Source organism: Micromesistius poutassou (genome assembly GCF_964030765.1).
Source record: "Micromesistius poutassou genome assembly, chromosome: 5".
Lineage (NCBI taxonomy): Eukaryota > Metazoa > Chordata > Actinopteri > Gadiformes > Gadidae > Micromesistius > Micromesistius poutassou.
Genome location: NC_140275.1, coordinates 3653078 through 3721548, shown reverse-complemented (window position 1 = coordinate 3721548; position 68471 = coordinate 3653078). Strand labels below are relative to the sequence as shown.

Below are 68471 nucleotides of genomic sequence, written 5' to 3'. Positions count from 1 at the left end.
ACACAAGGAGAGGGAACTACAGAACAGCAGACTGTGGCTGGGTATCATGGCTCTAATGTTGAGTGTCTGCTGTACTTCAACATTAGGTTAGTGGAGAACTCTGTGGTAGTAGCAGGAACTACTGAGTACTACTTGACTTCTACTTGATTACAGCCATCTTGTTTCCATCAACATGTCTCACTCGGTGAGAGAATTTGAAGGTCAAACTTCCAAATGAGTCACTGGAAGCCATTTTCATCCTTAGTATAGAGCAGCTGTTCGGTTTAGCAGTAATTTGAATGTCAACATCATCCGTCCTCCCACAGCCCACTCCTAGACCACGGCTATGCAGTTTTGCGCCCAGGGATTCATTTTTGAGAAAGTGCGCCATCTAGTGGCTATAGCTAGTATCACGTTCAGAAAGCATCAATTGTTTAGCTAAAAACTTTCCAAGAGGAAGGATTTATACTGCTAGCACAAAGAAGCGAGGTCAAAACAGACTCATGCATGACGAAAAACATGATATCAAGTCAGAATTTATCCTGAAATGGGCCACTATTTGTTTGTTTACTGGAATAAATGACAAATATAAAACATTGCATGACTTGAGTCCCTACCTCTTCCCTTTGACAGGTGAAGGGTGCAGCTGTGACAAAACCTTTATTCTCATTTAAAATGTAACGATTTGGCACTTACTGTACGCACTTATTGTATATTGTACATCCTGGAACTTAAAAATAGTACTAGCATTGTGTAGCATCTTTGTTGTATACAGGGAATGGGTTAACTTAGTGCTTGTTTGTGCTTTGCGCTTTGTTGTTTCTCTTTCTTCTGACAAATGTACTTATTCTATGTCACTTTGGATAAACGCATCTGCTAAATGCCCTGAATGTAAATGTAAATACAAATGTTTGGATACGACAAACACACCTGTTTAAATACATCTGTCAATATATAATGCAACTACTACTACTAACTGTCTACATTCAATAGTCTCTCGATGTATAAAACACAAACAAAATGGTGTCGGTGCTGGAGGGAGTGCTGGGCAGGGAGTAGGCGAACAACAACCGGTTCGCGTGGGAATAGAGCCAGGCAGGGTGTCTGGTTACAGGATGAACAACATCCACCCTGGGAGTGGGTTAACAGTAGGCCTACGGTAGGACCACAGCTCCACTCAGCCTGCAGTGCACTGACAGAGCCACCATTACATCACCAAGGCAGCCAGCCATGCACACATCCAAGATACAGATATATACTAAATATATATATGTAATAATATATACTGTATATGTAGGCCACCATGCCATAGAGAGACACACAAAGAGACAGGAAGGGAGATGGGACGAGAGAGAGAGAGAGAGAGAGAGAGAGAGAGAGAGAGATACAGAGAGAGAGAGAGAGACACACACAGACAGAGTCACAGAGAGACACACAGAAAGAAAGACAGACAGAGAGAGAGAGAGGAAAATCAGGAAACAGATGCACATCCTAAAGGGCTTTGATGTCAGGTTTCAGAGCCTTTTACTTCCCGGCATCGCGACCGGCTGAATGCATATTAAACTCGGCGGTCCGATGAGCCTCGCTAAGCGTCAAGACGAGAGCTGGACCTCATCTCTAGTCCGTTAAACCTCCTCTGCAGCACACACACACACTGAAGAGCTCAGCCTCAGTGGGCTGTGAGTGACAGGAGGGGGGCGGGCCGGGCTAGGCAGAGAACTGCAGGACAGACACAAACCCAACTATTGTCTGTGACACAAAAGGGCCAAAGTCCCCAGAAAACGGTGGATTTACAGCTGTGTATTGAAAGGAGGGTGGAATAACCCTCTCTCTCCCTCCCTCCCCCTCCCTCCCTCCCTCCCTACCTCCCTCCCTCATGTTCTTCTGCTCGACAGTGTTTTAATTCATGGCCTTCTGAGCTCACATATGAGCTCATCATGGGTCATCTCAACCCTCTCTCTGTTTCACTGTGATGGTCTGGAACTCAACATAGTCAGGCTTATTCATGAAAACCATCAGTGGATGCTTCCAGGAATGCTTTTAACTCAAGGGGGACTCCACTGGAGAACAGACCTACACACACAACCCCACCAGCTCACTTGAAACACTGGAGAGTAAAGTTAGATGGTGTGTCCTTCAATCTAAGACAGGCTGATCCTCAAACCCAGGTTCCCCCCCCCCCCCCCCCCCCCGAGGGGAATGGGGTGTCTAACGATCATTGTCTGCTCCACTTTTAAAAATAGAGACCATGATTGGAAGTAAACGGTCACCTATAAATAGATCACAGAACACAAAGGCATTGGCCCCATCCACCAATCAGGTTATTCACGTTTGAAATCAAACTTCAACACACTCCCATATATAATATATTCACACGCGTTGATGACCAAGGCAAAACGCTTGTGCTTTGGACTAAACAAACAGAACACTATTTTTATGTTACTATATTGCATTACATTTTCTATCTATCCATTGTCTATCTTTTGATCTGTCTGTCTATCTATCTATCTTTATATCGGTCTATCTATCTATCTATCTCTCTATCTATCTATCCATCTACATCTATCTATCTATCTATCTATCTATCTATCTATCTATCCATCTATCCATCTATCTATCCCAAGCCTCCCTCCCTGGATGTCTGAATGGTATCTAGGGGGTAAAGCTTCTCTTTGAAACCCCCAGGGTGTGTGGCAGCACATCAGAGAGCTCTCTGCAGGGAAGTGGTCTCTGAGTGCGTCTGATCATGTGATCAATCAACACAGCGCCATCGCCTTCCGATCCTCTCATGATCAACTCTCTGATCAACATCAACAGCACTCCATGACACAAGACAATGCTAGAGATTAGCAGCAAATTCTATATAACTTAATAGAGAGAGGGAGAGAGAGAGAGAGAGAGAGAGAGAGAGAGAGAGAGAGAGAGAGAGAGAGAGGATAGAACACGTGTGTATCTGAGAGAAGCGGAGCAAAACTCGCTTAAAAATAATTCATACAAAACCAACTACAACCTCAAAGATAAATGAACAACATGTAAACAACAACATAAATAAATGAACACATGAATAGAATAGCGTCTCCTACGCTGAGTCTGGGAGGGTCGGAGCTACACAACGATCCATGGACACGGAGACACAGGGTCCCAGAGCGAGTATCAGTTCCATTCCATACGGAAGAGACCATCCCACTGCTGTCAGTCCCACAGATCAAAGAGCTCAGAGTAATGTTCACCAGCACACTGACGCTTTCATTCACTTAGCAACCTCCGTGCTAAGGACATGAACGTCCATCCTGGGGATTTGAATAGCTGAACCTTTATTCAAATAACACACACACACACACACACACACACACACACACACACACACACACACACACACACACACACACACACACACACACACACACACACACACACACACACACACACACACACACACAACATATAGCGGTGACTGGGCACTGGATGGCCGAAGCAAAGTCCTGTGTAAGTCAGGTGGAGAGCACAGACGAATACATCACCCCACCCCCTCTTACTCCTCCTCCTCCTCCTCCTCCTCCATCATCTACAATTACATTTAGGGCATTTAGTGGACGCTTTTATCCATAGCGACTTACAACGTCAACCATGCAAGGTGACTGCCAGCTCGTCGGGAGCAGTTAAGGTGAGGTGTCTCACACAGGTACACCTTGACACACCGGTTACAAGTCAACCTGCTCAACCACCTGAGCTAAGCCGACCCAACTCCATCTCATATACCACGGAGCAGGGGACAGGATGACATCAAAGTGCAGCTGATCTGATCTCTCCAGCTTCAGCCAAACCTCAGACTGCTCCAGTCCTACCTTGCTAACTGGATTGTGTTTGTTGTCATAGCACAATTCAAAGACACTTTTTCTCTCGCTCTCTCACACACAAACACACACACACACACACACACACACGCACACACACAGACACCCACAAACACATGCACACACACCCACAAACACATACATGCACACACACACACACACACACACAAACACACACAGACATGTGTGCATACACCCACATACACACACCCACACACACCTAGAAGACAACAGTCAACAGTCAACAGTAGGCAAGCTGCAGGGCTTACATGCTGCCTCTCTTGCGTGGAGATCTCTTGGAGTTCTTCCTGTGTTGGCTGATGGAGCCCCCCATGGTGGTCAGTCTCCGCCTCTCTCCCTCTCTCTCTCTCCAGTGCTGTGTCCTCTCCCAGGCCCTGGGCAGGATGGAAGTCCCCACTCACTCACAAGTCAACACTGCTGCACGACCCATCTGACCTTATATCCTCCGATCCAGTAGGGCTCAGTGTGTCCACACACTCACACACATACACATACGCACACACACTGGGAAGACTTTCACTCTGTAGTTGGCCTTTCGCTCTCTCTCTCTCTGATGCTGGGCTACTATCTGAAGAGGGTTGAGTGCCACTGATCAACCACTCTGCTAAGTCCCGCCTCTCTCTCTCTCTCTCTCTCTCTCTCTCTCTCTCTCTCTCTCTCTCTCTCTCTCTCTCTCTCTCTCTCTCTCTCTCTCTCTCTCTCTCTCTCTCTCTCTCTCTCTCTCTCTCTCTCTCAAAACACCAGCCCCACCCCACACACACACACCCACACTCCAGGCAGTCCCTGGTTACACAAAGCATATTTCATTCACTTGTATGGCATTAAGACATTGAGACCGCCTCAAAGGAGAGAGAGAGAAAGAGAGAGCTTTAGAGAGGGCAGTAAGTGCTGGGATGTTCCAGCGGTGGGCGGGGGAGGGTCGGGTGGGGGTGCAGAGGTAGGGAGATGGACAGGGAGTGCCAGAGAAGATGGGTGTAGCATTCCACAGTGACACACTAGTCTCTACTGTTAATAATCTGCACCACGGCGGGCTGTGGGTGGAGGAGGGCTAACAGGAGGAGGACCGCCGCCTCTACTCGGGAGGGGTGGTGTCTGCAGGCTCCACCCCTCCACCTCTACTTGGAGGGGTGGTGTCTGCAGGCTCCACCCCTCCACCTCTACTTGGAGGGGTGGTGTCTGCAGGCTCCACCCCTCCACCTCTACTTGGAGGGGTGGTGTCTGCAGGCTCCACCCGGCTGGGTGAGCGTGACTGAACGGATGTCTGCAAACCATTGGTCCCAATAGCGTTGTCTTACCACAACACGCTTAATGGTTTGATTTAATAGTATAAATCGAAATAAACAAAACATTGGTATATGTCATGATCAAGCGTCAATTTTTGCATGTAGTCTAATCAATAATTTAATCAGTTAACAATATATTTTGTATTATGTTTAATAATTTGTTTACACGTAAAGTTTAGATTGATTGATTTAAATATCTCTAGGCAAACCAATGTAACAACTATCAGCGAGAAAGGATAAAGTAATCCTCTCATGCCGATCTGAGCATCAACACACAACTACCTGTTTGTTTTGATAGAGTATCCTGCAGACTACAGATCTTAGTTTCTCTAATGCAATGTTTCACTTGAAATGAAGCACACGGATGTCACAAGATCCACTCAAACACTCACACCCACATGACATGTGGCTGGACGGTCGGCCCAGCTGCGAGGTGGTCTGCATGAAGGCATTTGATATTCAGTGTTGTGTTTTATCCCATAACTTAACATCAAGCACACATTGTTACTTCGCCTAATGTGACACGAATGGCTTTGAAATAGAAAAAGAAAGTGGGCTTCCTGGAAAACACACTTTAGATGAATGTTTGCTGAAAAAATATGAATTAAAGACCTACCGCATGGTTTAGTCTACAGCCCGGTATGATGAGCGATCAAACATAACTTATGAGTTATACTGGTTTTTATACTGGTATATCAGACTTCAGCAGCGGCTCCTATAGCAACACAGACCTGCACCACTGCTGACAGCTTCACTAGTTACTGCTGTAGTTAAAACATCAGAGGAGGGTGAGGGAATCCAATATCATTCCAATATCAATGCAGTCTAATACAATATAGGCTATATTGTATATTGAAGGCTAAAAATAGACATAAAATAAGTCAAACAAGAACATGTTTTATAAAGTGTAGGCGGACACCAGAAGACTGAGGTATGTTTTAATTTGCCTCAAAAAGGTAACTCCGGGGGGGCGCGATACATACTTTGACTGACTGAGTCACTGAAGAGGACAACCTGCAAGACGTTGGGTGTGCACCACGAGGTGAAGATGGGGGTGCACATACAAATGTACAGTAGGTCCAAAAGCAGGGAGGATGTACACGGCGGGGGCGGCGGCGGCGGCAGGGGTGGCGGAGCAGCCTCGGCACCAGCCTTCAGAGAAGAGGGGATATCTTAATTTGAATTATTCCGATATTATTCCTCCGATACTGCCTAAAATGCAGTATCGGGTATCAGCGAGTATGCAAATCTATGCCATGATACAATCACATGACTCATTTGCTACACAGGCAGAGAACATCACAAACACTACGGTGTTATGCTGCGTTTGTTAAAGGTGCCATGACATGCCACCAGGTGTGGTGTGATTAGCCGTTACAAGCCGTTTTGGAAATCTGCCCCTTAAGACATCACAGGTGTGCGTGTCCACCTAGATGTGTGACACCTAGATGTGTGACAAACGTTGCTCATGTGATGAGCAACGTTTGCTACAGTCCACTGGGTAGGCTGATAGACTGATTATTTTTCAATGTTGACAAATTCAAATATTCAATGAGCCACTGAGTCTGATACTGAGGCCAGGCCAATCGACTTCTTTGTTGTGTAGATTTGTTTAACTGTATTGCAGCCCTGTCTTACAGACTTGCAGACATGTTCACTTCCCCCATAGTGTATTGCAAATTAACTTGGCCTCTTCCGCCAATCCTAAATGCTCCAGAATGGTCACTCCCACTTACCTTTGTTAACTGTATATTCCCTACCCACAATGCAAATGTTTCCCTATAAGAATCTTGTTCACCCATTGTCTCACTGAATGTATCCTTGGTAACTTTGCTGCCTGTACTTTTCCATGATCATGCTCTAATATTAAATCAAATATTTCGCTGGCCAACGTGTCCTAAAAAGAAGTTTCTCTTCATCAGTAGTGGGGATTATCTCGGCCATGGTTGAGAAGAAATTGGGAACCGCGACATGGAGGAGAAAAAGATTGTTGCCCAGGATTGTCCGCCGGAGCCCCGCTGCCCGCTGAACGCTGCCCGTTGCCCGGGGTTGTCTCAGCGGGTCTCCGGCGGGAGACAACCCCGGGCAACAATCGCGGGCAACAATCCCTTTCTCCTCCATTTCGCAGTTCAGTCTGTACTTAATATTGACGTGGAAGTGGAAGAACCAGAGGCGTCTGAGAACCCGACGCAGTCGTTTGAGATTCATAATATCATCCAGAGGCGCAAACAGCTTTTGACCATGATAATATATATTTAAGCAATAGATCACGACAGGCTGTGGTATACGGTCATTATACCACAGTTAAAGGACGGCGACCCCCTTATAAAACAGTTACGTAAGTATGGCGAAATGAAAGTCATAGACACCCTCAATTTTGAAAAAGCGAGAAAGTCGGAAAAGCTTTTTTTTTAAACGAATACAAAAAAGTAGTCCCTCCTGGCTGCCTGCAAAGTGTACGGCGGTTGCTATGCAACACACTGTAGCGTCCTTCAGAGAGACGGCTACGCTAGAGACGGTAGCTCAGTTCGCCGGCAATTAAGCCTTCTATCGAGTTCACTCACCGTGTGCCTATTGCTTTACAACATTTCCACCCTCTCCAGCAATCAACATGTTTTTAGGCTTCAGTGAACTATGCTATTGCTTTTATATATAAATAAACAACTGTTCAAGTTAGGCGCGGAGTGATACTGAACTCTGTAAACTGAACGGGCGTCATAGCTGTGTATATACGCTCAATATACAACAGTTGGGAACCAATCAGATCGCTTGAGCCACCCGTTTTATAATATATTATATAGATATCTAAATATAATAAGACATTATTTAGATATAGAGCTCCAGGACTCCCGCCGGAGCACCCGGAGTGTTCAGTGTTCCACTGTAAACACTAGCGCATGGTACCGTGGCCGCAAGCTGCTCAGGGCCACACCCCCACCCTCCACCTTGACCCGCCTCTAAAAACGGCACGTTTGTGGAGAGCTCATTAGTGGTGGATTTCATGATTCGTTTGAATGAATCAGTTTGCGTCGGTCAGTTCGCCAAGAAGAGTCGTTCATTCGTTCGTTCGCATTTCCGGTAGAGGTGAATCATGATTCTCAGTCACTGAGTCGGTCAGACTCGGCTCCTCCCTCGTTCTCGTTCAAACGAATCGCGAATGCACGTTTGCGAATGCCGAGTCGGTCAGACTCGGCTCCTCCCTCGTTCTCGTTCAAACTAATTGCGAATGCATGTTCTCAGCCGAGGCGGTCAGACTCAGCTCCCCCCTCGTTCTCATTCTCAAACGAATCACGATCGTGCAATGGTGCAAACGGTCAACAATCAACACAACATTAACTAAGTTCCTTAGCTGTAGTAGCTGAGGAGTGCTTCATGTTCGGAATCGGGATGTTGTTGCCCGGCTGACTCTCGTGACTTCTCAGTCCTCGAGTCTTCACCGCTAAACTCAGTCAGTGAACGAACGGCGACTCGCGAGTCAGCGCGACTCAGCGACTAGTGGGTGGAGCTGGGAGTCAAGTCTCGGCGAACGAACGAGACGAACGACGACGAACGAGAGTGGCGAATCAGGTCGGTTCGTTCGTTTTAAAGAGTCGTTCGTTCAAACTGATTCGTTCGCGAACGAGCCACCACTAGAGCTCATTGTGGGACTGGCTCGTAGTGGCTGTAACTCTGCACCAAGGCTGAATTTCTTGAACGTCTTCAAGTACTGTATTAGGGGCCCACTACCACCTATATTAAAGCATCCATAAAATAGCATGCCATGGGACCTTTAACTCCTGACATTTTGAAATAATTTTCACCTTTATTTTTCAATGTTGACAAATTCAAATATTCAATGTTAAATTCAACTTAAATATTTAACGTCCTCAAATTCAACATGCCAAATTCAGCTGCAAAATTCAATGCATGACATTCAGTGTTTACATCCTGGGACCCAAGGAAGAGGCGCCTTCGGACTTCCTTTTAAGCAGCTCGCTGTTTTGGCTCCGCCCACTCACTTTCAGCGCATATGGATAGAATCATAGTTAATTATTTTAGTGGGCTTTTTTGGACAGGAAAGTGGGTTGAAAGAGAGATGGCATGACATTTTACACTGGGTTACATGGGATAGCTCTTTATTTTATTATCACAGTCAACTAGGGATTTTCCATATATTTATATACTGGACTATATTTAAACTATTTTGTCTTGGTTCGAGGCTCGCAAATGTGTTTTTCGTAGGCGGAATCCAGGAAAAGTCCCGCCTTAAACGCTTGGATTAGACAGGCAGCCTGTCAGTCAAACTCGCACACCAGCCAGAGCTCCGTCATCATGCCTTCATTCATATTTTGTCCACAGCCGCTCTGCCGCTTCGCGTTTACTTAGATGAAAATGTATGTCAACTTGGCCTTCACGCTATGACTCTTGCCACGCAATCCTGAGCACACTTCTCAAAGGGAGACAAATTAAAGCCAATTTTTATTCACCAAACAGCTGTAATGTTAGAGATCGTGAGATCCCCCAAAATTAACGTTAGGCCTACAATCAAGACGAAATTGTGGGGCTATGCCTTTGTAATCTTGGATATTTCTATAAAATAGAAATGTTGATTAATTTGTTTGCTCTTTTGTTTTATCATTAGGCTGTGTTAATAGGCCTACATAGTAAACAATTCATCGTTCTTCTTAATTACGCAATTAGGCCTACTATAATTCCATTATGTAGAAATTATTTATATATAGGCCTACATTTGTCAACATAATGAATAACACACACACGCGAATCAGAGAAATGCGTTTGACTAACGTTAGTTTAATATACACTACAAATGAAGTTACCTTCCATGCGATCGCGCCGACAGATGTAGTCAAGTGACGGATTTTGGCCTTTTCGGATTGGATCAGGGACTTAACGTGATTGGATAATCTCCACCATCCCCCAATTAATATTCATGGTTTTCCCGGATTCCGCCTACGAGAAACATATTCGCCACCAGCACGTGTGCTTTATAAACGAGCACGCCACTGGTGTCCCCTGGTGGTCAGAAGCGGTACTCCTGAAATGTCATTTCAGATTGAATTAATTAAATTCAACTATTAGCCCATTTTTATTCATATAAATATTGATTCACTGCATGACCTCAATGTCCACTTCAGTTCTATTTATATTGGTACTTTAGCCCTGTGCTAAAATGTAATACAATAACCTGTCATTTGGTTCATTTATAGAGTTAACTCAAGTTGCCTGTACTTAATATATTCTATTATATTATAACTTTGCACAAGTAGCATCCAGGGAGCAGCAGCTTCGAGTATATACTAAATTATATAAAGTAAACTATTAAAACTGAACTGAACTGAACCTGGAGTTCCCACAAAAACCGGAAGCATTTAGGATCCTGACAAACCAAGTGGTTCCAGGTCATCGACCCCTGACCCCCTCTCCAGAGAAACCAGTCCAGAACAGACCAGAAGCTCATCTGGTCTACACAAATATCCATTACAGAAATGTTGACTTTTCATCGGCATAAGCAGATCTGCCCAGGTACACACATGCTAGTAATCAGGCCTGAAAGTAAAGCAGTACGTTTGAAGTACAGAAGTGCATGTAAAAGTGCAAAGTTTAAAACAAAACAACGTCTAAAGGGATAAGTGAAGGTCAAGTGAGAGGCGGTGGATTAGAAACCCCCCCCTGGAAGACGATCTGAGATCCGTGGCCCCGCTAGAAGGTGCCGGGTCTTCACGGTCCGACACCTGCAGCTCCAGCAGACCCAAACCATGTGACCCTCACCCCCTGACCAATGGGATGCTCTGGACCGAGGTCACGTGACTGCAGCCATCCATCACTGGTGAAGCCAGCAGGGGGTGTCATGTGACCCTCGGGGGGGGCGGGGCGGGCGTTCTTCAATCTTTGAAATCTTTGGCTGAAGATCTCAAACCGCTATGCAAATCCAGTTAAGTGGAGCGGGTGTGTCTCTCCCCCCCCGAGGTTGGAGTCACTGTTGTGGCTGTTCACAGGACACGCCCAGCTGGTCATAGATCTCTCTGAGCAGCAGCAGGGCCGTGTCTTCAGACTCCCTGACAGACAGACAGACAGACAGACAAACCGGTTACTCATTTACAAACACAAGTCAAGGAACAACCGAGACAGGTCGTCCGGACCAGGTACACCGGGCCAGGTACCTCGGACCGGGTACCTCGGACCGGGTAGCTCGGACTGGGTACCCCGGACCAGGTACCCCTTCAGCGTTGGTAGGGTACCTCACTTAGGCCGCATCAAAACCAACTTCATACATCATTCACTAATCCAACACAACCGTTTGTAGTGTATTCCCATTTAAACCAGTTACCAACAATGATTAGGTACCTACAATTATCAATATGGAAGTGTAACCCTAACTAAAGGAATAGCGCCCCCCTCTGGTGACACACGTCCCCTTCGGTTTGGTGCCAGTGCCGGCGGTCACATCACATGACTCTGACGTCATCACGCCGCGCCGTCGTGTTGGCGGCTGGCCTGGCGGTGCGATAACGACGTTCCCTTTACCCGCCGTCCCCTAATGAGCTCCCCCCAGCGGCAGACTCACCAGTAGCACAGGTGGGACTGGATGGCGAACAGGTACTCGTTGAAGCTCTCGATGGGCTTCTCCTGCAGGACGTAGTCGATCCGCCGGCCTCCGTTCAGCGAGCCCACCTGGACCTCACGGTGGGGGGGCTCCTCGGCCGAGGCGGACGCCTCCGTCTCCTCGTACGAGGCTGGGGAGAGGAGCGCGGGGCTTTAGGGAGGCCTGCCTGTCATTCAGGGCGTTCAGCAGACGCTTTCATCCAGAGAGACTTGACCATAAGTACATTTGTCAGAAGAAGGTGAAACGCTATATACAGTATCTCTGTCGGTACAGTGAGGATGTTCATAGAAGCAAGGGCCGAGCACTAACAATCACTCGGTTAACCCGTTCCCCGTATACACCAGAGATAGCTAAGGATAAGATGCCACACAATGCTAAGTACTATTGTTAAGTGCCAGAACGTACAACATACAATAAGTATGTAAGAGGGGTGTGGGGGTGTGGGGGGCGGCTATGCAGAGTCGAGTTGTCGCCTCCCTGGATGCCATGAGCAGGGCTAGTGTGATACATCTACAGGGTAAATGTCAGACTAGTCGAATCTCATTTAGTGGAGTTTGGTTTTATAGTCTCATTCATCACAGGATTACAAACAGCCATAAACAACCCCACTGCCAGCAGCTAATTCTACATGAATGTTCTTTGAGATTGAGTTTGTTCATTTAGAATTAGCGGACGATATTCATCAAAACATCGGTGACACCGGCTACAGAGAACTCAAGAGACATACAAACATGTTTTCAGAACGAGTCGCCGTCGATACACAATGTTGCGACACAATGTTGCGACACCTGCCTAATATTCAAAAACGTCTGAAAGGTTAAACAGCCTGTGTTTGCATATCTCTAAAGAGGTCACTTCTAGTTGGGACATCAATGCTATTCTCAGTCATTTCAGCACACATGTAGGAACACATCTGCCGCCTAACGAGCAGCCCGAGAGCCCGAAGCTCTCCTGCAATCAGGCGGACCTGTTGGTGCGGGTGCACAATGTGCGTGATGCCAGGGTAGTGAAGTGATCACAGCACGAAGCGTTTCACACAGGTGTCACTGGAACCACCTGCACGCCACTGTTGTGTCAACCCAAAACATTTCACTACCTTGTAAAACGAGCGCTGAGTGAAAGCTGTGAGCGGACGCTAACGCTTGGCATCCCTCCCGTTCTATTTATAAATCGGACGCAGAACAGTGGAAGAGTGGCGCTCCTCCTGCTGCTCATTGTCAACCCTGACACAGCGCTGGTTAAGGGGTGACACTGGTTAAGGGGTGACACTGGTTAAGAGGCAGCGCTGGTTAAGAGGCAGCAGTGGTTAAAGGGTGGCACTGGTTAAGGGGGGGCTGGTTAATGGGTGGCACAGGTTAAGGGGGGGCGCTGGTTAAGGGGTTACACTGGTTAAGGGGTATCACTGGATGGCGCTGGTTAAGAGGCAGCAGTGGTTAAGGGGTGGTGCTGGTTAAGAGGCAGTGCTGGTTAAGGGGTGGCGCTGGTTAAGAGGCAGTGCTGGTTAAGGGGTGGCGCTGGTTAAGGGGTGGCACTGGTTAAGGGGTGTCACTGGTTAAGGGGGGGCTCTGGTTATGGGGTTTCAATCGTTAAGGGGCGGTGCTGGTTAAGGGGTGGTGCTGGTTAAGAGGCAGCACCCGTTATGGGGTGCCGCTGGTTAAGTGTTGTTACTGGATAGCGCTGGCCCACCAGATCCAGTATCTGGTGGAGCGTGAACACAGCGACGTGGACGTGATGGTTCACAGGTCATTCAGCAGGCGTTGTGTAAGCAGGAGTGGAGAGATGGGTGAGTAGACCCAGCGAGCAGCCATTCCATTTGAGTTAGTCATGTTATGTTTATTCTGGATAATGACACTGACCTTACCATTTCCTGTTAATATCTCCCACGTAAACAAGGAAACTGGGCCGATACAGAATCAGAAACCGGTACAGTAGAACAGGTTGCAGGCCTACAAGTCCTTTAAACGTCTGAAAGGTTACACAGCCTGTGTCTGCATATCTCTAAAGGTCACTCATAGTTGGGACGTCAATGCTATTCTCAGTCATTTCAGCACACGTGCAGGAACACGTCTGCCGCCTAACGAGCAGCCCGAGAGCCCGGAGCTCTCCTGCAATCAGGCGGACCTGTTGGTGCGGGTGCACAATTTGCGTGATGCCAGGGTAGTGAAGTGATCACAGCATGAGGCGTTACACACAGGTGTCACTGGAACCACCTCCATGCCACTGTTGTGTCAACCCAAAACATTTCACCACCTTGTAAAACGAGCGCTGAGTGAAAGCTGTGAGCGGACGCTAACGCTCGGCATCCCTCCCGTTCTATTTATAAATCGGACGCAGAACAGTGGAAGAGTGGCGCTCCTCCTGCTGCTCATTGTCAACCCTGACGCAGCGCTGGTTAAGGGGTGACACTGGTTAAGAGGCAGCGCTGGTTAAGGGGGGGGGGGCTGGTTGAGGGGTGGCACAGGTTAAGGGGTGGCACAGGTTAAGGGGTGGCGCTGGTTAAGGGGGGGCTCTGGTTATGGGGTTTCAATCGTTAAGGGGCGGTGCTGGTTAAGGGCTGGTGCTGGTTAAGAGGCAGCACTGGTTAAGGGGTGCAGCTGGTTAAGTGCTGGATAAGGGTTGTTACTGGATAGCGCTGGCCCACCAGATCCAGTATCTGGTGGAGCGTGAACACAGCGACGTGGACGTGATGGTTCACAGGTCATTCAGCAGGCGTTGTGTAAGCAGGAGTGGAGAGATGGGTGAGTAGACCCAGCGAGCAGCCATTCCATTTGAGTTAGTCATGTTTTGTTTATTCTGGATCCTGTTAATCTCCCACGTAAACAAGGAAACTGGGCCGATACAGAATCATGACCAGAACTATGACAGAAGTCTGATATCATTTAATTAGAGTACAGTAGAACAGGTTGCAGGCCTACAAGTCCTTTCAAGCATTAGTGAGATATGCCATGGAAATGGCTGTGTGTTTAACAGCCATACAACCCATGCTAACGTAGCGTAGCATCAGGGAGACATACTTCATGCTACTTTAGTATAGCATCAGGGACAAAGACAGACAAAGCTCATCTGATGTAGCATAGCATCAGGGAGACATAGCTCATGCTGATGTAGCATCAGGGAGACATAGCTCATGCTGATGTAGCATCAGGGAGACATAGCTCAGGCTGATGTAGCGTAGCATCAAGGAGACATAGCTCAGGCTGATGTAGCGTAGCATCAGGGACATACCTCATGCTACTATAGTGTAACATCAAGGAGACATAGCTCATCTGATGTAGCGTAGCATCAAGGAGACATAGCTCATCTGATGTAGTGTAGCATCAGGGAGACATAGCTCAGGCTGATGTAGCGTAGCATCAGGGATATACCTCATGCTCACGTAGCATTATGAGAATGAGCCACTTGAAGCAAGCCAAGTTGTCCTCCCGGCTTACCTTGGAAGTAATGCATGTGGAGGGCCCGCGGCCACTCCAGTATCTTACTCCACAAATCAAGCTTTGTCTCGTCCCCTCCATCGGGGGCTGAGGCTGAGGTTTAAGGTTTGGGTCGAGCAGCAGGGAGAGGAGACACGTTCAGAAGACAGGATTGTGAGAAGACCGCATGCCGACGCACGCACACACACACTGACACGCCTCCAAACGTGCACACACACAGACAGACACACACACACACTGACGCCCCCCGGAACGTGCACACACGCACGCACAGGCACGTTGAGGCACACACGCAAGCACGCACGCACACACGCACACACACACACACACAGACACACACACACACACACAAGGTGTGGTACCGGGGGTCTCCGGCGCCTCCTTCTCCGGGGCGGCCTCCCCCCCCTCCTCGGCGGGGGGCAGCAGCGCGGCCACGCTGGGCCGGGAGAAGGACTGCCAGGCGGTGCGCAGCGAGCCCAGCACGTTGTTCCTCAGGTCCGCGCTCATGCGGGTCAGACTCTCCTTCAGCTCTGCACGGGACACACACACCAAGTGGGCCTTCACCATCAAAAAGAACCTGACTCAGGGCGCTGGTTCACTCACACCCAACCCCACACCCAAACCAGTGTTCCCACAGGCCAGGCATCAAGGGACAGAGAGACGAGTTGTTGTCAGCCTATAATCAGCCTGCATCAGTGGGAGCAGACTCCCAACACCAGGGGGCGATCAAGAGGTTTTGGCTTCACTTCAAGGGAGCTGTAATGTTATCCATCAATGGCAAGCAAAAATCTCGCTGACAGAGCCTGGAGCCAGAGCAGAGGGGGTGAATGACAGCTTTAAAACAAGAATGGGTGATGAACCCACATCCATCACGTCAGCCCTATGTAATGCTAGAGGGCTGCTCATTTCCACCCTACCAGTTTGATTCAGATATTCTGATGGGAAGACTGGTGAGGAGGTAATCCCTCCAGTCACCGTTCCACCCACAAGGACTCCCTCATTATGGACACTTATTCATTTAAATCCATTTTCTGTGCTCACACATGGCCTCGCATTGGCCAGGGGGGTAGACACTGGTGGGAGGAGACTTTGGCCACAAACCAGACATTTTATCCGTGCCAACACCCAGTTTTCCACATAATTATTGCGGTATACCGAGGGCATGATGGGCCAGTGCTGCCCAGCCTGGGGGACAGGGGGCCCCCACTGGGGGTCCTCTCATGGGCTTTGAGGAGCACATACAGGAGATTGCAGATGCAAAAACAAAATTAATTTGCAGACACAAAATTGAGGTCAAAGGTCAAAAAGGGAACCACCGTTATACAGACATGCACATACACACACAGGCACAACTCACCCAGGTGCATCCTCTTGCGCCCCTTGTGGTGGGGGATGAGCATGGGCTCCAGGTCATCCTCCGGTAGGATCATAGGCTCGATGCGGTACGCCACCGGGTCGTACTGCAGGGGACACAACAGGGGACACGCTGGTGTTTTAAACCACCGTCTGCCTCTAGTGCAGCGCTACTGAGCTCCCAGCCGGTCACACGCTCCACGTCATCATTTGTTTGGAAATTAAAGCAGTGGTGAGCGGCCGTGTTTTGAAGTTGGCGAGCACGCAGGTAGAATATTCGCTTTGCTTTGGGTGTGAACGCACAGTAAGACATGTACTTGACTAGAAAGAGAAAATGCAGAGGATTTTCTCACCCTAGTGACTGGATGGAGAGAGTCTCGTCAAATATCTGTCTGATCTAATTTAATAACAAACGTTTTGTCCCATGTCTCCCGTGGTCTGATGACCTCATGCTCCCCTCAGACCCCCGGGGATGGGGGCACTGAGCCGGCGGGCCCCCGGCCTCCGTCCCCCGGTGATGGGGGCACTGAGCTGCTGGCGGACCCCCTCTGCTGGTGGACCCCCTACTGATGGGGGCACTGTGCCGGCGGACCCCCGGTGCTCACCGGGTGGTAGATGTTATAAAAGCTCTTGCAGGTGGGGAAGGTGTAGTTGGGGTCGATGCGCTTGAGCCCCCGCACCGTCAGGAACATCCCGATGGGGGAGCCGAAGGCGAAGAAGGACTGGGGCCGGAACACCAGCTGGGGGTAGTTGATGGACACCTGGGGGGGGGGGGGACAGAACAGGATGAAGGATTCACTCTGACAGATAATCAGACACATATAATCTACACATTATTCTACCTGGGGGGAGACAAAGCAAGCATCCATCCATCCACCTCTCTATCTGTCTGTCTGTCTATTCATCCATTCATCCATCCACCTCTCTGTCTGTCTGTCTATTCATCCATCCACCTCTCTATCTGTCTGTTCATCCATCCATATATCTCTATGTGTCCATCTATTCATCCATATACAGTATCTCTATGTGTCCATCTATTCATCCATCCACCTCTCTGATCACCCATTCATCTAACAATCAGGTAGTGGGAGGGCGGGGGAGCGTCAGCACACATCAGATCCATGCAGTCACAGATGGATGCACAGTGGACGGTCGTGGAGAGATGAGGAGGACCAGACACCAGAGCCCTGAGGGGGGTGAGGGCCGCGGCGGGGGAGGGGGGGGGGGGGGGAGTTAGTGGGTGTCACTCAAGCTGCAGGAGACGAGATGGCAGAGGAATGAAACACATGGACATGGGGCCACCCATGATGAGCTGGAGCGAGAGAACGATGTGCCCGTCTAGCCCCATACACCAGAGAAGAGTGATGGAGGGGGCGGGGGGGGAGTGATGGGGGGGGGACAGATGCTAGTATCCACTAGCATGGAACTAGCATTTGTAGTTCTCTTTCTGGCCAGTTTAAGCTGACAGGTTTAACAGGGAACCGCCACACTCTTGTCATTTATGTAATTTCGTTCAGAATCGGTCAGACCCCCTGACGTCAACGGTCCAAACCTTTCCGTAATTCATTCTCGGAAAACGGAGGTAACGTTTCTAACGATCGCGATTCTTTCACAATGCTCATAATGAAGCGTATATATATCGCTCGCTTATATCCAGGCGTGAGGGTTCCCCTTTAAGGACAAACTTAAGGGGAGGTGTGGTGGAATGACAGAGAGATCACCAAGGAAGGACAGTGGGAGGTATGAGAGGTTGGCTGGCTGGGACAGACCTGTCCCATGGCTATGCTTCCATTGTTCTGTCCAGGCAAGCAGCGAGGGGGAGGAGGGGGGGGGGGGGGGGGGTTGGGGGAGAGAAGCAGGAAGGTGACACAACATTGCTTTCAGGACTGTAGCCACGGTTACCTCCAAGTGCACAAGCAAGCATGGAGGGCCGGCTTGAGTGTGAGGGATCTGAGGTTTGCCCTGCCATGTTAACCCCTCCATGTTTGGTCGTTAAAGTGGTCATTATGGACACTGAGGGATGCAATTGTCTTAGCTAGCTCGGGTGCTTTTTATGTCTCGTGTCTTTTAGGTATTTTATGTCTCATGGTGTATTTCTATTGTATTTGTGTCTGACTGCTGTTGCACTGCCCACCTGAGTGTGTGTGTGTGTGTGTGTGTGTGTGTGTGTGTGTGTGTGTGTGTGTGTGTGTGTGTGTGTGTGTGCGTGCTACCTGTGTGTAAGGTGAGGGTTACCTGTGTGTACCTGTGTGTGAGGGTTACCTGTGTGTGAGGGTTACCTGTGTGTGAGGGTTACCTGTGTGTGAGGGTTACCTGTCCGATGCCCACATTGAAGTACTCGTAGTCCACAGCGCTGGTGATGGACTGGGCCCGGTGGAACTGGGCCTGCTGGGGGCTGGCCGACGAGCACTGGTTACCGTGGTGATTGACCAGAGAGGAGCCCGGGGGCGGAGCCTGGAGGTCAGGTGCTAGTAGCACGGTGCCGCCCCTGCAATCCTATTGGACGGAGAAAGGAAACAGCATTAAACAAATGAAGTATATGAGCCAAGGTAACATTGAATTAATACAGCACATTCATTTTTTGTCCAGATTTGCTGTACAAAGATATTTGAAGAGCAGAGCACAGAAGAGGTAATTACAAAAACAAATGAACAAATAACAATATATATATATATATTTGAATTAAAGTTATATGACAAAAGAAGAACACAGTATTTACTATAATCCTGTGTTTTTGTAATTCTTTACATAACAAGAGACAGTCCGCTGAAGCTCCTCTAAAGGGGACAGGTCTGCTGAACCAGACCCGGGTGAGTGTACCTCCTGAGCGCGGGCCCTGCGGGCGTAGCTGAGGATCTTCTTGCGGGGCCCCAGGGGTATTCCTAGGGCCTTCAGGTCCTCGTCCTGACACAGCGTCTGGGGGGGAGGGGCCATCCTTAACTCAACACTGTCATTATGCTACACTCTATGCAAATTATGCTAACTCTTTCCATCTCACAGGGTGTGTGGTCGTGCGCGAGAGTGTGTGTGCATGTGTATGTGCGTGCGTGTGCGTGTTTATGTGCGTGCGTGTGCGTGTGTGCGTGTGTGTGTGTGTGTGTGTGTGTGTGTGTGTGTGTGTGTGTGTGTGTGTGTGTGTGTGTGTGTGTGTGTTTATGTGCATATGCGTGTGAGTGTGCGTGTGTGTGTGTGTGTGTTACCAGTGACTCCATGTCCAGGTGTTCTGCTTGCAGGGGAGCCAGATATTCCTGCAGCCCCAGTCTGATGAGAGCCTGCTCCAGGGCATCGCTGCTCAGTGGACAAGGGTCGTCACTCATCCCCTAGAACAGGACCGGAGTGACAGGTGAGACGGACCAGACAGGACAGGGCAGGGCAGGGCACAGTGGGAGAGATGCCGGAAGCTTCTGTTCTTAAATCAAAGTAGAGTCAATTCTTGTTTTGTGGAGAGAAGAGAGAAGAGAGAGGGAGGAGAGAGAAGAGAGAGAGGAGAGGAGAGAGAAGAGAGAGAGGAGAGAGAGTAGAGAAGAGAGAGGAGAGAGGAGAGAAGAGAGAAGAGAGAGGAGAGAAGAGAGAGGGAGGAGAGAGAAGAGAGAGGAGAGAGAGGAGAGAAGAGAGAGGGAGGAGAGAGAAGAGAGAGGAGAGAGAAGAGAGGAGAGGAGAGAAGAAAGAGGAGAGGAGAGAGAAGAGAGAGGAGAGAGGAGAGAAGAGAGAGAGAGGGAGGAGAGAGAAGAGAGAGGAGAGAAGAGAGAGAGGGAGGAGAGAGAAGAGAGAGGAGAGAGAAGAGAGGACGGAGAAGGTGCCTCAGCGTACCTCCTCGGCATCCACGTCCCCTGACGGGGCCTTCTGATTGGTCAACAGGTCGAAGAGAATGAGTGAACCTGGGGGGAAAAAAAAAAAGAAGAGGACAATAAATCGGTGACTGTCCTAAAACCCTGGACCCCTTTGAACCGGCGTCTCCCTGTGTGGGTACGGGGGGGGGGAACGGAGACGGCGCCACCCACCCAGGCTGTGGCCCACCACCGACACGGCGGCGCTGAATTCGGGGTGCCTCTGTCTGAAGAGAGCGTCCAGCCGGTTGACCTCGGAGGCCACCGTGTCCACGATGGTCTGGCAGTAGGTGGGGCTGTTGTAGAAGAACAGGTCCAGCAGCGTGTCGTTTGTGAAGTGCCGCAGGCGGCCGATACTGGGGAGGGTGATCCTCTGGATGTCCCTGGGGGGTGGGGGGAGGGGAGGAGGGAGAGGAGAAGGGAGAGAGAGGAGAAAGTAAGATAAGAGAGAGAATCTCTTCAGAGCTTTGAAGTCAGGGAATGTGTGCGCCTTGCCCTGAACTAGCTTATGTAAGGAGATACCAGGGAGGGGATTTTGAGTTTTAAACCCCATTCGAGTGCTGTACCCACATTCAATTTAAATAAAAAAATGAAAAGTATATTTATATTTAATTGTATTTCAGGCCAAAACAATTTATTCATAGGACTAATTAACATACACAGCTAGCTATGACGGTTTCAGACATCAGTACTCTCTCTCTCTCTCTCCCTCTCTCTCTCCGTCCAGGGGTCTCTCACTCGTCCACTCCGGTGGCGTCTCCGTGCAGGGCGTTGTGCCAGTTGACGGGCAGGAACTCCACCCGTCCCACTCGCCCGTCCTCCTGTCCTCGTCGGTAGTGGGAGCTCAGGAGGGACAGAGAGGCACTCCGGAAGTCGTTCACTAGAGGGGAGAAGGAGAGAGAGAGAGAGAGAGAAAAAAAAAAAACCTTTTAGAGACATAGCCCACTAACACAGGAGACACTTGTTGTGCTTCATTCATTGACACCATGTGTGTGTGGATACTTAGTGACTTCATGCATACTAAGGCCAGGGACATTTCTGGCCTTTTGAGTTTAGTGGTGAGTTGTGATAAGTTCTGTCTTATGCTGTAGTTCACACACAAACAGCCAGGACTCACTCTCTTTTGTGATAAATATGTTTAAAAATCATTGGTTAAATAAAGGTTTAAAAGTACAAATCTAAAAGACACACACACAAACACACAGGCACACAGACACACGTGCACACATGTGTGCACACGCACACACACACACACACACACACGTACACACACACACACACACACACACACACACACACACACACACACACACACACACACACACACACACACACACACACACACACACACACACACACACACACACGTACCACATTGTATGATGGATCTGAAGCGGAGGTCACACGCCGGTCCGATACCGTGGACCATGAACACAAGGTGGTCGATCTTCTCCGGCTCTCCTGGAGAGGAGCAGAACCTTAGCTGGGTGGCTACCCCCCGTGGGCCTATCAGACGATAGCATCAGATGAGGTGACACCTGAACACAGCTAACACCAGCCCTGGCCTACCGTCTGGGATCGTCACAAAGATGCTGTCCACGCCTCTCTTCACCGTGCGGGGCCGGGTCTGCTCCGACGGGGACGACACCCAGTCCTCCTGCAGGGTGATGGGCTGGTACTGCATGATCATCTAGGGCCACAGAGGAGGAACAAACAGGACGATGGGACACAGAGAGAGAGAGAGCAGCTGGCCAGGCCACGCTGGACCTGTGGATCCTGTTCACTACCGGTGACTTACTTTGGGGTTATGCAGGATGACCGTCTCCCCGCTGGGGAACTGCAGCTTGGTCTTCCACTCGTCAAGAGTCACAGCGATCATGTAGGCATCCTGGGAGAGGAGAAAGGAGAGGAGAGAGAGGGGAGAGAGAGGAGAGGAGAGAGGGGAGAGGGGAGAAGGGAGAGGGGAGGAGAGGAGAGTGGGGAGAGGAGAGAGGGAAGAGGGGAGAGGGGAGAGGAGAGAGAGGAGGAGAGAAGGGAGAGGGGAGGAGAGAAGAATGGGGAGAGGGGAGAGGAGAGAAGAGAGAGGAGAGGGGAGAAGAGGGATAGGGGAGAGGGGAGGAGAGAGGAGAGGAGAGGAGAGCGGAGAGATGAGGAGGGTTCAAGGGATTAGCAACCCAGAGAGCAGGTTGGCAAGTGATGTGGGCCTCACACGCCTACACAGGCACGCACACACACACACACACACACACAAAACATAACCCAAGCATAGTCAATGATTGTCTTGCATCATGCGCATCAAGAGCTTCAAAAAAGAAATACAAAAAACATGAATACAATATTGTTCCAGGGGCCCGTTTTGTCCTGCCTGTTCACCACGCCTAATGTGTCATGGAGCAAACCCACATCACACACAGCACAACACCAGCACACAGGTGGGCGTGCAGGTGAATTACCAGACAGGTGTGTGTGTGTCTGTGTTTGTATGTGTGTACCTCCAGACGTCTGTGCGTGTGCATGTATGTACGTGTACGCGTGTGTGTGTGTGTGTGTGTGTGTGTGTGTGTGTGTGTGTGTGTGTGTGTGTGTGTGTGTGTGTGTGTGTGTGTGTGTGTGTGTGTGTGTGTGTGTGTGTATAGCTCCAGACAGGTGTGTGTGTGCGTGTGTGTGTGCTGGCCTCCAGATGTGTGTGTGTGGGTCCCTCCAGACGGTGTTTGTATTTGTGTGTACCTCCAGGTGTGTGTGTGGGTATCTTTGTGCTTGTGAATGGGCGTGTGTGTGTGTGTGTGTGTGTGTGTGTGTGTGTGTGTGTGTGTGTGTGTGTGTGTGTGTATAGCTCCAGACAGGTGTGTGTGTGCGTGTGTGTGTGCTGGCCTCCAGATGTGTGTGTGTGGGTCCCTCCAGACGGTGTGTGTATTTGTGTGTACCTCCAGGTGTGTGTGTGGGTATCTTTGTGCTTGTGAATGGGCGTGTGTGTGTGTGTGTGTGTGTGTGTGTGTGTGTGTGTGTGTGTGTGTGTGTCTGCCTGTGTGTACCTCCAGGCGGGCGGCGATGTCCTCGCTGTAGGGGAAGAAGCGCAGGTCTTTGTCTCCTTTGTAGAACCAGGTGCAGCGACGCACCTCGGACGGGGCCTGCTCCCAGTACACGGCGTAGCGCAGCCGCTCCCTGACCCGCACGTCGTAGCGCTCGCCCTCCACCGCCACCACCTGCTCCGCCTGCTGCCCCACTGACACACACACACACACGTAAATGAGTTGTATTTAAACAGACCACTTTTTTTTATTTCTTCCACTTTCTTCCACTAGAAGGAAGTGGCTAGTGGATCATGTATGACGATCAAGGTATAACATAACTATTTATATAAGATAAAACTAATCTGAAGAAGAAGAAGAAGAAGAAGAAGAAGAAGAGGGAGAAGGAGAAGGAGAAGGAGCAGGAGAAGGAGAAAAAGGAAGAGAAGGAGAAGGAGAAGAAGGAGGAGGAGGAGAAGAAGGAGGAAGAGAAGGAGGGATGCCCTAGGTGCAGCAAAGCCATCGCTGTAACAACAGCACTATAAACAAAGACCTCTCATCCCTTCGCCAGCCGCTTTATGGCGCTCTCACGTCCCCCCTACTTGTCACACCTCAGGCATATCCATCCTCCTCTGCACGTGCACGGAGACCCGGGTCCTTACGGTCGGCGTGGGCGTGCTCCAGCTTCTCAGAGTCCTCTCTGCTGAAGGGCAGCCAGGAGGTGCTGTCGTCGGCACGGCGACAGTAGAACCAGTGAGGCTTGACGGGCTGATAGGGGGGCGGGGGGGCCTCCATGTCCAGCATCTCGAAGGAGGAGGTGGAGGAGGGCGACACCTCGTCCATCGCCGGGGCCGCCTGGGGAGGGTTTTGAGGAACAGTTAAAAAGTCACAAAATACAAACTTAAAAATGTCTTACTTCGTGTAAGTTTGTGGTTGTACACACATTTCTGATAACGATGACTCCACTAGGATTCCACTAAACTAGAACTCTAGGTCACTAGGTCGCTCACATGGACTTTGAGAGCAGCAGATAAAGGAGAAGGCAGCCATCAGCCCCTCCCCACAAACAGCCACACAAAGCCACTCATTCTCCCCGGGTGAGCCTCTCTGCCCTGCTCCTCTACTGTGACTCATAACTGATGTTGAATACATCAATCTCACTCAACTTCACATGACTATGTGCTTAGTTTGCCCGCCGGGAAAAATTGCTTAAAATGTTAAGTAAACTTGCTTCCATCATCTCCACGGAGTGGAACACGCCTTTGCTGCCCGCACAAGGATGGCCGTGTTGGTTATGCATGGCGGCCAGTGCCTGGGTAACAACAGAGAAACATTGGTGTCTCTGTCTCATGACAGCTCAGTCACTAATCCCATGACACTAATCTGAGGCGTGAAAGTGCATCTTGAGGACAAAAGGGATGTGACCCTTTCAGTATGTATTATGCAATGCACCACACATACAATGGAATTTACAATACATCATCTTCCAAACAATAATATGACAAACAACAATCAGTGCAGCACAGGGAGACTCTCCGAGCCTCGACCGTGTGGTCGTTCAACTCTTACACTGGAATTAATTAATTAAAGCGCAACCTCAGTGATTAGCGCTATGCATACCCATACACAGATTACAGTCCAAACATACATGCTTGCTTTACTACCCTGATCCTGGAGTTCATTGCGCTGCTTGTGAAACTGATTCCAAGGGAGGTATCAACTGTAACGACCCGCCCTACAGGCTCAGCCTCTCTGTCGCCGGTGGGGCAACCCTTTCTACCCAGGGGCCGTGGCACCAGAGGACGATCTGACTGACGCTGACAACCCTGTCCTTCCAGAAAGTAAGCTGTCCACACATTGTCTGAGTAAAGGTATTCCACTGAGCAGCAGATGAGTGGCATGATTCTTGGCTTGGTAACCGTGAGGCCAATAGGTTCTGGTATGTGCCCTTACATTATGCATGTAAAAACATATAGCAATGCATGCAGAGACACACCCACACACACAGACGCGCGCGCGCGCGCACACACACACACACACACACACACACACACACACACACACACACACACACACACACACACACACTCACACTCACACTCACACACACTCACACTCACCTCTGGAAGGGGGGTTTTGTAAGCCTGGGGTTCAGAGGCGGAGTCGCGGCTTGGGCGGTCTGCCTGAGGAAGGACTTCTTCTGTACCGGGGATCTGGGACATTACCCCGACCTAGCTGTCAGTTAGTCTGCGGCTTCGCGGATCAGTCGACCCTAGAGGACAGGTCCAAAGATCTCAGTTTCTCATCAGATACACGATCCGTACAGTAGATAAACAAACAGTGTCGTTACGGCTGGATGTTTGTGGGATTACAGCCCCAGAGCATACAACTTCAATCATTGGATAGTGGCTCAAATAAACTATATTTATACACCTTACAGCGACAACAAGTCAAAGTTATAGAATATCTAGCAGCTCATTGATTGTAAGACTGGACTCGGCGGATCCCAGTACAGATGGTTACCTTGCTGGTCCCAGTACAGACGTCCTGTTACCTTGCTGTGTGTCCCGCTGTGTGCCTCCCATGGGACGGGTGTAAAGGTTTAATCAGAGGACATGTCATGGGTGAGCCGGTGTCCCTTCGCCCACTAAACCAGCAAGGGCGTCGGGAACACTAAAGCCCAGTGTCCGCGGCGTTAGCCTGCCTGCTACACACACGCAACCACACACACTCACACACACAAACAAACACACACACACTTACTTATGGTTCTTCCTTTTGATTTCTACATCATTATTACCAAACACATCTCAAAGTCATCCATTGGGAACGACTCTCCTATATACACAACATTAACGTTGGTTGTTTGGTTTCAGGCGGGTGAGCTGTCTCTCACTCAGAACGTAAACACCGCTGGGCTAAGCTAGGCTAGGCTAGCACGTCGGGGCTAGCTGTCAGTCAGACGGAGGCCACGCCCCCTCGCTAACGTCACTCCCGTCGCACAGACAGAGCAAAGTTGCAGAGAAACGTCCAAAGAAAACTTCCAAAAGCTTATTTATATCCTATTATTACAAACAGTAACACATCTGAAACGAGGTCATATCGTCCTATGCCTAGCTTCAGGATCACGGGGACCTCGGACTTCCCGTCTTAAAGTGAGTACTCTAAATTAAATGAAGGAAAGTGTTTCTCTGGGAAAGGGATCGTTTCGTTTTATCCATTACTATACAAACCCATCCACGGAGATTCCCATGTTCTGTATGCTTTTGATTGTTGTCATCAAATGACAAGACGTGGTGCGGATGAACCCACCATAAAGGTGCGATCAAATCCATTAATAGTAGGCTACTACTTTGATATAAACTTCTTCTGACTTGATTGCACTGTGTCTGTGAGGAGGAGCCGCTTCATGTACGGGCAGAAGACTTAAGATAAGATGAACTAAGTTAAGGCATTCAGGTGAAACACGGGGCTTTGTGACCCACGCCTCTCCTCCGGGGCAGACCCAGGGACAGATAGGGTGAGGGTAATGCTAGGGTGGAGAGGGGAGAAGAAAATGAATCAAGTTCGAATTAACTGACACACCCAGTTCCACAAAGTAGGTTTCAGAGAGAGGAAGGCTGAGGACCGACAGTAGCCTGACGACTCTTGAGCAACGGAGGGTGTGGCCTCTCCAACGGAGGGTGTGGCCTCATTGACTGGCTTGTGGAAGCAAAAGGGGCAGGATCCACATTCTGAATAGAAGTGCTTTTACTATAACTCACGCTGCATAAAACCCTGAGCAAAGACCTCACTTTTTTTTTTACGCTCCTCCTCGTCCCGTCTCACTCCCTGCACCACAGTGCTCAGTGTGGAACAAGTGTTGGAACCACTCCTGAACGCAGAGAGAGATACCAAAAATATAAAGTTCAAAGCAGCAGAAGATGAGAGACAAAGTGAAGAGAGCAGCAGGGGGAAGGAGTAACCCGAAAGCAGGTAAGAACTCCTTCAAATGTCTCGCTGGCTGGAACTGTGTGCTTCTTTTACTGTGTGTCTCTATTATTGTGTGTCTCTATTATTATGTGTCTCTATTACTGTGTTACTCTATTACTGCGTGCCTCTATTACTGGTTGCTTCTACTAATGTGAGCCTCTATTACGGTTTGCCTCTATTCTTCCACACCTTCCTCCTCTGACTCACTCCCAGATGGCTTGTTGTTGAGGGCAGTTGGCAGGGGCGTGCGACTGCAGGGTAGCAGAGCAGTGTTGGCATGTACTGCCCTCTGACACGCACAGAGTGCACATCTCCGAAGAAGAAAAATGCACCAGGCTTTTACACGGCCTGAATAAAGCAGCATTCCTTTCTACTGTTTCTGATTCAGCCTTGTAGGGGAAGGCTTGTCTCCTTCCTACAGGTTTTAGCCCAGTGGTTTAAAGCTATACTGGTTTTAGTCCAGTGGTTTAAAGCTATACTTCAACCTGTACTTAAAGAACAGGATTTCTTTAGCTAGTCCTAAAAGGTTTAGTGGACGTGTGTCTCACTCATTGTTGCTCATAATACTTCACTTGCGTTTCCTCCGACTCCCGGTTCCTTAGGGGAAGGGCTGAATAAATATGAGGCATGGACGTTTCCCCACCTCCAGGGGCCCTGGGGGGGTCCCTCATCAGGCCCTGGGGCCCCTTACCACACTGGTCTGGTGGGAAACCAGTGACACGATGGTCAGTTTATGACACAGTGAATAAACAGGTTTAAATAAACAAAGATTTAACTTCAGAGAGGTTAGTCGTTAGAAGTACTTTGTCGGACAACGGAATCAGAAGAAGCAGAACGATAAACGACGGAGGCCGGGCACAATGGGGGCTTGTAGTGGTAAACTGGGCAGTGAGAGAGAGGAAAGGCCCTGATGCAGAGAGGTTTGGAATCTGGGCAGGGAAGGAAAAGGACGAGAGGAGGGTTCGATCTCGGCCAATCACACACAGGGAAACTTTCTGCGGGGCTGCTTTACAGACGTGAAACGGCCCCAGGCTCAGTTATAAAACTTGTTTTATAACTTGAAAATGTTTCTTTATTTGTTTATATGTTGCTGCAGCATCTGTTTGTGGTGACGTGTGTCTGCCTATGTTATCTCCGCCTGAACAGGGCTCTGTGAGGCTGGGCTCGTTACGCTCAGCGTAGTTGAGCTCCTGCATGCCAGAGTGAGGTGTGGTTGTCCCCTCTCTCCCCGGGATGACATGAAACTCACATGCTTATTCAACAGGTTTAGTCGTTTTTCAACACGCTGGGTCCTGCACTGTGTGTGTGTGTGTGTGTGTGTGTGTGTGTGTGTGTGTGTGTGTGTGTGTGTGTGTGTGTGTGTGTGTGTGTGTGTGTGTGTGTGTGTGTGTGTGCGTGGGGTGTGTGTGTGTGTGTGTGTGTGTGTGTGTGCGGGAGAGACACACCCCACTTTCACTTTCTCAGTGTTAACTCTTTCGCTCTCTCTCTACCTGTCTCTCTACCTGTCACTCTCTCTCCCTCTCACTGTCTCTCTCTCCCTCCCTCTGTCTCTCTCTGTCTCTCTCTCTCTGTCACACACACACACACACACACACACTCAAAGCACCTCAAGCCTTAGTCATGAGGATTTGATTGCACATGACACCCTCATTATGTCTGATGGTTTCCCACCACTGACGGCGTCTGGATTGCTATGAACTAATCTGTAATAACCGCTCCTGCATGTGTCAGATGTCACTCAATAAGGCTGGAGGACAATTTCTCATCAGAGACGAAACGCTCTGATCTTAGATCTGTCCACAGATGTTTCCCCACCCAGCGGTGTCCCAGAGGCCTTTGTGATGAACGCAGACGAGTCGTCCTTTCCTGTGAAGGTCCAGGGGGCGGGCATGGAGATGTTTGAGATGCAGGTAAAGAGCTCCACACAATACACACCTCAAAGCTGGGACGCCCAGCCAGTAAAGCTATCTGTCGATGGACAGGTAGCGTAGCGTCCCTCGGTACGCTAGGCGTACCTCAGTAATGTGTAACGTGCTACGTAACACATAATGTAACATGTGACCGTGTGACCCCCTGTGTTACATGTCACCTGACCTCCTGGCCTCTCCCGTGTGTTCCTCAGGTGCATGGTTTCTGGCAGGTTCAAGACACCGTCATGGCCCTCATGGCTCGGGAGGAGGTGTGTCCACGCTCCAGCTTCTCATTGGCTCTCGCCGGTACACCCCTGGACCCTCTGGTGGATCTGAAGAGCTTGAAGGGCCTCAGGCCAGGATCTGTCCTCCGCCTGGTTGAAGGTAGCGTGTGTTTTCTTGTTTGCCTTTCTTCTCTCCCTCAATACCTCTGTCCCTTCTAACGCTACGAAAGGCCTGTGTTTAGATCAGATCAGAGACACTCGCCTGGTCATTTCAAAACAACAGGTAATCAGTGTTGTTGTTTCAGTTGGGCCTTATCAACACTGCCTTCGTGGTTGGCAATGGTACACAAAGATACCTCTCCAGATAGATATACAGGCAAGGCAATAGGCAAACAGGCAAGATCTTTTAACGTTTATATTTGTATTTGATTGCCTCTGTGACAAAGCTCTGAAATGGGTTTATGACTTATAGATAAAATACACAATTAAAATAGTAAATTATTATCCACCCTCAACATTGTCACGTGTAGCAACACAGCATCACAGCACATCCCTAGCCTATCCGGTGGGGCGAGCAAGGCACGGCGGGCCTTGTCTGTTAGGCTGCTGCTCCAGCGTACTGCTGGAGAGCTGGAGCACATCACCCCATCGCCTGGGAGGGGCGTGCCAGAGCTGTTGCTGTGGTGCACAGCAAAATGTTGTGGTTGCAGCGCTGCGAGGAATGCATGGTGCATGTCCTTATTTGGAGGCTTGGAGTAAACAAAACCAGTTCAGCATTACCAGTTCATACTCAGAACTTGTGATTAGATGTCATAGTGTTTTTGGCATGTTAGTCTTGTGTTACGCTTCAATAAAAATGGATTGTATAAACAGTCTCCTTGTGATTGACAGCCATGGGAGCCGAAGCTAATAATTATTTTAATCAATCGCCGCCTCTGGTCCCGTGGCTGTTGGGTCGCGCCCAGTGGCATGTAAAACAGCAGCCTCACCTTGTGGAGGGTCACCGGGTTCCAGCCGCTGGCGAACAGAGTGTTGCATCTTACGTCTGAGTGCCAAGCCGCAGATTTCAGAGGGTAGAATGTGTGAGAAGTTCTCTGAAACGATTGAAATGTGCTTATGTATGAACAGTACATTCATGCCTGACGACTTGGCCAATATTTATTTTACATTTATTGTTATCAGAATCATTAGTTCCGTGTCTCTTTGGGTGTTGTTCCAATGATGTTTGAGTAATAAGATAATATAGTGCTTCAACAATCCCAGGCGAGGCATTTAGTTAAATCTGGTCTTTTGTAGCATGTAAGAAAACAAAGAGGTATAGATGTGAGTGTGCCAATTCTGTAGTGTTTGAACATGGAGAGTGAAACGAGCAAGAGGGTATTTTATGGCTGAGAGTAGACTTCCATCCTGGCCGGGGTGTGATTAATCCTGACCTCCAGCCTTCCAACTCAACTGTTAACTTGTATCCACAGTTGCTTTATTTGGTGAGAAGTTGGCAGAGTATTGAGTAACGTGTGTCTTCAATCCACACACTCTGTTCTACTCACCTGCTAAACCGCAATCCTCAGGCCCCTCTGGCTATGTTGACTCTCTAGTTCTGAGTGTCTTGTCATAAAGTCTGTTGTCTCAGAGCTTAACGACCTGTCACCTGTTGCGGTTCCCAGAGCCCTACTCCCCCCACTCCGCCAGGGCCCACCTGGGCCGCGTGCTGGAGCTGCTCAGGACATCTGGACCCCAGGACGCCCTGAAGGACGGACGGTCCCCCAGCGTCCTGGAGACGCTCACAAACACCCCAGGTGATCCACACGCATCCAACACACGTCCAACACACATCCAACACACGTCAAACACCAGTCAAACACCTGTCAAACACACATCCAAGACACATTAAACGCACGTGTAACACACATCCAACACAGGTTAAACACACATCCAACACACATCCAACACACATCAACCACACGTCAAACATACATCCAACACACGTCAAACACACATCCAACACACATCCAACACACGTTAAACACACATCCAAAACACGTTAAACAGGGTTTAAAACACAAACATAATAAACCAGAATTCTTGCTCTCTTCGTCTTCCAGGTTCTGCCAAAGATGGGGGCTCTCCCACCGGGCGGAGCCTGAAGCGCTCCCTAAGCGTTCCCAAAGCAGAGGCGGGGGGCCAGGATGGAACTCCCCCAGAATACCTGCTCCCCGGGTCCCTGGAGAGGCCCCTCATGGCCCTTCTGCCGCACAGCTCCCAGACAGAGGTACCCGTCCGGCCAGGTCCATTGTGTTTGTGTACCAGTGGTACCAGTCCATTGTGGGGGCGGGGGGCCCCAGGGCGGGGGGGAGGGCGATAGGCTCCACAACGGACATATAATGGTATCATAATCGAGCAAAACAAAGGTTAAATCAGATTAGGGTTGTTATCACGAATAGTAGATTAGTAATGAGTAATGAATTCAAATAAATCAATCATGAAACACAAAGCCCTGGCAGCCGCTGGGCTGACTCCAGTACACTGAGCGTGGAGGCCCAATCCCAACCTGCCGGTCTCACTCTCCTCCCCTCAGGGCTCCATCTATCTCAGGGACTTGTCCCTCAGCTGTTGGAATCCACCGCCGGGCCACAGGAAGCTGCAGGGGGACTTCCTGTACGTTACCGTGGTGACCCTAGAAGGAAGCCGCTATGACGTCACCTCGTGTCCAAAAGGATTCTTCATCAATAGGTAACAAACTCGCATGTTGCTCATTTTAGTTTAGGGTTGGCTGCGACAGGGAATGTTTTCCCTAGCATATTTACACCTGGTCATGTAGCATTTACATTTGCATTTACATTTACATTTACATTCAGGACATTTAGCAGACGCTTTTATCCAAAGCGACTTACAATAAGTACATTTGTCAGAAGAAAGAGAAACAACAATATATCTCTGTCGGTACAGTAAGGATGTTCATAGAACCAAGTGCCAAGCACTAACAATCACTAGGTTTACCCATTCCCCTTATACAACTAAGACAGCTAGGATAAGATGCTACACAACGCTAAGTACTATTTTTAAGTGGAAGGACGTACAACACACATGAGTGCATAAGAGGGGTGTAGGGAGGTCAGGAATGAGGCTATGCAGAGAACTCTGAACAAGTGAGTATTAAGTATTTTGCAGACACCTTTGTAACCAGAGACACTTGGCTGGAAACCATCAGGCCATACGATCAATACCGGAATGGTGACAGAAGAGGTTATAGTGCTGCACAGACGTGGTTTAAAAACTAAAAATGACTGGAGAGAGGTCAAGTTCAAGTTCAAGTCTTGTGTTGTCAGATGCACAGAACAACACAGACAGACTGACTGGGCACTGACATTATTGTCACAAGCAACAGGAAACCACATATATAGGGCAAACATAATATATATATATATATATATATATATATATATATATATATAAAGACTACAACAAAGCAGTAAGGATATTACAGGGTATTAATACAGCTGAAAGCATCTATTTAAAAAAATATCTGAAATTCTAAATCCAATTACCTTCAGATCCAGTTATGGGCAAACAAAGTTAGTCAGTGGGTTTTTTGATTTCTATCAGTAGTAGTGTGAACAATATAATATTAGAATATGCTGGGTAGAATCTTAGGGCTGTAGTGATCCATTAGCTGTGCTGAGTTAATCACTGACCCTCGCTGAGAATCCCCTCGTGTTCCTCCCTTTGTTCCAGGTCCACAGAAGAGGTGTTTGATCCCCGTCCCGTTCAGGCGTCTCCGCTCTGCCACTGTTTCACTGACCTGCTCTGTCACCTCAGCCCTGCGTTCAAACAAGCCCTCTCCACCGTGAAGGCCAGGTAACCGCTACGCTAGAGGAACACAGAGCGCTGCTGTGTTATTCAATCGGCCTTAGTTCCTTATATTCACCTGGCGGCCATCTTGGTTCCTTCTTGGTTCTAAACGCGGGCTAGGTGGGGGTGGGGGAACCATCCTCAAGGTGGATAAGGCCCATGGTTCTTCTAAGAGTGGTTCCAGAACACACGATTTCTATGTATGTGTCGAGGGATCTCTTCACCTGTTTACTATTCTGGCAACGTCACAAGCAGGCCCGCAACAAGGGCGGCATGTGGCTCAGGAGGTAGAGCGGGCTGGCTGGTAACCGGAAGGTTGCTGCTCCCGACAAACTGGCTGTCGCCTTGCATGGCTGACACCGCTGTCGGTGTGTGAATGTGTGCATGAATGTGTGCGTGAATGGGTGAATGTGAGGCAGTATTGTAAAGCGCTTTGATTGGCGACTGGTTAGAAAAGCGCTGTGTGAATGCAGTCCATTTAACATTTTGCCATTTGGACAAATGCATGTTTTGTGATGAGGCTAGTGTAAGTCTGGCTCAATTTTATTAAGGGTTCCTTTTGACTTTTTGAGACCCTGGTTCCGAGAGCCATCTTGACACCAATACAAGCATGACCAATCAGGTGCTGATACTGACCTCAGATGAGGAAGACCTTCATGAATCCCAGAGAAGAAGGCTGCGTTGACCCCGCTGGAGAGGCGTGTGGTCCATGCTGAGACTCTGACCCGCACATCCATCCTCTCTTCCCCCCCCCCCCCCCCTTTGTAGGGCTCAGCTGCCCCCCGCGGAGGTGCTGCCCACCCCCTACCGCACCATGTGCTGGCTGGGCCCCTCGTCCATCTCCCGGACCCAGAGGAACACCTTCAGCAGGCTGGGGCTGGAGCAGCAGGCCACAGCACAGGTACCCAGGGCGCTTGATTGGATGGCAGGAATATGGCCAACAAGGTTCTGAGTAAAGTCACCGGGCTCACAAAGCCAGAAACTCACATTTTTTAAATAGGTCAACAATGATCATTTTAGCTAATTCCTTCATTTTGAATCATTTTACATTTGCTAGCGCTTCCTGTTTTGAAGGCCTAACAAACCTACTCAAAGGGGGGCTGCAAACAGCACGGAATAAATGAATGAGAGTCATTCTGAACTCAGCCCATAGGTCTCATATAGGTAGGTCTCAATTTGCTGAACTCAACTGGCTACCCGTTGAGTCTCGAGTAATTATGTCAAGGCTGACCATGATCCATAAAATATTGTTTAGTAATGCCCAACTTTTTCTGTCGTGTCTTATGACGAAGGTTAAGGACACACACAATATTTGCACTCGTGGCTGGCACTCTCCTCAACTCATACTCACCGCCTTATGTGTGTGATGTGTATAGTGTTGTGTGTTGTGTGTCTTGAGTGTTACTTTTTCTTGTTAACTTCATAGTTCTATATCTTTAATTCAGATTGTAATTTTTGTTTGGTTGAGGATTGCCTGAAATTCAAGCATTTGATGGCGATCCATGACTCTGTGTGCATGTGTTTGGTTGTCAGGCTCCAGACTGGAATGAAGAGTTGCAGGCCGCCAGAGATCTTCCCCAAGGAAGCCTGGAGGAGCGGCTATGGAGAGACCGGACTCTGCTGCAGGTCAGCCCCCTACAGCTCTGCAGTAACACACCCACAACCAGATAGAACCAGACAGCAGACAGATGACCGTTCTAAGGGTCTAAAGTCTCCCCCGTTCTCTCCCCCCCCCCCCCCCCTCCAGGTCAACAGTGCCTTTGTGCTGGCGGCGGCCCAGGGTGCGGAGACGGTGGTGGACGGCTTTGCGGAGACGGTCAGCTCAGGCGGAGAGGAGCCGGGCTTCCTCTGGGGGGGGGTCTTCATGAGCCAGGGGTCGTCCAGCGCCGGGGGGGTACGGGGCCGGAGGTAGGACTCCCGCCCGTACTGGATCACTTGGGGGGGGGGGGGGGGGGCGGGGGCGGAGGCGGGGGGTTGCTGCATAAACTGACTCTCAGAGTCTCGCCAATCAGATTGTTTCACAACCTCCCATAATATAGGATAGTATGTTGGTCCTATTTGTCATACTATTAGTCCTGCATCCACATAATTGCATCCTCTGACCGTATACAGCATAGTGTGTACAATATTATGTTGTATTTATTTACTTACACATTCTTTTGATTTTACTATTTTCATTTTCGGTTTAACCATTGTTGTTGTTGCTTTGACTGGCCTCTACATTCTGAGGCGACGCCCAATGGTTAAATAAACTCTTATCTCCTCCTATCTTATCTTAAATGCATTTTTCGTCGGTGTGCTCACAGCTCATTCGTGCCGTGGTGCCTGGCGTGACCCTGAACGAACTCTAACCTGCGATCAGTCAGGCTGACTCCTCCCTAACCCCGCCTCCTCCTTAACCCCGCCTCCTCGTACCTCCAGGGCCGCCCAGCGGTTGGAGCTGAACGGGGTCCAGGCGTACAGCGACCTGGGGGAGCTGCAGGCCCTCCACACGCTGCCCACCGCCACCGTGGACTACCGAGGGGTGCGTCTGTCGGCCCAGGGCCTGGCCCCCGGGTCGGACGCCCCCGAGCCGGAGGCAGACCCGGAGTCTCCGGCCCCGCCCTCCTCGAGGTGAATTCAGAGCTCAGAGTCGGAATCTGTAAAACATGGGCCGTGAAGCGAATCTCATTCCTGGACTGTGACTGATTAAGGGCTTCACACACTGACTGGATTAGAATCAGAACCAGAAACAGATCATGGCCAAGTTTGCACATACAAGGGCATTGTGGCGCAGTGAAGAACACGATATAAACATACAAACAACATGGACTCGCTGTGGGTATGGGTCGTGTATAGCTGCATGAGGTCCATTACAGCTGTACAGCACCCCCCCCCCCCCACACACACACACACACACACACACACACATACACACTCTGTTCCTCACTAGAAGCTTACTTGGTGATTCAACTCTTTGTGGTTCTGATTCTGCAGACAGAGTGTGATGCACACGGTTCCTCTTGTTCCTCTGGTTTGATAACAACAACGTTATTCTCTCTGTCCTCCTTCTTGTCAGGGGTCTGATGTATGGGATGAACGCGGGCCCCCAGGAGTCGTCCACACGCAGGCAGCTCCTGGTGCTGCTGGCCCAGTCTGCCAAGGCCCTGTCCCTGCAGAGGCACGCGGTGGTGGGCCCCGCGGGGTACCAGGTGCCCCTCTTCACCTCGGTGGACGCCCAGGGCCTGATGGGCGGCGACGGACGCTTCTACCTGCTGGACCTCGTCCGGACGATGCCCGCCGACGCCAACTTCTGCCCAGAGGTGGAGGCGGCGGAGCGGGCCCTGACCGCCGCCGCCGGGGGGGAGGTGGAGGAGAAGGTGAAGGAGACGGTGGAGGAGACGGTGGAGGAGGAGGAGGTGAAGGAGGAGGTGAAGGAGAAGGTGGAGGTGGAGGAGGAGCTGAAGGAGAAGGTGGAGGAGGAGGAGAAGGAGGAGGAGGAGAGGCCAAAGTGTGAAGAAGCAGGAGGAGACCGGTGGCCGGAGAGCTACCAATCGGACACGGGGCTGCCCCGGAGGTATCCTCACGGCCTGTGCCGGCTGAGACGGGAGCTGTGGCACGCCTTCGTCCAACACAAGTAAGATCCTCACCCCCATTCTGCTCCGTCAGTGGAGCGGCTCAGGGCCTCCGAGGGGAACCGTCACGCTAACGCTGGTCTGATGTAAAGAGCTCTGCTGAGGAGGTGTTCAGAACACACGGGAGGCCTCTCCAGTCGTCTCTTCTGTTGGAAACCAGCCGAGGGTGACGGCTCCCCTGTAGCGGAACACTGACTGAGTCTTCTGTTCACTCCTCAGACACTCGCAGTTCAACCAGCGGGTCAGAGAGCTGATGGAGGAGGACGGGGGCTTTGAAGAGTGTGCAAAACCAGGTGATGACTCGTTTGTGTGTCAGGGGTCAAAGGTCACTGATCCATCACCCGGTCTGAGGCCTTTGGATGTAATGAGGTGTTAACGATGAGCGTTTATTGTGAACAGGCGACGCTCGAGCGACGAAAGCAGTGAGGGCGGCGTGTGAAGAGGTCGGCTCCGTCAGCAACATCATCTTCGAGATGCGCTTCAACCCAAATGTGTTCTGTCCAGGTACGCACACAGACACACACACACACACGCACACGCGTACACACAGACACATACACGCACACAGGCACAGACACAGACACATGTACACACACACACACACACACACACACACACACACACACACACACACACACACACACACACACACACACACACACCAAACCTAGAAGTGTTTTTATCCAGTGTTTGGAAACAACCGAGCTAGTGGTTCATTGTAAACCCAACTCAATGGCTCCTCTGTCCGTCTCCCCCAGGCGTGTCCTTCCCCAGCGGTGACAGCGCGGCCACCAAGCTCCAGGAGAGGCTGCTGAGGGAGGCTGCAGCGTTCATCATCAAGCAGCAGATTCCTGACTTTGTAAGCACCGCTGTTCCTCCACCCGCTGGGTTCATCTCTCCAGTGGTGGATGTCAGACTCGGTCGGCCGCGTTCATAGCATCTGTGTAGCTGCTCCATCTCTGATGGTGTGCTGATTGTTATCAGCCTTCTCCATCAGCTGCTCCGGATACAGCAGGTGGTGTCTAGGTGTCTAGCGTCACTGTCATGTTTTACGATGATGTCGTTATGTTCTTGATGGCTGTCAACAGAAAGAGTGCGGGGCTTGATGTGTAAAAGACATGACATGACACGTCTGACTGAACGGGACAGATGTTGTGAACTGGGAGCCAGCTCACCCTGGTGTGTTATGAACTGAGAGCCAGCTCACCCCAGTGTGTTATGAGCTGGGAGCCAGCTCACCTAGGTGTGTTGTAAACTGGGATCCAGGTCACCCGGGTGTGGGGTGAACTCGGAGCCAGCTCACCCATGTGTGTTGTGAACACCTGTGTGTGTCTGTGTGTGTGTTTCCCCCCAGGTGGACTACTGCCTGCAGGGCGTGGAGGTGCCCATGGACAGCTCCACCCTGAAACAGGCCCTGCACCACAGGGGCATCAACCTCCGCTACCTAGGCCATGTGATCAAAGCCATCAGCCAATCAGAGCACAAGGAACGCCTGAGACACATACTGGTGAGTCTTATTGTGAAGGAAACCGATCACCCAGTTTGATCTGTTCCCCGATCAGTATCCAAATGTAATTAAAGTCCTGATGGATCCCTTTACTTCCATGAAGGGGCGTGTGTAACGACCCTTCACTTGTGCAGGTGTTCGTGGAAATGATTCAGACCCCTCCGGGATTTCTCAGTGACATTTATTGTCTGCTGCCTCCAACGGAGATGGCCTAGTTCTCATGTACGGGATGATCGTATAGTTTTTTTACATACATACACATTAACATTAGAAAATGATCACATACCTGCATTCACAATAAAAACCAACATGACCTCCAGCGTAACTGCCCGAATAAGTCTAAAATAACATAAAAAACAGAAAGAGAACAATGCTCTCCATTACAGTATCAAGTGGGGTTGCCACCAAAACTACAAACTGAATTATAAACCCTGCTAACATTAAACTTCGAGAGCATAAGTTCCTAAACATATATACACTAATATTAAATCCAAAATTGTAAATAAAACATGTTTATTTATTAAAATATTAAATTATATACAGAGCGCTCCCAAAACCTGCTTACCTCCAACAGAGATGGCCTACTGCTAATGTACAGGTAGCGCAAACGCCCAATGCGTAAAAGGAAACAGACAAGCAGTCACGCAGCCTCATATACAACCTTGGTGAATGCGGTACAACATCTGGACCTTTCATATTAACATGCATATAAACAATGGCATGTTAATAATATAATTTTGTGAGAATTCACTTCTGAGTCTTTTTCAACTCCGTTACACGTGGCTATACGGCTGGCTAAAGACAGAACGTTTACTAGTGTTTGAAGTACTTGGTGTAATTGATCCCTGAGGGGACGTAGTGTTGATTAATGGGCTTGTTAACTGTCAACTGCCATCAGGTGTTGATGTGTAGCTTGCTTTAACACATAAAGGGCGATTTGAGTCCTTATTTACATCCTGTTTTACATCGTAATGAATTGAAATGGAAATTCGGACCAAGATTAATCCATATCACTACCGCTATGTATCGTCATGGCTTCTCATCTGAAGTAGGCAGCAGTGTTTGAATGTTGAAGCTGCTCCTGTCTCACGCGTCCCGTTGTCTCTGTGCAGCGTGTGGCCCTGGCCGAGGTGGTGGTGCGCTCCACCAGGAGAGTCTTCAACAGCTTCGTCCAGGTACTGTACTCTGCTTTGATCGTCTCTCACCATCATACGTTCCAAGTGACACGATTAGAGTTAGACCGTATGTTGCAAGTAAAATGTGATAACGTTTACAACAGTATGTCTGTAGTACGGAAGAGGATTAGGGCCACATTTGATTATTTCTTTGGGAGTTCTGACTTTAATCTCAGAATTCAGACTTTAAAGTCAGAACTCCAAAAAAATAATGACATGTGGCCCTGATCCTCTTCCTCTAGCTTTATACATATTAATGATTTAATTTAACGATTGTTTGGTATTGATGTTTGATCCGTGGTTTGTATTTGATGTTGAATCGTGTCGCTGAGGTTCTGGTTAAACACGGAGAACGTTTTCCCGCCGGTTCCGCAGGGCGTGGAGGTGTGGAGCTTATCCGCCGCCGTCAGTCACTTCCTCTGCTGCCTATTGGTTCCCCAATTCACGCCCGCCTCCGCGGGGGAGGAGCCCAAGAAGAAGTCGAAGCGCCGCGGCGGCCGCGGGGGCACCGGGGCGTCGGAAACCTCGGCGTGGAGCGCCCCCTCCGGGTTGGCGCTGACCGGCCCGGCGCTGTGGAACCTGGTCTGTCAGGATGCCCTGGAGACCTATGACATCACGTCCCACCTGGGGTAGGCCCCGCCCCCTTCTGTCTGTCTGTCTGTCAGTCTGTCTTTTGTTCAGAGGTTTCTGTAAATAAGGTACTTTAGGTACTTTATTAATGCCCTGGAGACCTATGACATCACGTCCCACCTGGGGTAGGCCCCGCCCCCTTCTGTCTGTCTGTCTGTCAGTCTGTCTTTTGTTCAGAGGTTTCTGTAAATAAGGTACTTTAGGTACTTTATTAATGCCCTGGAGACCTATGACATCACGTCCCACCTGGGGTAGGCCCCGCCCCCTTCTGTCTGTCTGTCTGTCTGTCTGTCTGTCTGTCTGTCTGTTGTTCAGAGGTTTCTGTAAATAAGAGCTGGAACAGAGGATGTTACTTTATTAATACCCGATGGGACGTTCAGATGACGCCACATAAAGTACAGGAGAGAGATACGAATACTACTAATTCAACAAATTTGTATTTGTTAATTTAGTATTTGAACAAATTAGTTAAATTAGAGTAAAAAGTACCATTTACATTCAGGGCTTTTATCCAAAGCGACTTACAATAATTGGACAGGATTATTACAGGCCTGAGACTGCCACAGGTACCAGATTTTCCTTTGTCATTCTGACTATTTAATTTATTGATTCCTGTCAGGCTGTCAAATGAATTTCAAGAAATATGACAAAGAATGCTTCTAACATAAACCCCCAGGCTTTAACGTGCGTGTTCCCCGTTCCCCAGGACCAGTGTGAGCCACGTGGTGGAGCAGAACGGCCTGCAGAGGCTGTCCCTGCTCAGGGAGTTCTGCCTGAAGACCGGAGTGCAGGTAACCTTCACCACTGAGAGCCTCCATGTTTAATAAGACCCGGCTTTATTTATCACAGGCAGCATACTGGGTGTCACAGTGAAATTAAAGACCGGGTAAACCAAGAATAATTATGGGTTTTGAGTTTATAATACCACAGGAAAATATATTATTAACCACCCGGCCAAATTTGAAGGACTAAAAAAATCGCGAAGTATATAAAATTATGCTTCAAAGTTGATGAAAAATGAGCAGTAATCCCTGGCTCAGGACGGTGGGGGCGTGTGCGCTGCAGGCCAGGAAACCACGCCCATCACCGGAGAGGTCCAACGGGCAAGCTAGCTGCAAACTGACAATTCAAACCAGACTCGTGAGCGGTAAAACCATAGACGGGTGAAACCACAGAATGCTAGTGCGCGGTTAATGTATTTATACCTAGAGGGCAGCAGGGGGCGGGTTTATGTGAGTATGACCGCTTTACGTAAAGCGGTCATCGATGTAGACCCGCCCATTTTAAACCTGCACACAGAACATTCTCTGAGGCCTAGCTCCTCAAGGAAATGATGAATGGGAAAAATATTTTTTACATGTTTTGAGGGACACATTTAAGGCCTAATTAATATGATAAGAAGAAAAATACTGAATTTGGTTTACCCGGTCTTTAAAGATATTAAAGTGATATACTGAATATGCTGTCTATATTCCTTATCTGTTTTTTTGTGTCTTAGATTAACCATGGGACAGATACCAATCAGATGATGTCCATCTTTATGTCACAAACATATTCCAAAACATAACATAAAATGTGTACAAAAATAAAGAATAAAGTTGTGCTCTGTCTAAATCGAACGTTCTTCTCTGCAACAGTTGAGACTCAGAGACTACTGCCTGGACAACCAAAGCAAGGCTCCCATTGGACCGGACGACGTGCTGAACATCTTCCCATTGGTCAAGCACATTCACATGCCCGTCGCTGACGCCTCCAAAGCCTTCCGGGCGGCTCAGACCTTCATAGAGAAAGGTACAGCACTGTGCTCCTCCACGCAGGGGCCATGGACCTCTCAGCCCGGGTGTTTGATGATGCATCCTGGAGGTCTGTGGGTTCTTGATGGTCTACACAAACAGATGTTCTCTGGGACGTTGATACCACAGGCTCACATGCCGACTGGTTTAAAGGATGTGTGTGGAACCAGATGAACCAGATTCACAACAGTGCAGATTTCACACTAATAAATGAGGTCTGGTGCCAGAAAGGTTTGGGAAAGCTTGAAAACTGAAAAACTTGAAAAAACTTGAAAAACTTGATTTTTCTTCACCGATTGACTGTAGTTGTATGTTCACTGTACAGTGTCTGGTACGGCGTTTCTAAGTATCTATGTTTGGTCCCCGTGTCTGAAGGTTTGCTGGACCAAGCCCTGGAACGTCTGAAGGAGACGTCCTACCTGTTTGGTCGTGTGTGTGATGAGCTTCATCCAGAGGCCTGCTACTGCCTCAGCACGCTGGCCAAGGTCACCTTCCTGCAGGGCCAGGCAGCAGAGGTAGGCCCCTCACCCTTACCCTGCTCCTCCTCTGGAACCTCCAGAAGGCCGCTGCACTTCTGCATCTCCTTCACCCATTCATACATTCACACATTCACACACCGACGGCGATGTCAACATGCAAGGCAACAGCCAGCTGGTCAGAACAGTCAGGGTTGTCTTGCTCAGGGACACCTCGACACTCAGCTAGGAGGAACCAGGCATTTAACCAGCAACCCTTCAGTTGACCCTTCAAACTGACTCTTTATAGTTCTCATTTGAAATACCGTCCCTAGATGTTTTTTTCTAAACCACCATCCTCACAAAATACGATTGAATCTATAAAAAGATCTAAGATCAATAGACTGATCATGTGGTTGTCCCCCTCTGTCCTCCAGGCCCGGAGCGCCCAGCTCAAGGCCGTGATGCTCAGCGAGAGGGTCCTGGGCTTCGACCACCCCAGCACCATCCAGCAATACGTGAGTACCCTGCCGCAGCAGCAGCTGACCCTGACCCGTGTTCATGTTGTGTGTGTTCATGTCTCATGTGTTCATGTCTCCTGTGTTCATGTCCTGTGTTCATGTGTTAATGTCCTCTGTGTTCATGTCTCCTGTGTTCATGTCTTCATGTCGCCTGTCTTCATGTCCTCTGTGTTCATGTCTCCTGTGTTCATGTCCTCTGTGTTCATGTGTTCATCTCTCAAGTGTCCATGTCTCCTGTCTCCATGTCCTCTGTGTTCATGTCTCATGTCTCCTGTGTTCATGTCCTCTGTGTTCATGTCTCATGTGTTCATGTGTTCATGTCTCCTGTGTTCATGTCCTCTGTGTTCATGTCTCATGTCTCCTGTGTTCATGTCCTCTGTGTTCATGTCTCATGTCTCCTGTGTGGTTTCAGGCTCTGCTGGCGGTCTACCTGGGGGCCGGGGGGGAGAAGGCCCTGGCGCAGAAATGTCTCCTCAGGGCCCGACACTTACTGCTGACCATCCACGGAGAGGACCACCCCTACGTCGCCACGCTGGACGTAGGTCGACCACAACAACCCATATCCTGCTGGGCTTCATCGCAATACTTCTTGGCCTCGATTACACCTCATAAATATATAGATTGTACAATCTAGACCCGAACCTCCTCTGTTTACACAAAGCGCACAACGCGCGCGCACACACACACACACACACACACACACACACACACACACACACACACACACACACAGAGGTGTGTGCAGGTTCCACAATGCTACGGATGGGCGGAGACGTAGCATCTGTGTTGGACCAGTTTACGTAGCCCAGGATAATATCACGAATGGCCAAAGTAGGCCCGGTTTTGGATGTTTCAGAGCGGTTACTCTCTCTCATTTTAAACGGCTCTAGGACCTCTGTCTGCAGAGGTTGCACCTCTGCGTGGTTCCGCTGACCCGTCCGGTTCTGTCCCCCAGGGCTGTCTCGGGTTGCTGCTGACGGGGGAGGCCGCGGGGCAGTACCTGGAGAGCGCTCTGAAGCTCAACATGTCCTTCTTCGGCCCCACCGACACCCACACAGCGTTCAGGTACGTTGAGGATCACCACGCAGGGTTTAAAGGGGACCTATTATACCAGCAGGTGTGAGTGGGATTAGCCGTTACAAGCCGTTTTGAAAATGTGCCGCTTCTGACATCACAGGTGGGCGTGTCCACCTGGATCAGTGGTTCTCAACCTTTTTTGAGCAAACGCCCCCCTGACCTTACCCTGATCCTCTGGCGCCCCCCTCCCCCCCCCCCCCCGAGATCATGACGATAGCTGATGTAACGGGAGTCCGGGCGTGTGCAGGACCGAACCGCTCTGTATGACCGCTGTCACACTGAGCATAGACAGTTACAAGTAGCTGAGACGGTAGAGGGGTTAGAAACCCATCAATGAAAATATGTTATTTATTTCAGGTAGCCTAAAAAAAAGAAAATAATTTTTTTTTTTGAAAACCATGAAAGTTTGAAATCTAAAAAAAGAAAAGAAAACCTCTCACGTTCCCAGCGCCCCCCCAGGTTGTCCCCCAGGGGGCGGTATCGCCCTGTTGAGAAACCATGACCTAGATGTATGACGGATAGATGAGCAACGTTTGCTACAGTCCACTGTAGCACTGTAGGCTGGTAGACTGATATAATGTGTCCCCTTTAAAGGAGTGTGTTGGTTGTAGAGAGAGAGACGAGGGAAGGGTGGACGAGAGCAAAGGTTTTTAAAATTAAACCACTGCAACAAATGTCCTTTCATCTCTCTGCCCCCTCCCTCCCAACTTTCCACCACCGTTGAGAAGTGTTCCACTCAACGCACCTGTGATTGAAAGGCAAGAAGGATTCCCTGAGCCAATCAGGGAAGTGATGTCCTGATTGGTCAGTAATGAGCTGGGAGTGGTCGGCCCATAAAGAGGCAGGCAGTCAACCCCAGACAGAGGTTCTCATAGTGCACTTCAGACACTGATGGACAGCGATGCCCTAACAAATAACACTCAAATAAAAGCTCTTAAATCCTCCCTACAGCACAGAGGAACTGCGTTGTCTTTTGTTTCACTTGGGTTTAAAAGCCCCTGGAGTCCTCTGCCATAGTCTGTCACTCAAAGCCTGCTCCCCGTTGTCTCCCCCTCCTCCAGCCAGCACCTGCTGTCCCAGTGGCTGTGCAGTAAAGGGGACTACCGCTCCGCCATGAGCCACGAGAAAGACGCGCAGGCGGCCTACTCTGCCATGGTCAGTACCTGCCGTGCCCCTACCCCCTACCCCCTTCCCCTCTGGTGCAGGAGGCCGTCTGTTGGCGTGTCTGCCGTTGCTCATAGTCCTGTTTTCCTTCAGTTCGGCGAGGATCACAAACAGACACGGTGCAGCGCAGAGTTCCTGCGTACCATTACCCAGCAGGCCGTGCGGGTGGAGCGCAGCCGCAGGGAGGCTCCCGAAGTGACGGAGCCGACGGTGGAGGTGAGGGCGCCGCTTCAAATCCGATTGTGTTTGAGCTAACGAGGTGCTAACGAGGTGCTAACGGGCGCTAACACTGACCCGTCCACAGGGCCTGAAGCCGTCCACGGAGACCGTTCTGGAACAGCTGGTGCTGCTCACAGGGATCAGGAAGAACGCAGAAAGGTGAGCAGTAACCGCACCTATAACGATACTAAACGTGTTTCGTTACGTGGGCGGCATGTGGCTCAGGAGGTAGAGCAGGTGGGCTGGTAACCGGAAGGTTGCTATCCTCCTGCGCTCCTCCTAGCTGAATGTCGAGGTGTCGCTGAGCAATACACCTCACCTTAACTGTTAACCCGACGAGCTGGCTGTCGCCGTGCATGGTCGACACCTGCATGAACGGGTGAATGTTGTAAAGCGCTTTCAGTGGCCACTGGTTAGAAAAGCGCTGTACGAATGCAGTCCATTTACCATCTAGGATGACTATTGCATTGTTATTATGCTCTGAAGAAATGGATGAATTGTTCATGGAGGATGTTTTGATTTTTAGCAATAGGCTCCGGGAATTCAAGAAGAGGTTCTGGGAGATGAAGCTGGCGGAGGCCACAGAGAAGGTGAAGGTCATCAACGAGAGACTCATCAGCGCCAAGGCCAAGAGGGAAGGAGAGAGCACGCCTGCAGAGGCAGCAGGAGCAGGAGAAGAGAAGACGCCTGCAGAGGCAGCAGGAGCAGGAGAAGAGAAGACGCCTGCAGAGGCAGCAGGAGCAGAAGAGAGCACGCCTGCAGAGGCAGCAGGAGCAGAAGAGAGCACGCCTGCAGGAGCAGAAGAAGCAGCAGGAGCAGCAGCAGAAGGAGCAGCAGTAGAAGGAGCAGCAGGAGCAGCCGTGTGCCTGGAGAACGGTGACGGGGGAGCGGAACATCCCGAGGAGGCTCTGCTCAGCGGAGGCCAGGAGATCCGGCCAGCGGAGGAACCCTCGGAGGAGACCCCTGCCAGTGTGGCCGTCAACGGTCACCTGGAGGAGCCCTCTGACCCGAGGGAACCAGAGCATGAGGAGACGGCGGGAGAGGAGGTGGAGCTCCATGGAACCATGAACGGAGGTCCAGATGTTCAGGGGTCAGAGCAAGATGATACCGAACACAAAGAAACGGGGACGGGGGAGACGGTTAGTACGTCTGAGGGGATGTTGAACGGAGGAGAGGAGGTGAAGAAGTCAGGCTCACACGAGGAGACCAACGGTGTGAATGGAGTCCATGACGACGACGACGACGACGACGAAGAAGACACTGACCTATTGGAGCTGGAGAAGAAGAAAGAGCACTTGGTGGAGGTCAACGCAAAGTCCACCAAAGCCAACGAAGCGGCTGTCAACGCTGTCATCGTCAACGGAGGGGCAGAGAACGGCGTGGTGGTCAACGGAGCCCCTGAAGAGTGAGGGGCACCACAGGGAGCCTGGCTTCACCATCGTGTTAAATCTTTTACTAAATGGGGTGGAATCAAAGGTAACTTCAGCTGGTACAGAAACGTGGAGGAGATGGGAGTGTTTTCTACCCACCTGCTCAATGAAGAGGGGACAGAACCGGTTACATGGGGAGAGGGACTTACTTCTTAGGGAAACTTTTTTTTCCAATAATAAACATTCTGCTGTTGAATAAAGATTTTTAAAAAAGAGACGGTATTATGGGTACTTCTTTCAAACATATCACTCACTCACTCACGTGAGTGAGTGAGAACGCACACACACACACTCAAAAAACGGATTCTTAAACCACCTGAGTATAAACATTGAGTTTAATGTACATAAAATAAAAAATACAATCCCTCTCAACAGAAGCTTTTTTCAACTTCTGAAACGGAGCTATTGAGCTAACGCAGCGACCCAACCACACATGGGGAACGGCTCCTCTGCCTCCCGCTGCTCCTCCCCAGCTCCTCCTCCCCAGCTCCTCCTCTGCTCCTCCTCCCCAGCTCCTCCTCTGCTCCTCCTCCCCTTCCCCTGCTCCTCTTCAGCTTCTCCCCCGTTGCTCCTCCTCCCCCTCCTCCTCCTCAGCTCCTCCCCAGCGCCTCCTCCCTCAGTATGATCTCCAGGTCCGGGCAGTGCTCGTACCGGGGCTCGGCGGGCTCGGCCCAGGTGCATTGTGGGAGTTTGCTGAGGCGGCCGGGGGGGAAGGTGATGAGCGCCGTGTCGTTGAAGACGTCCAGCAGGCGCGGCGGGCAGGGCAGCGGCCTCTCCTCGCACAGCGCCGCCGCCTGGGTGAGGTAGCCGTAGTCCCGCCGCAGCTCCCGCTCTATCGTCCTGACGGAGCACAGCAGGGGGGGAAGGGGGGGGAGGACTGCACTTAGACAACAGGCTTAAAACACTTCACGACTAGTGGCGTTTATACACCCATTCACCGATTCATTCACATATTCATACACCAGATGTAGCAACTGCTGCCTTCATACACCCTTTCATTCACTTATTCATATGCCCATTCACCCACTCATACAACCACCAGTTCATACTCCCATTAAGACACTCATTCATACACCAGACTCAGTATCAACCATGCAAGGAAACAGCCAGCTCATCAAGAGCAGTCAGGGTTAAGGTGTCTTGCTGAGGGACACCTTGTTCAGGGATTGAACCAGCAACCTTCCGGTTGCCAGGTGATCGGGTCTACCTCTTGAGGTACTGTCGCCCCTGGACCGTTAACGATCAGTTAGTATATCTCCTACTTCGTTTAACAATGTCGACGGCTGTAGTGTACACACCTCTCCTGGATGCCAGAGAAGCTGTTTCCTATGATGGTCAGCAGTGGTAACGTTTCTCTCTCCCAGTTCCTCCACAGCAGGTTGTTGTAAAGCGCTTTCCCACAATGCATCAGATAGAAGATGGTCGGCCTCTTCGTCAATCGCTTCCCCTCCTTAGAACAAGTATTATTATACACCTTTGTGTTATTAGCATTAACAAAGCATTCAGAATATTTTATAAGGTTATGGAACCACATGTAATTACACAGGGTTAAGGTAAGGAATAGGGTTAAGGGCATAATATGGTGAGGGTTTAAGGTTAGGGATAGGGGTTAAGGTTAGGAATAGGGTTAAGGGCATAATAAGGTTAGGGGTTAAGGTTGGGGATAGGGTTAGGGGTTGCGGTTAGAATAGGGCTAGGGGTTAAGGTTAGGAATAGGGTTAAGGCTTAAGGGTTAGGGTTAGGGTTGGGGGGGGGGGGGGGACTGCACTTAGACAACAGGCTTAAAACACTTCACGACTAGTGGCGTTTATACACCTATTCACACGCCCATTCATACACCCCATTCACCGATTCATTCACATATTCATACACCAGATGTAGCAACTGCTGCCTTCATACACCCTTTCATTCACTTATTCATACGCCCATTCACCCACTCATACAACCACCAGTTCATACTCCCATTAAGACACTCATTCATACACCAGACTCAGTATCAACCATGCAAGGAAACAGCCAGCTCATCAAGAGCGGTCAGGGTTAAGGTGTCTTGCTGAGGGACACCTTGTTCAGGGATTGAACCAGCAACCTTCCGGTTGCCAGGTGATCGGGTCTACCTCTTGAGGTACTGTCGCCCCTGGACCGTTAACGATCAGTTAGGACATGTTCAGTACATGCTGCAGGTTGTAACATTGCTCACTAAATGTGTCACTCCAGTCCTCACACCCCTGAACCCCATGTACCTCGTTCTCGGTGAGAACAGAGAGATCCAGTTCTCTGAGCACCTCCTTCTCTCCTGCCGAGAACACCGGGTCGAACACTGAGCACAGCCTGGGGGGGATCTAGAGAGAAGGGCATGTGACATGATGCGCTTCAAACCGGTTCCACAAGACAAGTCGCAGCACTGATTAAACAAGGCGGTGATTCCCAATAACCCACCTGAGAACATTCCAGTGGACTCTCTTTCGTTTCTTCCGAAGTCGTAAAAAATAGTATTAGGTGTTGTTGAATTTGTTAAGTATGACGTGCATTGTGACTGATCAATAAAGTTGGATTGATTTTTTGAGCACACCTTGGCTTCTGGCTCAAACTTATGAACGATGTCTCTGAATGTTAAATCATATTATATTATTTCAAAGGAAATTCTTTCTGGTTTGGTGTGGATGAGGCAGTACTTAATGGGACCGTGGTGTGTGTGAGACAAAAAGGCAACAAGGGGAAACCCTGCTCAGTCTGACCTCCAGAGCCTCAAGCAGCAGCAGCATCATGGCCAGCTGGTAGCGAGCTGAGACGCAGGACGAGAAGGGGCCCAGGCCGTAGCAGACACACTCCAGCCCGGGAGCTGTTGTGCCCACGCTGCCTTCCTCCTGCTGGTCCACGGGTAGCTCAGGAGCGCCACCATCTGGTGAAGGGGCTGAGGCAGTCGCTGAGCTTGACAGCAGCAGCAGCTCTGAGGAGAAGGGTTCAGTCACATGTTTCCATTGCGTACGAAGCATTCAGTTTAATTTTGACGATGATGATCTACTTGTATTTTCATGGTGACTTACGTCATGTTACTCACTTTTCCAATCAAGCCAAAAGTCTTCGCATCTCAACTCAGACCTACAGAAGAGGGGGGATTTATTCCATGGGCTTATGCTGGACGTAATTAGAGGACTGTGGGCACATTCGATTCCCTTTCTCATTTTTTATACATGTGACTTATTATACTCACATCGTTTCTCTTATCCGCAGAAGAGTTTTTTTGGTGTTGAACCCATCCTGACCACATCCCTGATCCTGGGGGGTCAGGCTCCCCTGGGGCGCCTTGGACCTCCGCGGGGTTCCCTTCCTCCTCCGGGCCACCTGCCACTCCTCCGCCTGCTCACACATCCCTCCGAAAACGTTCACATTCAATCAGATCTGTGTTGTCATGAGTTCACCCGTTCAGCAACAGAGGGGCCATAACTTATTGTACAACTCGGGTCGGACTGCCTTCAGTGTAGCACATGCCGTTAAACTTCCGGTTGAGCAGACGTAAACCGGAAGTGGTCGTGCAGGTGTCGTTCAGCCGCGACAACAAACACTCGTTTATCGTGTAAAGTGATAAACTAAGACGTTTATTCACCGGATAAGGCGAGCATTCAGGTGAATACTGTTGCACTACTCCGTCCGTTTATTATCAACCTCCTATGCGTATTAATGTCTCAAGTGGTTCTTATTTAGCCTCATGTGTTCATTAATGTGTTGATTAATGTGGACGTTACTTCACCAGACTCTTAACTTGTTTACTTTCTTTCAATTCTAATTAAAAAATAATCTACTATGTTCTGATGACGAACAATAATTGGATTTAATTATAGTACATTCGCATGTACTGATTGTTGTATCTTTTCAACACTTTGCCGCTTGAATTCATGTAACATTAACGTCATCCGCCCTCATCGTGTGCTGTCATATAATATAAATCATCTAAAATAATATCTTGGCATTTCCGATCTCCAGGCAGTCTCGCCATGTCCATGTCCCACCTGTACGGTCGGAGGACCGAGGAGGACGACGGGGTGGAGATGGAGAGCTTCGAGGTGACGGACTGGGACCTGGCTAACGAGTTCAACCCGGAGCGGCGCCGCCACCGGCAGACCAAGGACCAGGCGACCTACGGCATCTGGGCCGACCGGGACTCCGACGACGACGGGGAGAGGCCCAGCTTCGGGGGCAAGAAGTAAGTCACGCTTTGACCCACCATCTCATCACAAATGGCTCGATCAGATACTGTAGCCTGACATGTTGAAACGCAGGGATGATTGTTGTGTGTCTTCACATATTCAGCGTACACAAGTCATGGAAATTGCGTCTGCTGAAATACAAACTAAATCATCAACGGAAAAGTAGAAGCAGGAGTGAACAGAACAAGATATGCACATATTTATATCTATACAAAATGTGAATCAAATATTGAAACACTTTGCACAGACTGTGTCCATAAGCTATTAGGCATGGGTTCCAATACTGTCGGTGTTCCACTTCAGGTCCAAGGACTACACGGCCCCGGTGAACTTCATCAGCGCCGGCCTGCGTAAGAGCGCTGCGGAGGAGAAGAAGCAGCAGCAGAAGGACCCCGAGGACTCAGAGGACTCAGAGGATGGAGGTTCTGCTCCTCCTCCTCCACCATCTTCTTCACGCTCTGCTGCACCTAAAAAACTTCAGACGGTATTTGCATAATTCATATGTATACATTTTTATAGATATGTTGATGTTATGTTTAACTTTGCTACAAGAGTCGTGACTTTAATTTGATTGGCTACTTTAGAAAATGATTCATTGTGATTGGACGTCGGCTTAACTTTTGAGTCATTTGGATTCAGAGTTGAAGCATGCAGTCACATAGGTTACAGTTCAACGGTGAACAGTATGGTGTTGTCCCTGTGAATCTATTCTGCTAAATGTTCAAACAAGACCCTATTTTTTGTTTACGTTCTTTTAATAATTTCCCCTTTTCTTAAATTCCCTATTAGCTTGTTTAATTCAGTGACCCCAGTAAAACATGACTCTTTTTCCAGGGAGGAAATTTCCGTGGGAACCAGCCCCAAAGGTTTGCTGGTGGCGTGCGGACGGGACAGGACATCGGGAACTGGGAGAAGCACACCAAGGGGATCGGACAGAAGCTCCTGCAGAAGATGGGCTACCAGCCAGGCAAAGGCCTGGGGAAGAACGCTCAAGGTGTGTGGGTTTTATGAGACCACCGTTTAGACAGTTTAAAATATGAACAACAACATATTGAAGTGAATAGATGTGGTGGTGACGCCTGACGCGGTGCTGTGTCGCTGCAGGTATCATCAACCCCATCGAGGCGAAGGTGCGTAAGGGCAAGGGAGCGGTGGGGGCCTACGGCAACGAACGCACGCAGCAGAGCATCAAGGACTTCCCCAAGGTGGACTCGGAGGAAGAGGAGGAGAAGGTGCGACTTAAATAATTAATACTATTAATGCCTAAATCATTTTTTAAGAACCAGATCTTTCTGATACCTATGGTTCCATTTGGCTACCCTGCACTCTGTCCAGTGGTTGTTTTATAACAAGGCTGGGCTGCGCACTCCTAACTCTTGGAGGAAAGCGTCTGCTGTCAGAGCCTAACAGCAGGGTTCCTCTGTCCGAGCAGGAGTTCCAGAAGGAGCTGGGCCAGTGGCGGAGGGACCCGGCCGGGAAGAAGAAGCCCAAGTACTCCTTCAGGACGGTGGACGAGCTGAAGGCCAAAGGCAAGCTGGCCGGGCGGAGCGCCCAGACCCCCGCTGGGGAGCTGGCCCAGGTCAAGGTGAGTTCAGAGGAGAATCCTCTACTCTGGCTGGGCTCCTCCTTAGATGAGGTAGAGTATCAGCTCATGCTTAGATGAAGAAGAGTATCAGCTCATCATCTCTAGATTCATTCTTTGCTCATCTCATTTTGATCAAAATTTGACATTTGCACAGCCACACTTTATTTCTGATTCTATATTTATATTTTATAATATATTGTTTTATATCTTCCTTCCTGTAGTTTTTCATATTTTTGATCAACTGTCTCCCTGTATCCTTCTGTATGTGATTCTGATGGACCTCTCTCGCTCCCTGGTAGGTGATCGATATGACCGGCCGCGAGCAGAAGGTCTACTCCAGCTACAGCCAGATGACCAACAAGCACAGCGTCCCAGAGGAGGCCCCGCCCAGCAGAGACCAGAAGCCCTCAGGCTTCACCCTCCCTGAGCTGGAGCACAACCTGCAGCTGCTGATAGACCTCACAGAGCAGGACATACTGCAGGTGGGACTCGGTCACTTACCTGTGACGGTCATTAGGCTATAGTTTCAATACTGCAGCATAAACGTTTGATATTGTCTGCATCAAGTAGCAATGTCAAAAATGGTTATACTTTACTAGTGTGTGTGTGTGTGTGCATATACATTTGTTAGTTGATATAGTGTGTATTTATCTTTTGTAGACCTTTACATTTCTACTACTTTCTGCCGTGACACCTGAATGACCTATTTTGGATTCATAAAGTACCATCTCCTCCAGCGAGGACTCGTCCCTGCGCTAGTGCCCGGGTTTGTCAGAAGTTCTCTGTTGTATCTGCTCAGTAGAACTGATCTAGATCTGTTATCTCTCTCTGCCTCCCCTCCATGAATCCTCTCCCCCCTCCCGGCGGCAGTCGGCCAGGCGTCTGCAGCACGAGAAGGACATCGTGGTGACGCTGAGCCACGAGTCCTCCGCCCTGCAGAGCCGTCTGGAGGTGGAGCAGGACGCCATCCAGAGGATGGAGGCCGTGCTGGAGCTGGTGGAGCGCTTCCAGTCTGGGGAGAGCGCTCCTGGGGAGGGCCCCAGCCTGCAGGTACCTTCTGCTCCAAATACTATATTCATATACATTATATTCATATACTCTATATAAATATGCTTTATACTAATATTATACAGCCTATACTAAAATACTTTGTTAATATATACGTTATACTAAAATATGTTAGATTAAAATACAATATATTAATATTCGTTATACTAATATACCCTAACCCTATATTTATATACTTTATATAACATACGTTATATTACGTATATTAATGAACGTTATATTAATAAAAGTTATATTAGTATACATTTTGTTAATATATGTTATATAAACGTTACAAATATACGTTATCTTAATATACTTTGTACTAATATACTGTACATTATATTAATATTCATTAGGTTAATATTTGTTATATTAATATACGTTATACTAATATTCGTTATGATATATTCCCTGTTCCTGCAGGAGTGCGCTGGGATCTTCGAGACCCTGCAGAGGGACTACTACGAGGAGTACAAGGTGATGGGGCTGGCCGACCTGGCTGTGGCCGTGGTCTACCCCCTGCTGAAGGACAAGCTGCGCACCTGGGACCCCCTCAAAGTACGGCCCTTTACATCGTCTAATCGTGTGTTGTCCTCAGCCTGAGCGGTGTGGCTCTCAGATAGAACCATCTTCTAAATATCATAGTAATAATATAATTTAGTAATGTAAGAGAAGTCTGACCAGAACAAAGTCCGGACCGCTGACGTCAAAAGTCCAGCTTTTCTGTGATTCTTTGTAAAGTTGATGTTGCAAGCCGCTATTCTTTCCCAACACGTTGCCACGTTCCCAACAATCACTCTGTTGTTTCAGAACACTGCGAGCATAGAGACAGTTTCCCATTAGAATTTAGGTTATTGAGCGTTTTAAAGGCGTGGTTTACTCACCACAGTCCCGTTGTTGTGTGGTGTGGTAGGACAGCACCTACGGCCTGGAGGAGGTGGGACAGTGGAGAGCGCTGCTGGAATCCAGACAGCTGCACTCCAGCACCCCCGACGCCAACATGGATCCTTATCACAGGTAAGGGACCTGGGGACAAAAGTGGGGTGATCGGTCAGCAAACTGATCAGCAAAGGTATCGTCGCCATGTTATGTGAACGGTTACTTTTACTTTGAAGCAAGGTTTTTCTCAGGGGTCGGACAGGTCTAAAGTCAAGGGTTTAAGGTCTATTTTGAGGGATTGTGCCATTCAGTTTTCCCCCAGTGTTTAACTGTTCATAAATGATGGTTGATGACTGTGATGTACTCAGCGTGTGTGATGCGGTGTGCCTCCAGGCTGCTGTGGGAGGTGTGGCTCCCCGTGATGCGCTCCTCTGTGTCTGGTTGGCAGCCCCGCGCCGTGGGGGCCATGGTGGACTGCATTGAGGTGTGGGCCCCGCTGCTGCCCAGCTGGATCGTGGACCACCTGCTGGAGCAGCTGGTCCTACCCCGTCTCCAGAGAGAGGCAAGACGCTCCGCAGAACTCTGTATTGTTTTGGTTCTTTTGGGATGACTTGGTTGACCTGGTTGGTCCTGTAAAGTCATCCCAACACTATGCTATTTTCTTACGTTGTGAGTTACTGCGTGTGTGTCTGTGTGCGTCTGGGTAGGGATTATTTTATTACGTGTACAATGTACGCTTTATTGTAGGTTGTGTTTAATTTGTATGATTTGTATTTGCTTCAAAGTAAAAGCTCATTTGAGCACTGGTGTATGATGAAATGTGTGATACTAATAAAACGGATGGTGTGTCCAGGTGGATAACTGGAACCCGCTGACGGACACGGTGCCCATCCACTCCTGGATCCACCCCTGGCTGCCCCTGCTGCAGTCCCGCCTGGAGCCCCTCTACCCGCCCATCCGCAGCAAGCTGGCCAACGCCCTGCAGCGCTGGCACCCCAGTGACACCTCGGCCCGTCTCATCCTGCAGCCCTGGAAGGACGTGTTCTCCCCTGGCGCCTGGGAGGCCTTCATGGTCAAGAACATCCTCCCCAAGCTGGGTATGACCCCGACCTGCCCGCTGGGACACGGGGGACCCTGGATGGGTCTAGTACCTGATGCTAACGGCCTCAAAGATCTAGCATTGGTTCAATATGTTAGCCTTATAGCATAATTGCCATAAGTCATATTTTAAGGTTCATCTTGTATTTAGTGTCAAAAATATCAAGTCAAATAGATGAATTAGGCAGGTAGTTATGTATGTAAAAAGCCCTCTGATTGGCTTAGGATACAGCCAATGAGGCACAGTGAATCAGCAGTGTTAGGAGAGTAGAGTTAGAGATATCACAACTGGGCCAAAATATGACGTAGGCTAACGATATTGCAATGTTAATAATGATGCTAAATTATGATAACAATATTAGTTCAAAGGGAAACCTTTGTGGTTTGTTGTCGATGAAGGGGTGCTGGAGCTGTGTTGATGGGGGTGGGGGGGGGGTAACATGAGACCGAAGAGGTTGGGGAGTCACCGGTCTAGGAGTAGGGTGCTTGATCCCTGACCCCCCTATGACGTGTCCCTCCACAGCCCTTTGTCTCGGGGACCTGGTCATCAACCCACACCAGCAGCAGATGGAGCCCTTCAACTGGGTGATGGACTGGGAGAGCATGCTGTCCCTCTCCAGCCTCATGTCCTTGTTGGACAAGAACTTCTTCCCCAAGTGGCTACAGGTTAGTGAACATGAAGGTGCTTTAGATTACCTTTTGTTATGGTGAAGCTCAGGTTAGTGAACATAAGGGGCTTTAGATTACCTTTTATTATAATGAAGCTAGCTCCAGAGGTAGGGCGGGTCCTCTGGTGACCAGACGGTTGCTGGTTTCCCCTGGCTCCTCCTAGGTCGAGGGTCGAGGTGTCCCTTAGCAAGACGCCTCACCCTAACCCTCCAGAGCAGCTGGCTGTTGCCTTGCATGGTGGACACCACCATCGGTGTTTGAATGTGTGAATGAACGGGTGAACCCAGTGAGCTTTAAGCTTTGATGGTCCCTTCTCCCCAGGTGCTGTGCTCATGGCTGAGCAACAGCCCCAACTACGAGGAGATCACCAAGTGGTACCTGGGCTGGAAGAACTCGTTCAGCGACACGTTGCTGACCCAGCTGCTCATCAAGGACAAGTTCAACGAGGCCCTGGACATCATGAACCGGGCCGTGGCCTCGGGCGTGGGTAGGTGGCGATGGAGGAACTGTGGTCTGTGTATTCAAACAAAGAGTTCATTTCCACTGAGCCTTCATATACAAGTGCATTGGTGGAGAGATATAGCAGAAGAAATATAAAAATGTTACACTGTGAACCTGTTGTACTGGAATGTACACCAGCTAACCCTCTCTCCCCCTCTCCCCTTCTCTTCCCCTCTCTCCTCTCTCACCCTCTCCTTCCCTCTCTCCTCTCTCACCCTCTCCTTCCCTCTCTCCTCTCTCACCCTGTCTTCTCCTCTCTCACCCTCTCCCTTTTTCTCCCCTCTCCCTCTCCTCTCTCCGCTTTTCTCCCCTCTCTCTACCCCCTCTACTCTCCCTCTCTCCCCTCCTCCCTCCCCCTCCCCCTCTCCTCCCGGCCACCAGGGGGCTACATGCAGCCCGGCGCCCGGGAGAACATCGCCTACCTGACGCAGACGGAGCGGAGGAAGGACTTCCAGTACGAGGCGCTGCAGGAGCGGCGCGAGGCGGAGAGCGTGGCCCAGCGGGGGGTCAGCGCCGGCCTGCCCACCAACTTCAAGGACCTGATCCAGGCCAAGGCGGAGGAGAACAACATCGTGTTCATGCCCCTGGTGGCCAAGCGCTTCGAGGGCAAGCAGCTGTACACGTTCGGCCGCATCGTGATCTACATCGACCGGGGCGTGGTGTTCGTGCAGGGGGAGAAGACCTGGGTGCCCACCTCGCTACAGAGCCTCATAGACATGGCCAAATGAGTTACTGTCAAAGTGTTGTAAAACTCGTTATGTAATGCAATGTATAGTGTTTTTATTTTATTCAGGGTAAAAAAAAAGTATTTCTTTATGATGACAAACTATAATTCAAGTATGTTGGATTTGTTTGTGTGTGTCGATGAACCATGAATAAAATCGTTTGATATTATGCGGACGACTGTTTGGTTTTTCAATATATTCTTTATGAATATTTTAGAGCATTAAAAACGTTGTGTAGTATATGTTAAAGGATCCTGTAGGGGGCGGTACAGGCGTTTTACTGGACTTTCTCCTGCTGGTTAACTTTTTGTCCCTCAGTAGCTTCCGTGAGCATTGTGTTCCTAGCGGTTGGGCGAAGCTAGGTTTTGCTATCAGTTTAATTTTTCCAACTTTTCAGAAAGGATTGTACACTTTATTCCTCAATTTTACTCACAGGTGAGTTTACTTGTTCATGTACTTAATTCGACAATCATTCTGAAATGAGCGCTTAGCTAAGCAGTGAGTGAGTCCCCGATGGCTAACGTTAGCTAGCCTCTCAGCTGATGCTTCACGGCGACTCCGACGTACGTACACGTTGAGGATGTGCATCCTCCAGTTATAAAACCCACGGCTGTCCTGTCCTTCCAGCCGGTCAACCATGTCCGCCGAAGCCCTGAAGAAGCGAAAGGCGAAGGTTCTCCGCCCTGAAGGAGGAACCCCCGAGGTGAAGCGGGGTCGCGGAGACGGGGACCTCCAGGTAACAGAAGCTTTAGGGAGATGCACTCCTGATCCTCCCTGGAAGGAGGGGACACCCCCCCCCCCCCCAACTCTGATATTATTAATATTGTAGCATGAACTGAGTTTTTTCTAGGGTCAGGGGAGTTTCACACATTATCGGCCTGTTAAGCCCTTGGAGACTGTAACTTTGATTAAGCGCTATAGAAATAAAATTGAATTAAATTGGATTGAGATAAACCTCTACGTTCAAAGGGATCACACGTGCTTTCAACAACAGAATAAATCGTGTACCGTTCCCTGCAGGATGCATGAATTGAAAGGCTGCCTTTTAAAGTTTTCTCAGAGGGACGTTGACGTGAAGATGTCAACGAGGATGACAGACTGAGTGTGTGTTTAACGAGGAGTCCCCTGTGCGTGTAGGATGCTCGTGTGTACAGCGAGGAGCTGGAGCTGGAACGAAGGGACCCTGAGCAGGACTACCAGCAGTACAAGCAGACCTGTGAGAGTCTGGCCACACTCATGGGGGAGATCCAAGAGCTGAAAGCTGCTGGTGCTAAAGAAGGAGTGAGAGAAAAACACCTCTTTTATATATTAATTATTAATATTGAAGGGTATTTAGAGCGGAGATGTTTGTTTACATTTGGTCCTACTGGAATAAACAAATTAGCGGTCTTGTGGTTGCAGTGTACCGACGTGGAGAAGAGGCGTCTGCAGAGCTGCATCCACTTCATGAATCTGAAGAAGCTCAATCGCTTGGCTCACATGCGTCTGAAGAAGGGGCGAGACCAGACCCACGACGTAATGCCAGCAGACTCACCACCACGTTACGTACCCTGGCACGGGTGACTCAGAGACGGCTTCATAACCTCCTTGTTGTTGTTGTTGTTGTTGTACTTTCAGGCGAAGCAAAAGGTGGACGTGTTGCATCTTCAGCTGCAGAACCTGCTGTACGAGGTCATGCACCTGCAGAAGGAGATCAGCAAGTGTCTGGAGTTCAAGTCAGTGTTCTCACATACTTTACTGTGTGGTCACGTGTGTTTCATTGGTTTTTATCACAGCAAGGAATCCACTTAATGCTACACAATGCTAAGTACTATTTTAAAATGCAAGTGTAAATGTGTATTTGTGTGAGTCTATGTCAATCTTTTAGTTATTCCTGAATCCTGATCATTTTTCCCTTAATTGTTTCTTGAGAAGAGCACCACTTCCTGGGGTGTTAATTAAGTGATCTGAAGCTGAACGCGGTTTCTCCCTGCAGGTCGAAGCACGAGGAGATCGATCTGGTGAGCGAGACGGAGTTCTACCAGGAGGCCCCTGAGGAGATCTCCAGGCCCCTGCTCACCAAGGAGGACACCCACCAGCTCACCCTGGCCCGGCTGGACTGGGAGCTGGAGCAGAGGAAGAGGTGACACAGGCGTGGTGGTTCTGAGCGGTCTGCTGTGTGGCCTCACCTGTCAATCAATGTCTTTTATAATCAACACCTGGTCATCGTTGACGTTCATGTCATTTCCATTTCCGTTGAGACATTTGACTCACACCGTAGGTCCAGGTTAAATGGTAAATGGACTACATTTATACATCCCTTTTCTAACCAGTGGCCACTCAGAGCGCTTTACAATATATTTATAACATTCACCCATTCATGCACACTGACGGCGGTGTCCACCATGCAAAGCGACAGCCAGCTCATCAGGAGCAGTCAGGGTGAGGCTGCTTGCTCAGGGACACCCCGACACTCAGCTAGGAGGAGCCGGGGATCGAACTAACAACGTTCTGGTTACCTGCCAACCCGCTCTACCTCCTGAGCCACATGCCGCCTAGGTTGTGTGTCAGTATTGTGGTGTAGTCTTTGTATTTGTATTTGAAAGATGCGCACAAACTCAACGACACTGACCTTAATAAATACGTGGTATTTAAATGAGTTTAATCAACGCAGTGGTTCAAAGCGATGCTAGAAATGCTACGTCTGTCTCCTTGTGCATAGGTTGGCGGTGAAGTACAGTGAGTCTCAGACGACGAAGGAGAAGATCGCCAAGAGCATCGAGGTGAAGAAGGAGCATCTGAGCAGCCTCCAGCCGGGACTCAACGCCATCATGCAGGTAGAACCACGTCACACCAAACCACACCACATAGAACTATGATCACATAAAACTATGATCATATATAATGCTATAAGGCTGGCTGTCTCTCTACGCCCTCAGTGGTCATCACATAGAACTATTATGATTATTCATTACCTCATTCAATGTTGTGGGCTTTTTAAATGGTAGGAGAGCATCTAGTCAAGCTGGTTCAGAAGATAAAGGTTGGGATAGAACGTCAGAAAAGTCTTTGTTTTAAAGTCAGTGTTTTATTTATAAATAAGTATAGCACAGCGTCAATCTGGATGCTGAGAGAATTCCCACGTGCTATTAAAATAGAATAGTGATCTAAACAGTAGAAAGATGGAGGATAAAGTGTCAAAGCGGATTCATCAGTGTGTTCATAGGTGATTCTGTGGTGTTTACGTAATAGAATAAAGCTTCTGCTTTGTGACCCCTCGCCCCCAGGCCTCCCTCCCGGTGCAGCAGTACCTGTCCATGCCCTTCGAGCAGACCCAGAAGCAGACGGAGGTGGCCCGCCACCTGCCCCCCGCCCTCTACGTGCTGTTCGTCCAGGCCAAGGCCTACGGACAGGCCTGTGGTGCGTAGAGGATCCCCCCCACGTGTTGGTTCAGCCCTGGGCTCCTCTGAAGGTCTGAAGACTCAAGGATTCTCTCTGTGTTTCAGACAAGAACCTCAGCGTGTCCATCAGCGGGGACGTGGATGAGGCCAAGGCCCTGTCCAAGCCACCTGAGGACTCCCAGGGTACGCACGCACACCCATGCACGTTGGACATTCGTTTGTGTTTAGATGTTTCACGATGAAATAACTCATAGTTCATAGTATGCAGTCTGTGTTTGTGTTGGTATATTTGTCTTAGTATATTTGTGTTTTCTCTGCTGTCTAGATGATGAGAGTGATTCGGATGCAGAGGAGGAGCAGGAGAAAACGGTGATTATCTGGACACAAACATTCCCAGAGGCTTCTTCCATGTACTGATTTAGGTTTCACCTTCATTGGTGTTTCTAAACGACACACACACCCACGCACGCACACACACACACACACACCCCCCTCCTCCCCCCAAGGGTCAGACAGTTCAGCTGTTTCCCACCCTCTTCCCCCCCCCCCCCCCCCCACTCTGGCGTTGTGGTCTGGGGGTTTGGGGAGTGGCGCTCATCGATCGTTTCCTGCGCCCAGATCCCTGCCTTCTGAGGGATTCTGGGAAAATTTAGCAAGGATGTCTGGGGGACTGTAACCGGACCCCCGTCACGAGCCTTCCAACGCATTGTCAGACCGCAGCCCTTCCCTGTTTACTCTGCAGTCTCTCTCTCCCTCACCTCTCGCCCTCTCTGTCCCCCTCGGTGTTAATTACTGTTGTTCGGCCATAATATACATAAATACTTATAGCAAGCGCTTTTTTTACTTCTATTTTCTACAACATTGGCACATCCTCACCCTTTAAATCTGTCACTCCATCGCCCTCCCCTTCAAACAGCCTCTTCCTCCCCGCTGTGTCACTGTAGTCTTCAGCACATCATCAGCCCCGAGGTTTCTGCTGTCTGCAGCTGAAAGAAGAGCCCAAGGAGCCGCCCTGACACCAGAGGCTGAGCAGGCCCTCGCTACCTTCCCTTCTTTAACACCTTGTTTGGTCTCCTCTTCCCTCCCCCAGAAGAGGAGGCGGCCCACCACCGGCTGCCAGCTGGACGACAAACGGCGGGAGATGCTGAAGAGACATCCTCTCTCCCTCTGCCTGGACCTCAAGTGTAAAGGTACTGACCCCATCCGCCGTCTGGCATGACTAATGAAATCCTCCACTTACTTCGGTATTAATAGACACCCTTGGAGGCCATTAGGGCGAGCGCCTCCATCCGCGTTCACTTAAACACCGCGCCGGCTTCCCCAAAGTGCTCCCATGCATGTTTATTGTTGTAACCCTATCCCCCAGATCCAGTGTCTGGTATTGTGGCTCCAGTCCATTATTAATGATGTTAGGACACGGTCTGACTCGTGACTGCCCCCTGCTGGTGATGGGGGGGAGGGGGGGGGGGGGGATCACAAGGAGAACTGCATTGCAGGGAGAGAGGGAGGATGAGAGAGATAGAGACTCTTGCAGCAGCAGAGATTCTGCATGGGCGATCTCTCCCCTGTAAGCACTACTCGCGCTCGTCCACTGTGGTCGCGTCCCTCAGCGCAGCGCCATGTTGTTGTTACTGCAGCCGGGCCACGCCTCGGTGGACGAGTGTCAACGGGTTCAGACAGGAGCTGCAGAGAGAGGGATAGAGGGCTGTCATCATGACCTCCACACCTCACACCAGCACCCTGGGGAGCCTCCCTCCATCCACTCCCTCCTCCTCCCCCCCCTCCATGACCGTCTCTGGTCTGATACAGATGTAGGGGCGTTGACGCTGTGCAGATGTTAGACAGTAACAGAAGGGGTGTTCAAACCCACAACCCTGTGTGAAGGCTGTATTCCCTCTGTACGCCTGCAGATGGCAGTGTCCTCCACCTCTACTTCTACCACCTGATCAACCTCAACATCCTGACCGTGAAGACCAAGGTGTCCACCGGCACCGACCTCAGCACCGCTGTCAGTGCTGGGTGGGTGTGGCTCTGTGTGTGTGTGTGTGCGCTCATTGTGTGTGTGTGTGTGTGCGCTCATTGTGTGTGTGTGTGTGTGTGTGCGCTCATTGTGTGTGTGTGTGTGTGTGTGTGTGTGTGTGTGTGTGTGCTTGTCACTGAGTGCATGTGTGTGTGCCTGTGTGTGTGTGTGTGTGCAGTCCCTGTGTGTGTGTGTGTGCAGTCCCTGTGTGTGTGTGTGTGTGTGTGTGCCTGTCATCCCTGTGTGTGTTGGTCTGATGAGTCTAGTGATCCTATTGATTCTCTCCTGCAGCGAGCTGCTGAACGCGGAGACTCTGCTCAGCTGCCTGTACAGCGGAGACCTGGGCCAGGAAACACCCAACCCCGCCAACCGCTACCAGTTCGATAAAGTCGGGTGAGGACAGCAAAACGCTTTGTCTCACAGTGAGCTGCACAAAGACGGTGGATCGATGTAATGCTTATAGCTGGAGCGGAGACTAGAGCACCAAAACACAACCCTGAAATAGAAAAGTACATTTGCATTTAGCAGACGCTTTTATCCAAAGAGACTTAGAATAAAGAAGATTAGTCAGAAGAAAGAGAAACAATATCTGTCGGGTACAGTAAGGATGTTTATAGAACCAAGTGCCAAACCCTAACAAATAGCTAGGTTCACCCATTCTCCGTATACAACAAATCTAAAAGTACCGCATTATATTGCGTTATAACTACCCCCCTGGCTACCTGGATGGTTGGACCTTCTGCCCCTCCTCCTCGGTGTCTTCAGAATGTTCTTGAGCTCCTCCACTCTGCTGAGTCTGGTTTATTTTTTAACTGCTATTGATGACCCGGGGGCTCAGGCTATTGAAGCGATCGAGCTACAGTGAGCGTTAACAGCCCTGCATTCCCATCACCCTAGGATCGTGACGTTTGCGGACCACGTGAGCGAGCTGGGGCACCCCTACGTCTGGGTGCAGGACCTGGGGGGGCTCTACTTCCCTGGAGAGGCTCCGCAGGTGAGTCTGATGGGCTTTAGAATCTTTTTAGAATAAAATCTAGTCCTTTTTTCTTTGCTTAAAGGTGACATATTATAGGTGTGAGTTTGATTAGCCATTACAAGCAGTTTTGAAAATGTACCTCTTCTGACATCACAAGTGGGCGTGTCCACCTAGATGTGTGCTGGATAGATCAATCTACCAGCCTACCCAGTGGACTGTACCAGACGCTGCTCATCTATCCGTCATACATCTAGGTGGAAACGCCCACTTGTGATGTCAGAAGAGGCAGATTTTCTAAACGGCTTGTAACGGCTAATCAAACTGACACCTGGAGGTATAATAGGTCACCTTTAATCGTGCACTATGCAGATTTTTCACTGCAACCATCACTTTTGCACCCAATTATGTATTTTTTCTCCAGATCAAATATATTTTCAGAGAGAATTCCTGCTATGAATGAGCTGTAGGTCAAAGCCTCTTAGACGCGCATTGTTTCAAATATTTTGAGTGAAAGTGACACATGTCTAATTGATGGCTGCAAATATGACATTTTATTTGGTGGCATTCAGCTATTTAATGTGTGTGTGTGTGTGTGTGTGTCCTCCAGGGTGTGCGTGTGGGCAGTGCTCTGAGTGCCAGTCACATGGAGGCCACCATGAAGCTTCTGAGGGGCCGAGTCCAGTCCCGCCTGGCCCTCCACAAACAGTTCACCTCCCTGGGTACGCTCCGTCCATCCCTGTCCCCCCCCTCCGGTGCTCTGCTCGTAGGAAGGGTGAAAAGAGGCTGAGTTAGAGCCCTATTTTTGTGTGTGTGTGTGGTACTAAGAAGTCAGTGGGTCATGTTTGAACCATCTGAAAGGTGTATTTTAAAGAAGCCCCTGTGTTGTTCTGCTCACCAGAACACAGCATAGTGCCCATCTCCAGTGAGTCCCAGCACCTCTTCCCTGCCAAGGTCATCTCCCGGCTGGCCCGCTGGACCACTATCGCCCACCAGGACTACATGGTAGGTCCTGCTCTGAGCCCCCCTCCTACACAGCTCTGTGATGAAGAGGCCTGACCCGGTGACCGGGCGGCCATGATTCAGTGTTACTGCTCATCGTCTTTCTCTGGTGTTCGTTCATCATGACATGAAGACCTTGATACCAGCCTCTAGTCTAATTCATGACCATGAGAAGATGTGCCATCAAAACCATCCCAAGATGGGGTTTGAAATTAGATGTCAGCGAGGGAGTAACATTAGTTTTGGACTTAAACGTCAGGTTATGAACCTCAGTTGGGCTGTGAGGCTGATATTTGGAGTTAATAAGCATGTCTCACTGTCTATCGATATGGTGTTGATACTAGTGGGCTCCTCACCGCTACGCTATCCCTGACCTTGTGATCGCCCCTCGTGACCTTGTGTTCCCCCGTCCTGACCTTGTGTTCCTCCCCTCGTGACCTTGTGTTCCCCCGTCCTGACCTTGTGTTCCTCCCATCCTGACCTTGTGTTCTCCCCGTCGTGACCTTGTGTTCCCCCGTCGTGACCTTGTGTTCCCCCGTCCTGACCTTGTGTTCCTCCCCTCGTGACCTTGTGTTCCCCCCGTCCTGACCTTGTGTTCCCCCCGTCCTGACCTTGTGTTCCCCCGTCCTGACCTTGTGTTCCTCCCGTCCTGACCTTGTGTTCCTCCCGTCCTGACCTTGTGTTCCCCCCGTCGTGACCTTGTGTTCCCCCGTCCTGACCTTGTGTTCCCCCCGTCCTGACCTTGTGTTCCCCGTCCTGACCTTGTGTTCCTCCCGTCCTGACCTTGTGTTCCCCCCGTCGTGACCTTGTGTTCCCCCGTCCTGACCTTGTGATCCCCCCTCGTGACCTTGTGATCCCCCCCCCCCCCCCTCAGGACCTGAGCTTCACCAAACACGTGACCGGCGCCGGCCTGGCCAAGGAGGCGGACCTGTTCTTCATGGCGGTGTTGGAGCGGGGGACAGGTCGGTACCAGGAGCACGAGACACGGGAGGTCATGAGATCTCAGCCCTTCACCCTTCAGTCGTGTCATTCCCTCTTCTCTCCTCTCCTGCCGTCAGCTCGCCTGCAGGCGGCGGTGATGCTGAACCCGCGCTACCCAGAGGTCTCTCCTCTGTTCTCCCTCTGCCTCAGCTGGAAGGGGGAGCACAGCGGGAGCACTGACGACAACCTCAGGGTGAGTCCACACTCTCACTCACTGTGGGGTGGTCAGCTCCCCTCACACACTCACTCACACACACACTCACTCACTGTGGGGCGGTCAGCTCCCCTCACTCACTCACTGTGGGCGGGTCAGCTCCCCTCACTCACTCACTCACTGTGGGGTGGTCAGCTCCCCTCACTCACTCACTCACTGTGGGCGGGTCAGCTCCCCTCACTCACTCACTGTGGGGCGGTCAGCTCCCCTCACTCACTCACTCACTGTGGGCGGGTCAGCTCCCCACACACACTGACTCACACACACACACACACTCACTCACTGTGGGGCGGTCAGCTCCCCTCACTCACTCACTCACTCACTCACTCACTCACTCACTCACTGTGGGGGGATCAGCTCCCCTCACACACACTCACTCACTCACTGTGGGGGGATCAGCTCCCCACACACACACACACACATGCCACCCTCTACATTGAGTGTGAGCGGTAGTCTTTTCATGTCCCAGAGGTCCGTCTTCCCCCTCTAACCCCCCCGTGTGTTCCAGGCCATGGAGAGCGAGGTGAACGTGTTCAAGAGCGAGCTGCAGGGCCCGCGCCCGGGACACCAGCTGCTGACCAATCAGCTGGCCCGGCTGTGCGTCTGTCTGGACGTGTACCTGGAGACGGACGGAGAGGACAACAGCGTGGAGGGGCCGCGGGAGTTCCCTCGGGAGAAGATGTGCCTGCGGACCGTCAGGTAATGCTGGATATTATTCAGCCAGCGGCCATGTTGCATTATCATCTCTTATAGGTGTTTAATTGATGCTGCGCTTTTACTCATTTGATTTACTCTCTGGTTTGCGTTGACTGTGTTGTCCACTGTAGGTGTTGTAAAGCACTTAATAAACCTGCTACTGAACCAGCGCTGCATAACTAAAGTGTGCTCCCCCTCCTCTCATGTCCCCAGGGGTCCCAACCGCCTGAAGCCCTTCAAGTACAACCACCCCCAGGGCTTCTTCAGCCACCGCTGAGGGCCACGCCCCACCCACCCCAGGGTGCTGGGACCCCCGCCCCACTCCACCTCCGGCTGCTGGGGCTCATGCTAGCTGCTGTAGCTGGGGGTCCTAGCGAGTGTTTCCAGCCACCTGGCCTCCCTGTCGTTCGGCTCGTCGCCCCCTCCGTGGATTCCTGAGGAGACGGCCATTTTTATTTGTAGTCGCACACAAAAAAAGTTGTCCCTTTTTTGAATAAAAAAAGTGTATTTTCGGGAAAGTCTTTTTTATTTCGTACCATGTCAGTGCTTTTCCTCTTCTTTGGTTTGAGTCCGGAGCCTTAGCATTGAGGAAGGCTATCATTCGCTCTCTCGCTCTCTTGTTCTCTCTCGCTCCCTCTTGTTCTCTCCCTCTGTCTCTCTCGTTCTCTCTCTCCCTAAGTCCTCCCTCTCATCTATTTATAGGTTATATCTGCGGCACCAGAGCTGGTTCTTCATCCATTGTCCAGGGTGCTGCTCTGTGCTGAGTCACCCTCTGAGAGGAGCTGGTTTCTGCTCCCTGGTCCCGGTTACTGCTCTGAGCTGAGTCATCCTTAGAGATGAGCTGGTTCTTGCTCTATGCTGACTCAGTCCCCCTCAGAGAGAAGCCGGTTCCTGCTCTGTGCTGAGTCATGCTTAGAGAGGAGCCGGTTACTGCTCTGTGCTGAGTCGTCCTCAGAGAGGTTTCCTTGGCGTAACGTTTTCACTCGAGTGCGCTTCACCGTCTGGGTTCTGCTGAATCTCCCCGGGGTCAGAGAGCAAACGCTGCAGGGAGAGATGGAGCGTTATCCCCCTGGCTCTCAGGAGATTCCCTCCTTGGAGACACTGTCGTCGTAGTAGTAAAATTAGTTTTAAACACAATGAAAACTCTTCTTCTCCTTATTAACCTGACTTGAAAGGATCTTGATAAACATCTGCATCTGACCAGATGCTTTAGTCACATGGTAACCATGTTGGGTCTGGATGGATCCACCTGGGACTTGTTTTAACTAAAGCTGATCAAATATATTGATACAGAAATAGTGGCTAGGGTGATTCCCCACCTCCCTGTTTAGACCCCCAGCTCCTGGTCTGCACCTCCCTGTAGAGACCCTAATCCCCCCGTCCCCCTTCCCCCCCAGCTCCTGAAAACATCTGAATTCCCCCAAAGTGTCTAGATAAAAGCTTCTAAACGACTAGTAGTAAATGGAGATAATTAACTAAGCACAACTTTTTTTGATGTGGAGAATAAAGATGTAAGCCGTGGAGAATTTGATTCATTTTTTTATGTTTCTTTGTTCTCTCTGCATCACTAAATACAAAGAGAGAACCGAG

At 49.9% G+C, this 68471-nt stretch overlaps 6 protein-coding genes across 14 annotated transcripts in view; 3 read left to right on the top strand and 3 right to left on the bottom strand.

The window, feature by feature from the left end:
* Positions 1 to 4397, bottom strand: part of LOC311343023 (transforming acidic coiled-coil-containing protein 1-like) — a 25530-nt gene extending 21133 nt beyond the window's left edge. The window contains exon 1 of the mRNA XM_084467877.1: positions 4103 to 4397. Within this exon, the coding sequence (XP_084324003.1) occupies positions 4103 to 4167 (65 nt within the window). The 5' untranslated portion in view covers positions 4168 to 4397. The remainder of the gene's footprint in view (positions 1 to 4102) is intronic.
* A 4683-nt stretch (positions 4398 to 9080) lies between these two features.
* On the bottom strand, positions 9081 to 26269 carry ddhd2 (DDHD domain containing 2). 6 transcript variants are annotated; one of them, XM_084467940.1, is made up of 19 exons: positions 25884 to 26193; positions 25481 to 25632; positions 24023 to 24215; positions 23385 to 23575; positions 22151 to 22240; positions 21922 to 22042; positions 21724 to 21813; positions 21091 to 21232; positions 20527 to 20735; positions 20336 to 20403; positions 19726 to 19845; positions 19346 to 19441; positions 18839 to 19021; positions 17131 to 17286; positions 16530 to 16632; positions 15535 to 15702; positions 15173 to 15265; positions 11703 to 11871; positions 9081 to 11193 (listed from the first exon to the last, which is right to left on the bottom strand). In XM_084467940.1, exons 2-19 carry the CDS (start codon positions 25580 to 25582, stop codon positions 11112 to 11114), a joined length of 2376 nt encoding a protein of 791 aa, XP_084324066.1. In that variant the 5' UTR covers positions 25583 to 25632; positions 25884 to 26193; the 3' UTR covers positions 9081 to 11111. The 6 variants fall into 6 exon arrangements, 5 of the variants coding, with proteins under 5 accessions (XP_084324066.1, XP_084324064.1, XP_084324063.1 ...); XM_084467938.1 differs by lacking the exon at positions 15173 to 15265 and having other exon boundaries at positions 9084 to 11193; positions 15523 to 15702; positions 26124 to 26269; XM_084467937.1 differs by lacking the exon at positions 15173 to 15265 and having other exon boundaries at positions 9084 to 11193; positions 15523 to 15702; positions 25915 to 26193.
* On the top strand, positions 25084 to 47113 carry LOC311343077 (clustered mitochondria protein homolog). 4 transcript variants are annotated; one of them, XM_084467935.1, is made up of 29 exons: positions 25084 to 25201; positions 27203 to 27335; positions 29136 to 29242; positions 29455 to 29626; positions 31131 to 31262; positions 31569 to 31735; positions 32042 to 32196; positions 33199 to 33321; positions 34084 to 34216; positions 34849 to 34941; positions 35063 to 35223; positions 35737 to 35928; positions 36374 to 36931; positions 37149 to 37222; positions 37329 to 37433; positions 37688 to 37788; positions 38284 to 38436; positions 39549 to 39611; positions 39987 to 40240; positions 40948 to 41032; positions 41879 to 42032; positions 42410 to 42549; positions 42927 to 43007; positions 43423 to 43548; positions 43966 to 44075; positions 45149 to 45242; positions 45345 to 45467; positions 45556 to 45629; positions 45997 to 47113. In XM_084467935.1, exons 2-29 carry the CDS (start codon positions 27284 to 27286, stop codon positions 46877 to 46879), a joined length of 4665 nt encoding a protein of 1554 aa, XP_084324061.1. In that variant the 5' UTR covers positions 25084 to 25201; positions 27203 to 27283; the 3' UTR covers positions 46880 to 47113. The 4 variants fall into 4 exon arrangements, with proteins under 4 accessions (XP_084324061.1, XP_084324060.1, XP_084324058.1 ...); XM_084467934.1 differs by having other exon boundaries at positions 29124 to 29242; positions 45565 to 45629; XM_084467932.1 differs by having other exon boundaries at positions 29124 to 29242.
* A 277-nt stretch (positions 47114 to 47390) lies between these two features.
* On the bottom strand, positions 47391 to 50363 carry srrd (SRR1 domain containing). Its single transcript, XM_084467868.1, has 6 exons — positions 50115 to 50363; positions 49962 to 50002; positions 49639 to 49850; positions 49144 to 49242; positions 48199 to 48350; positions 47391 to 47740 (listed from the first exon to the last, which is right to left on the bottom strand). Exons 1-6 carry the CDS (start codon positions 50270 to 50272, stop codon positions 47491 to 47493), a joined length of 912 nt encoding a protein of 303 aa, XP_084323994.1. The 5' UTR covers positions 50273 to 50363; the 3' UTR covers positions 47391 to 47490.
* Positions 50364 to 50408: 45 nt separating this feature from the next.
* On the top strand, positions 50409 to 57784 carry tfip11 (tuftelin interacting protein 11). Its single transcript, XM_084467917.1, has 15 exons — positions 50409 to 50527; positions 50885 to 51104; positions 51412 to 51592; positions 51943 to 52102; positions 52213 to 52340; positions 52541 to 52693; positions 52993 to 53175; positions 53564 to 53743; positions 54167 to 54301; positions 54657 to 54760; positions 55016 to 55184; positions 55476 to 55719; positions 56244 to 56386; positions 56711 to 56876; positions 57272 to 57784. Exons 2-15 carry the CDS (start codon positions 50896 to 50898, stop codon positions 57616 to 57618), a joined length of 2502 nt encoding a protein of 833 aa, XP_084324043.1. The 5' UTR covers positions 50409 to 50527; positions 50885 to 50895; the 3' UTR covers positions 57619 to 57784.
* Positions 57785 to 58019: 235 nt separating this feature from the next.
* On the top strand, positions 58020 to 67389 carry thoc5 (THO complex 5). Its single transcript, XM_084467683.1, has 20 exons — positions 58020 to 58050; positions 58243 to 58351; positions 58753 to 58896; positions 59017 to 59130; positions 59233 to 59330; positions 59591 to 59737; positions 60317 to 60431; positions 60882 to 61014; positions 61101 to 61178; positions 61321 to 61364; positions 62086 to 62185; positions 62906 to 63014; positions 63307 to 63408; positions 63913 to 64009; positions 64599 to 64710; positions 64890 to 64993; positions 65865 to 65952; positions 66049 to 66164; positions 66694 to 66884; positions 67095 to 67389. Exons 2-20 carry the CDS (start codon positions 58253 to 58255, stop codon positions 67156 to 67158), a joined length of 2055 nt encoding a protein of 684 aa, XP_084323809.1. The 5' UTR covers positions 58020 to 58050; positions 58243 to 58252; the 3' UTR covers positions 67159 to 67389.
* The last annotated feature ends 1082 nt before the right edge of the window (positions 67390 to 68471 follow it).

What these genes read in the sequence shown, in the direction of transcription:
- LOC311343077 (XM_084467932.1), top strand. Translation starts at nt 27,284, where the DNA reads ATGAGAGACAAAGTGAAGAGAGCAGCAGGGGGAAGGAGTAACCCGAAA. An exon ending in AAGGAGTAACCCGAAAGCAG is followed by an intron (nt 27,336 to 29,123) that starts GTAAGAACTCCT and finishes CTCTGATCTTAG; the next exon opens with ATCTGTCCACAGATGTTTCC. An exon ending in TGAAGAGTGTGCAAAACCAG is followed by an intron (nt 37,223 to 37,328) that starts GTGATGACTCGT and finishes TATTGTGAACAG; the next exon opens with GCGACGCTCGAGCGACGAAA.
- srrd (XM_084467868.1), bottom strand. Translation starts at nt 50,272, where the DNA reads ATGTGTGAGCAGGCGGAGGAGTGGCAGGTGGCCCGGAGGAGGAAGGGA. An exon ending in TGCTGCTTGAGGCTCTGGAG is followed by an intron (nt 49,243 to 49,638) that starts GTCAGACTGAGC and finishes CCTTCTCTCTAG; the next exon opens with ATCCCCCCCAGGCTGTGCTC. An exon ending in CTGTTCTCACCGAGAACGAG is followed by an intron (nt 48,351 to 49,143) that starts GTACATGGGGTT and finishes ACTTGTTCTAAG; the next exon opens with GAGGGGAAGCGATTGACGAA.
- thoc5 (XM_084467683.1), top strand. Translation starts at nt 58,253, where the DNA reads ATGTCCGCCGAAGCCCTGAAGAAGCGAAAGGCGAAGGTTCTCCGCCCT. An exon ending in GGCGAGACCAGACCCACGAC is followed by an intron (nt 59,131 to 59,232) that starts GTAATGCCAGCA and finishes TTGTACTTTCAG; the next exon opens with GCGAAGCAAAAGGTGGACGT. An exon ending in TCGCCCACCAGGACTACATG is followed by an intron (nt 64,994 to 65,864) that starts GTAGGTCCTGCT and finishes CCCCCCCCTCAG; the next exon opens with GACCTGAGCTTCACCAAACA.
- tfip11 (XM_084467917.1), top strand. Translation starts at nt 50,896, where the DNA reads ATGTCCATGTCCCACCTGTACGGTCGGAGGACCGAGGAGGACGACGGG. An exon ending in GCACCTGGGACCCCCTCAAA is followed by an intron (nt 54,302 to 54,656) that starts GTACGGCCCTTT and finishes GTGGTGTGGTAG; the next exon opens with GACAGCACCTACGGCCTGGA. An exon ending in GAACATCCTCCCCAAGCTGG is followed by an intron (nt 55,720 to 56,243) that starts GTATGACCCCGA and finishes GTCCCTCCACAG; the next exon opens with CCCTTTGTCTCGGGGACCTG.
- ddhd2 (XM_084467940.1), bottom strand. Translation starts at nt 25,582, where the DNA reads ATGTCCCAGATCCCCGGTACAGAAGAAGTCCTTCCTCAGGCAGACCGC. An exon ending in GGAGGCGCCGGAGACCCCCG is followed by an intron (nt 15,266 to 15,534) that starts GTACCACACCTT and finishes CTTAAACCTCAG; the next exon opens with CCTCAGCCCCCGATGGAGGG. An exon ending in CCACATGCATTACTTCCAAG is followed by an intron (nt 11,872 to 15,172) that starts GTAAGCCGGGAG and finishes TCCTCTCCCCAG; the next exon opens with CCTCGTACGAGGAGACGGAG.